The following is a 60948-nucleotide window of genomic DNA, read 5'->3' as shown; positions in this document are numbered from 1 at the left end:
GAAAAGTAGTAAAAGAAGTATGAATGGGATTTTTAAAAAGTTTGTTAGTTACTGTAATTTACACTAATAAAGGAGGGGATACTAAGGGTTCATAATCAGGAGCCTTATTGCTGACTTTTGAATTTGAATTCAGTATTGCTTTAACAAATGCATCCAACACAAAACACAGAAAGGGTACAAATTGGCTTGTAATACAAACACATCCTAATTGGTCATGATGACCTGAAAGAAACACAACATAAAGCAGAGTAAATGGAGCTTCAGACATGTCATGTACATTGCACCATTGACATAAATGTGAATCTGTAAAATTTCAACTGACATAGTTACATAGTTACATAGTAGGTTAGGTTGAAAAAAGACATAAGTCCATCAAGTTCAGCCACTACGGAAATAAACATATCCCCGATGTAAAACCCTATAAGACATAGTTGGTCCAGAGGAAGGCAAAAAAAAAAACCTGGTACAATTTGCTTCAACAGGCGAAAAAAATTACTTCCTGATTCCATGAGGCAATCGGATGTTCCCTGGATCAACAGTCACTGTTATTTTTACTTTAAAGCCTTAATACCCAGGTATTTTCTGTGATTCAAAAAAACATCAAGCTTTTTCTTAAAGCAATCTATAGTAGTTGCTTCAACTATTTCCTGAGGAAGCCGATTCCACATTTTCACAGACCTTACAGTGAAGAATCCCTTCCTTATCCGGAACTTAAACTTCTTTTCCTCCAGACGCAAAGAGTGCCCTCTTGTTCTTTGTAAGGATCTCAAAGTGAATAATGGGGAAGAGAGTTCTCTATATGGACCATTTATTTATTTATACAGGGTGATCATATCCCCCTTATACGTCTCTTCTCAAGGGGGAATACATTCAGTTCAGCTAATCTCTCCTCATAGCGGAGCTCCTCCATTGCTTTTATTAGTTTAGTTGCCCTTCTCTGCACTCTCTTCAATTACACAATGTCCTTTTTGTGAACTGGTGCCCAAAACTGGACTGCATGTTCCAGATATGCTCTGACCAATGCTTTGTACAGGGGCAGGATTATGTCTCCATCTCTGCAGTCTTCCTCTTTCAATACAAGACAGTACTTTACTAGCTTTAGATATTGCAGCTTGGCATTGCATGATATTATTAAGTCTATGATCTACCAGAACCCCTAGATCCTTTTCCATTCCTGACTCCCCCAAATGTATTCCCCCTAGACAGTATGAAGCATGCATGTTGTTAGCTCCCAAGTGCATAATTTTACATTTATCTATATTAAAAAGTTATTTGCCACTTGGCTGCCCAATCAAACAGTACATCCAGGTCTGCTTGTAGATTATATACATCCTGTATGGACTTAATTCCATTACATAGTTTGGTGTCATCTGCAAACACAGAAATGTTACTTTTAATCCCAAACTCTATATCATTTATAAAGATGTTAAACAGTAAAGGTCCCAACACTGAACACTGATTTGACGTGCACTTAAAATATGTCTGTCTATATATGTCTATATATCATCTCCCTACATGACTCCTTACTGTTTTCTCTTATTATTAAACAGAATTTATAGAGCTCCAACATATTATGTAGTGATGTACATTAAATAGAGGTTGCAAATGACAGGCAGACAAACTAAGACATGGGAGGAAGGGAGGGCCCTGCCCAGAAGAGCTTACAATCTAAGAGGTGGGGGAAGTATCACACAATAGGAGGAGAGATATGGAGTGATGGGAAGTAGTGACGTTAATAAGCGAGAAGAAGAAGACGGGTAAGTGAGTTTGGAAAGATGGGTTTTAAATGCTCTTTCAAATGAGCAGAAAGTAGGAGCAAACCAAAAAGGACCATTCCAGGGAGTCGGGGCAGCTCTTGAAAAGTCTTGGAGCCGTGCATGTGATGAGGTTATAAGTTGAGAAGTCAGTGATAGGTCATTGGAAGAGCGAAGAGAGCGGCTGGGGACTATTTTTCTACCAGGTCAGAAAGGTAAGTGGGACAAGAACTGTGGAGGGATTTTAAGGCAAAGCACAGGAGCTTGATTTTGATTCTACGGTGAAATGGAAGCCAAAGATAAGAACAACATAGAGAGACAGCAGAAGAGGAATGGGGGAAAGGATGGATAGGCCTGGCTGCAGTTATTCTCGTTCTTTCACTTGGCTCCAATCTTATACAGCTAAAATATTTGGTTTGAACAGTTGTGCTTTTACGTCTGTGTTAATTTCCTCTGGTGTTTTCAAAGTGGTGAAACAGTTATTTTTATGTAAAGATGTGTTGCAACAATTTGCTGCAAACCGATAGAGCTGAGCTCAGTACATTTCAGTTTTCAGTATCTAGACTAGACACACATCTTTATATGCATTAACAAACACTTCAGTTACTAAGGACCCCGTTCACATTTTTGCATGATATACCGTTCATTATCTTCCACTTGCATCTTGACATGCCGTGCACATAATGTATGTTGTAGTATGTTTATATTTATGTTTTTTAATGCTTTCCAATATGTATTTATGGCCCAAAACAAGCATTAAAAACAAGGTGGATAAGTATCTTTTTCTCCCCCAGATCATGTGCTGTGGTCCCTTGCACCAGTCCTAACATCTCTACTGCATTTGAAGTGACATAGAAGCCAGCAGGAGGAATCACAGTGCCTTGCGGGGACCGGACATCTAATACACCTGAAAGTGAACTGAATGAAGGGAAGTACCAATTGTCATAACTCATAGTGCAGGGCAGGTCAATATACAGTCTCCTCTTTACAGGGGGAATCTTCTATGACAGTGGTCGCCAACCTTTTTGGTTCTGCGGACCACTAAAATCACGGACTCCTGACCCATAGTGACCTCAATGTGACATTGCCCCGCCCACTCTCTCATTGCTGATCTAAGCCTGCGATGGTAGAGTGGGTGGGTTATGTCCAGAGACACAGCCGCTTTGGGACTGTGTCTCTGGGGGATGTGTCTCTCTCGGGGATGTGTACCACTGTTCTGGCCGGTGCGACCCCCCAGCAGGGTCCGTCCCCAAAATTTTTCTTCAGCGGACCACCAGTTGGTGACTGTTGTTCTATGTTACTTTTGCAGGAAAATATGTTATCCTGAAATTCCATGTATGATTTTTTATTGGTTGAAAGACACAGTCTTACCTTACAAGCTATTTTCATGGCACTAAAATATCTGCTACAAAGTATAGGATACAGCTTCAATATAGTTCATAGTGAGTGGCTGTACCATCATTTATTACCCTCAGAAAAGTACCAACTACAACTAACATTTCCTTTTCTTCACTTTTTATTTATGTAAATTGGCATCAATTGCAACAGATGATGGGTAAGGACACTTTGACTGAGCTATGGGTGTTCATTATGGCATTGCTTCTGGTCTTCTACAAACTCTAGTGCGGGCACAGGAACCAACTTGTTGACTGCAATGACCAAACAGCAACCCAAGCAGCTTAGTGAATACCCCAGAGCACAGTCAGGAGAAAGGAAGAGAAGGTATACCTAAAGTCTACTTCCAGGCAAAATGCTATGGGAATAGTGGCAACATCAGGGACAAGTCTACCTTATTATGTCTCTTTGTGTTTCCTTTTTCTTTATCTCTTTGCTATAGTAGATCTCCAAACTAATTAGGGGGCAGCAAGTATATATATATATATATATATATATATATATATATATATATATGTGTGTGATTTATGTTTTCAAGTGATTGTCTGTGAGGCTGATTTACTAAAGCTATCCTAGCCTATCCTAGCTGTCCTAGCTATCCTAGACTGGAGAAGATAGACTATCATGGGAGAACCTGTGTGATCCAGCAAAATAAAATGATTAATCCATTTCAAGTTTATTAAATCACCCGGGATCTCCCATGATAGTCCTTTTTCTCCATTCTTCAAGAGCTTTATTAAATCAGACAAAGTGCTGATAGATGGTACTGCATAGTGGGTTAGAACTGTCCATACATTTTGTAGGAGTGTATTGCTTCAGGCTTTATTGCTGTCTGTTTCCCCATTTCCACTCACTTAGGAAATGTCAACCATAGCAAAGAGGAGATCCAGTTTTTTTGCATGCAATGTTGGGACAGCTCCAAAGACCTTCTTGCCCAATGACACTAGGACTGAAAGCAGGTATGTTGTAAGAATCATTAAAAGGTATGGCTACTCCCTGGTTCCCTTATGAAAACTAAATTATGGTGATCTCAGCAGAAGATAATTTGCACTGTGGATGCATTGATCAGAACATGGTAAACAGTCCACACTTCTAAGCACAGTTGTATCCAAACCTCTCTCTTTATAGTTGACATGCCTTGGACAAGTTAAGCACAATTTTTACATCCAGTATAATATTATCAAAAGAGATAATGTTGCAAGGACAAGCTGCCATATCACATGGATTATAGAAAGAGAAGATATGTCAAGTGCACCAGTACAGTTTTCATAGGCACAACCCTAAATCTTAAATCAGGAGTAAAACAAGTTTTTGTTTTGCTAATAGATGCTTTATTCAGTATTTACAACATGTTTCGACCATAAAAAACTCCCTTTATCAGGGTATGAAAAATTTTGCAGGCTTTGGGTAGGGCCAAAGACCGCTTCCAGAGACACTTCTAGGATAGACTGTCATTTCTTTTTCAGCAGAACAACTAAAAAACAAACAAAAATCATGTTGTGGCAGCCCTACCTAGAGCAAATTAAACCCAGTTTTGTAATGTGGTGGCAAAAAAAGGAAGAACATTATTAGGAAGGACATATTGCACAGATAGTAAGGATAAGGGAAAAGGGCCATATTGGCAGACAGATTTGAAAACAGAAAATGAGATTTGTGGAAGAGTCAACATAAAGTTTGTTGTATATGTTGCCAGTCATAACCACTTTTTAAATGATAATCACCTGCTTGCTATTCTGAAAGTGTTATGTAGATCAGATTCTGGCCTCACTTGCCGCATGTTTCCTTCAGGTTAGTGACCCCAAAAGGTTTGAATCAAGGTAACCGTATTTCAGGAGGTTAGAAGTAACAATTACAGCTAACTTCACATTACCAATGTTTTTTCTCGGTCATTGCTGCCATAATGCCTTTTTTTTCTGGACTATATAAAATACTGTATATAATGTTCTTTGAAGCTGAACTTCTGAATTAAGAAATGAATTTAGTTCTAGATCCAGTGGTGTATCAATAAATTGTACCTAAACCCGGTGTATACTCACCTATCCTCATTCCATTACAGGTGCTTCCATCTTGTTCCCTATCCTCCTATTTGTTTATATCTTTGCCCATCCTAATTGGCCAGGCCGGGATTACGTATTATGCAGGAGCATGGGAGGTCATTCATTCTTGGCAAGCAAATGGGAAGTTGGGATGTGCCGGGTATCCCAGGAGACAACTCTGAGCTAAGAATGTGCAGCTCTTCAATTTTCACAATTTAAGTGAGCAATCAGGCAGACGAGTATGTTTTATTGCAGAAGGGACATTGCTTATTCCTTTCTATATATGAACCCTATTAGGAGAAATTTTGTGGAGCACCAGCAAACAATGGGACTTTTTAGGCCAACATTTACCAAATTTAGCCAACAAACAACACATTTTTTAGAAGTCATGAACCTATTTTATTAAATATCATTGAAATCAAACATAAAACATAAAAATAAAATCCACTGAGGGTACGTCCAATTTTTTCTACACGTTTCGCAGAATACATCTGCTTCCTCAGGAAAAATAAGAAGATCTAATGTATGCCGACATGCAGATCTTCCTCCAATGGATGAATTGGGGATAAATGGGACAGCGGCAAAAAGGACTAATTTTCAAGATGATAACTAGTTGATGATGTGGATCTCAAACATTTTCTCCTATATTATCTCTTCATCATAAAGATCTAATAGGGGAGTATGAAAGGAAGTTATCCACATCTTAATATAGAAAGGTGAGTGGTTTTGCCAGCATAGAAGGAAGCGGTCATTCATTAAATGTTGACTACTGATAAGTATCCTGCTGTATGTATGTGCATCCAGACTTGGAGGAGTGTATTGACTGATATTTTTGAATCACCTTCTTAATGGTTATAATACTTACCACAACTATAAGAAAAAGAGGTCAAAGTTCTGGATAATATTTTGCTGCTGTCTCATGTATCCCAAATTCATCCATTGGAGGAGGGTCTGCATACATCAGATCTCCTTATTTTCCCTGAGGAAGTGGATGTATTATGCAAAACGCGTAGAAAAAATTGGGCGTACCCTCAGTGGAAACCCCAATAGGAGGTTCTGTGTTATACGCTAGATTTTATTTTTGTTTTATGTTGGATTTTATTGATATTTAATAAAATAGGTTTGTGATTTTTAAAAAAAATTGTTGTTCGATTGGCTAAATTTGTTAAACGTTGGTCTAAAAAGTCCCATTGTTTGGTGGTGCTCCACAAAATTTCTCCCTATGTATCTATGTGGCCATGTTGAGAAAGGAAAGGTTGGATATGTCTATGTTATTTAAAATTTGTATAGAAAGGGTTTTATTCCTCCTCACTATATGAATGTGGTTATATGTTGAGCCACCTCTATATGGTATTTAGGTATAAATGAATAGAGAGGAAAGAAAGAGGTTTGAGGCTCATAGGTTTTTCATTCAAAGAATGAAGTGTATTGATTGATTATTCAGTACATAAGTCATCAAATACACATACATATATTGTTTTCGTCTCTGTCCTGTTACTAATTCACAGCGCAGAGTAGTTATACATACTATATAGTATGGATTTGTCATAAATTATTACATATACCCATAAAACTATTCAAAAGGCTGTGCCGTGGCACGCAGTGACCCTACGCGTTTCGCCACGAAGGGCTTTCTCAGGGATAGATAGTGGTGCGTGCTTATTGGTCTGTCGTGTATAGAAATGTAATAGGTCAGGGGTGGCATAACAAAAAAGCATTTTTAGATAATAAATCCAAATAAATGCATCATAAATTGTGATGTGAGTAATTAGTAAGTATGACTGAAGTAAAAAAATACCTCTAGGTGTGTTCAGAGTGATTGATCAATTTTCAGAATGATTTGAATCAATCACTCTGAACATACCTAGAGGTATTTTTTTACTTCAGTCATACTTACTAATTACTCACAAATCATTGTTTAATATTTTATGTCCTGAGTATGCCTGTATATCATGTTACAACTGTATTTAATTTATGATGCATTTATTTGGATTTATTATCTGAAAATGCTTTTTTGTTATGCCACTCCTGACCTATTACATTTCTATACACGATAGACTGATAAGCACGCACCACAATCTATCCCTGAGGAAGCCCTTCGTGGCGAAACGCGTATCAGATCACTGCATGCCATGGCACAGCCTTTTGATAAGTTTTATGGGTATATGTAATAATTTATGACAAATCCATACTATATAGAATGTATAACTACTCTGCACTGTGAATTAGTAACAGGACAGAGACGAAAACAATATATGTATGTGTATTTGATGACTTATGTACTGAATAATCAATCAATACACTTTATTCTTTGCATGAAAAACCTATGAGCCTCAAACCACTTTCTTTCCTCTCTATTTTTTTATACTGTGTTATTTAAACCCTATCAGTTCACAATTTTTTCAAGTGGAACATTAGTTAAATCTGTGTAATGCAGCAGTGTAAGTGTTTAAAACTGACCCGGTATCAGCTTCTTGCAATTCCTATGAAACAAAGTTACAACTAGTAGAAGAAAGGGCAGAAAAAGAAGACAATCAGTTGTGCTGCAGTGTGCATGTGATAGCAAAGAATACAATGAGTAAACAAAGTGACAGAAAGATCATCAGTCTAATGTCTCTGTTTTCATCATCCAGTAAAATCCTAGGCTGTGCTGTATTACTGAGACTGGCAAATCTCAGAACTAAGCCGAAAAGAACACATATCATCTGGTAAACAGCACCCAGATATATTTTCCATCTTTGTATGCAGCTGTGTATCATTGAAGAATTATATATTTGTAAGTGAAGACATTGAAAGTAAAGAATTGATTGAGAAAAGTAATAAATCTTTTTACTGTACATCTTACTGTAAAGGTAAACATATCAATGGTTGGATAATAATGAGAAGAGACCAGTTCATATTAATTTATATTATACAGTCAAGATTAAAGATAAGCAAAGCTAAATGCTTTTTAATATAGATTAAGGCTGTACATGCACACAAACACCGTTCTTCTGCAAACCCCAAAATACACACATATAGACCCCTATCTTGACAATCTCCGGCACCTCTTCTATGTATGGCTAAACTCAGATGCAAATTACTAGCTAATTCTCTGCTATGATATGTATTTACCAGCTGGCTCTGGCCTATCTGAAGCCATGAAAATTGTTCTTAGGACGAGATCAGCCTTAAAAAGTAGGTGTACTGGAAGGACGACAATACAACAAATGCATCATAGGAGCAGCAATTGTAGGTCTAAAGGCTAGGGGCAGAAGGAAACATGCAGCATCGGAGCTTAATGACACTTCTGGGGGGGACACAAACAGAAATAGGAACCTGATATAGGTTTCAACTGTTTTAAGTTCAATCCATAAGCTTTAGATGAAGTTCTACCAGAACAACATATATATTTCAAACTGGTAGTTTTGGCATTTTTAAAACAATGTGGAACTAGGTACAAATCCTCATGGACAAACCTTGTAGGCTGAAAGTTCATAAAACATTGACTGTGGAGGACCTGTTGCCTTTAACATAGTGTAAATGTTTCCTGGAAAGGATTAAATCCTAATTGAACTTCAAGTTTCAATTGGCTAAATTGCATTTCAGGTGCTTTAAACCGAAGGTAGGCAAGTCTGTGGAGAGCAGCCACATGCTGAGTGGATAAGGCCGTCCCCTGCGCATAATATACACACCCCTGCAGAATCAAAGAGCGCTCACCAGTCAATAGGGAACATAGGCTTTGCTCATTGCAGAACCATAAGTTATTGGTCTGATAAAGCAGAGAGGCAATGGCTTCCACACAGAGAACAGAAAATGAATTTTAAGACTTTACACTCCTTTTTTTGTTTTAATGCACATTGAATGTATTTACCTTATTGAAACTCAAAACTCAATTGGACTTTTACAGTTCACTAAATGATTTTATGATTCAATTGCTCATTCAGGCTGGTGTATATCAAAGTCTTTGGTCTTTTCCGCTAGGTTAAACACAGTCTTTTCCCATAATAATGCTATTCTTTTAAACAATGCTGGATCCCTTGTCCATACTTCATTTCAGATAGTGGTAATTTCTTTGGATGGCACCATACCACCAATCTTTCCAAATATAGAATAATTACTATAATATTAATAATATTTACAGTGTATTTCACTTTCTTCGAGAATGCTTTGATGTCTTTCGTACCAAAAATGTAAGAAAAGGCACTCTGGTGATGTACAAGTAGATGCACACACTGGTTTAGTGATGAAAGTGCTTTCTTGAATTGTACATTTTATGCAGAACCTCTCCACTGAACTGATAGGTCAGCTTCTTCTTGACTTTTCGTACTTCTCCAGTTTTGCCATAGTTGCGCAGGGCTCTAGCCATTTTCTGATAGGTCATCTTTTTGCGGTTGCCTTTCTGAATACCCCAGCGGTTGGCTAGGGCCTCTTTGTGCTTGGAGGAGAACTGGAAGGTCCCTTTGTCTTTATCTACCCACCAGATACTATCCTTCATGTCCCCGCTCTGAAGTAGCTCTAACAGGAACTGGTATAATCGGATCTTTTTTTTACTGCCTGCAAAAATAAAGGTAACAGGTTAGGCAAAGACTTAAAATGTATTTCACCTTTTCAAAAAATATGCTTAGAACCACTGATGAGATATACGATAGTTAGTAAATACATACACTATAAGGCCTAAGTATGTAAATACCCCTTTAAATGATGTGTTTCCAGTAAAGAGAGCTGGTAAAGCATACATTAGTATGCTACAGCATACTTATACAATCTATACAATTCTGGGCTTCCAATCTTGTAGCTAAAGTTAGTGGATGGCGTTTTTCTTCCAAAAATGGATGTGTCCCTGAGCACAAAGACAGCTCCAAAAAGACATAGTTTGAGAAATCTGTAGAAACTGAAGTGACCATTGAAAAAAAAGCTGGATAATTTAGTAGTGAGGTCAATGAAACACAGTCAGATAAATAATAGCCCTTATAGGGTATTGTCAACCCCAAAACCATATAGTAAAAGCAGTATTGTATTAGTGATATTGTCCCATAGTATAATACATATCCAACATTGCATAGATCTTACATAATTTCAGGGATCAGTTCATCACAAGCTGGCTAATACTGGACACATTTTACTTATGAAGTATGGCCAGTAATTAAACCTGCAAAAAGTCTCATCAATTTAAATATCGACATGAAGATGTTGTTAAATAGAACACATATGTGACCGTATACCTGACGCCTTTCACTCAGTATAGGCTTCCTCAGGGGTAATCACACTTTAGCTGGACATTGTCAGATGATGGTCCATGGTTCAGTTAGTTGTGCATAAGCCGGTCAGCCACCCCAGTTGTAATGGAGGGGATATCACAGGTAAATAAATGAATACCTGATAAATTAGGGTAGGGGAGGACTGGACACCAGGGGAGATAGGTCTGCAGACGCAGCCTTTCTTAGTCTAGAAACTGATGTAGCTTGCATGGAGCTCTGACCACAACCCCACTGAACACATTTGCAATAAATTGGAACGTTGACTGTGAGCTAGGTCTTCTCATCCAACCTCAACACCTGACTTCACAATCGGTCATTTGACTGAATAGACACAAATTCCCACTGCTGAACAATGGGTGAAAAGCCTGAGAGAATTCATTTTACACTTTGAATATCACCCCACCAAAGGATTTTTAATAATCATGTAATCACTAATCATGTGACGACTCAAAAAAGTATTTCCCATCATTTTCTGTACAAGCGATCATGTAAATCAGCATCAATGTTAAGAAAAATCTACCCAGTGGGGACATGAAGAACAATAAAAAAGCAAAGATGTATATAAATCAATTCCACTGTACCCTAAACAACTTAATTGCCCACAAAACATCTACAAAATCTGGGGTATGTTGGGCCATTGCATATGAAAAGTTTATCATTTATTTTTGTTATGCTGAAATAAAACATAATAAAAATGATTTTACTTTAACAAGAACTAATAAAATATTTCCCATAAGGTATACTCCAGACCTGACTCTCCAAGAAGTGCTCCATATCCTGAGTCTCGCGGGTCCAGCTCTCCATCTGACACTTCTAGAGGGGGGCTTCTTCTTTCATGGTCATCATCTTCTGAGCTGGGTGGTGCTGTAGTTTGAAACTGCACACATACACGAGGTACATAGGACACCTGTAAAAGACCAGAAATATTTTAAAAGGCATATTTTAGATATGTTTGTTAATGGCCAGGTCTTCAGATGAGCCAAGATAGTAGATCAGAAGTTCCACCAATGTACCATAAACTAACAGCAAACCATGACCCTGATTGATTTACTAAGAGATCATGTTCATTTTTAAACTGAATTTGTATGTTTTTAGTGAATGATGTGAAAAGGTGAAACTTCACTATGCAAAGAATACCAAATCATGTGCAAGAAAAATTAAAATAATTGTATTTTTGCATGATCAGGTAAGTCAGATCTATAGATTTGAAACCAGCAAATCGAATCTTCTCATAGATACCACTGCTTCCAAACAGAGGGACCCTTTTTACTTTATGCTGGAGGGGACAGGCTTTTCTATTCTGGGTTTGCTGAGTTCCAAAGAAAACAAACTGCAAAGAGTCTTTCACATACGCGCCATGGATGTGGATTACCATATGCTGAACTAGGACAGCCAATCTAATCAGTATGCCCTGTAGTGCATCATGTTAATGCAACTCAGCTATGTGAAAATGTCCCATGACTCTGCACACCTTTGGTTTTGTTGCATCTTAAAATTTGTTTAACTGATATAAAGTTTAGTTAGGCTTTAAAATCTGACTGTACTTTGTGATTGCTGTTTGCTCTCCTTAAAATTTAACTATACCTAACCTCTACTATTGAGATGTCTGCAAGCTTTCTTCCTGTTGGAGTCTTGATTGGCCATTTTTGCATCCATGGCCAATTTCTTATATGCAGGGGTTCCTTTACCCCTGTACATATACTAGGACTGTATGCAGGTGTCTCTGTAAACCTGCCTGTTTTCTCATTTTTAGAATTAAGCTTTAATGAGCTATATGGAGCAGTTACCTGGTGTGTCAGTTGGAGGTGTGGATGTGTGGGGGGCAGTCCAGGCTCCAGGACATGCATTTGCTCCATTTCCATGTGTCTGTACAATTGCTGTAGCTGTGGCTGCTGTACGCTCTGCAGCTCTGTGAGCTGTGAATCAGTAAATCCATCAAGATCGGTGTGCAGGTGATTCGATATTGGGTACTCCCAATAATGCTCTAAAAAGGAAACTAATATAGAGTTAGCCCTTGTGAAGTACGTCCTCTAGAAAAGAGTCAAATGTATTATTCACATTAACATAGTTAGGTTGAAAAAAGACACAAGTTCATAAAACTCAACAACAAGGAAAACAAATAAACATACTAAAAAACACCTCCCTATACTAGACAGAAACCTACACGTACAGCTGATCCAGAGGAAGGCAAAAAAACTCCTATTAACACATGGTTCAATTTACTCCAACAGGGAAAACAAATTCTTCTCAGTTCCCTAAGGCGATCAGATATTCTCTGAATCAGCAGTCCCTGGTGTCAAATATTCTTATAAAATGTAATACCCGGTTATATTCTGTGCATGTGGAAATCCATCCAACTTTTTCGTAAATCAATCTATAGAACGTGCTAAAACCACTTCCTGAGACTATTCCACATTTTCACAGGTGTTACTATGAAGAATCTCTTTTTTATATGGGGATTAAACATCTTTTCCATCAGATGCAAAAAGCGTCCTTTGCTATGACCTTATGGTGAATAATTGAGAAGCGAGTTCTCTACATGGACCATTTATATATTTATACAGGGTGATCATATCACCCCTTATACGTCTCTTCTAAAGGGAAAATAGATTCAGTTCACCTATTTTTGCCATTAACCCAGACCCCATAGACTAACCCTAAACTTATATGAAATAGATATATTTATGTTGGTAATACAGTACTGTGTTTTCATAGCAGTAAATACAATTGTTAATATACTCACAACAATGATACCACCTCATAGAGTTACTGCTTGGAAGTGGCAGCACATTTTATTTAAGTAGACTAACAGATCTACAGGAACAAGTTACTAGTTTAATTTTATCAAAAAAATGTAGAAGTCTCTAGTAATTACCGTGACTCTCATTATCACTGAGATAGGGGTAGTATTCATGGTGGGGACGATATGCTTCTGGCTCATAGGTGACCAACTCTTCTGGGTGTGCCTGAAAATAGAAGAAATGTAATTTAATACAGATTATTCATTACAGAAGAACAACTGATTTAGATCAAATCATTTTTATTAGTTACTTTCCGGAGAATGTGCCTGAATTATTAAAGCTCTCCATGACTAGAGACGATGGACTATCAAGGGGGAACCTGGGTGATTCACCAAACCTGTTCGATAAATAAAAACAATTGCCCACTAATAGCAAATGATTTTTTTGAAATTTGTTCCAGGTTAGCTGGATCATTCATATTCTCTCTTGGAAAGCTTTAATAAATCAGGTCCATTGCATCCAGTGAGGTCATCCAATATGTGTGCTCCATTGTAACTTTCTATGTTCGTAGCACAGATTGCTGCCACTCTTGTGTAGGTGTAGTTGTAAGAGCTGCAGTTTTTTAGATCACCCATAGTGTTGCCTTCAGGTAAAATATGTTGCTGAAACATTAACCTCCCTACCGGTTCATTTCTTCCCGGTTTTATATGTCTAAAAGCAGTACATTGTTTTTCATGAAAATTTATTATACAATATAATATAATAGTATGAGTATAATAAAGTTTGAAACACAAAATCATGTAAAAACAATAAATTGAATACATTAAAAAATCAATTTTTTTTTATTTTTTTAAATTAAAAAAAAAAAATACACATTATACTCATACTAATATATATACTGTAAAATAAATGTTCTTGAAAACAATGTATTGGATTCAATACAGTTATTTTATATTGAATGCAATACAAATGGATTTTGAATTTCCTGCCCCGCCCCGCCGGCAACGTACACACGCACCGACGTCACCGGGAACTCCTCGGTGACTCATCGGATGCAGAAGAAAGAAGACGGAGATCACGGCGCTGGACAGCGCGGGACACTGGCGGATCAAGTAAGGCTGTATTTAATATTACCTTCCCATAGGTTTTACCTACCCCGAGTGTGACTCGGGGTTACCACTTTTAGCAACTTTTTTCTACCCCGAGTCACACTCAGGGTTACCTCTAGGGAGGTTAAGAAAAATTGTAAGTTAAATACAATGTAAATCCATTCTAGGCATTGTAGACAACTGTTTGTATCCCAAATGTTGACATTTTCCTTTAATTCTAGTCCTTCTGACATGACATGACTAAAACAGGTAGTAAAGGAAAATCTCTCCGTTGGGGCAAACCTAGCAACAAATGCAGTACTATTTTTTATATTTGTAAGTTGAGAATCTCCCTTGCACATTATTGTTGAGTGTGTCTCATTTGGAGAAATGTTCTTTCATTTCCTTTCCTAATACCAGGGATCATTCAGACAAGAGGAAGTGACATGAAATTGCTAAACCTTTGTGGGTTTTTTATTACTATCTTTGCCTTCCTCTACTGATGACCCCCATTTCCCCATTTGTGGGGCAACAAGGATAAATCATCAATGTCACCTGTCACAATGGACACAGACCACAATAAAAATAGAATTCCTCACTATATTAAAAACAAAAAGTGAAAAGTAAAAATTCTGTTGTTTGGTTATTTTTAAGTGCAAAACCCTTTTTTAAAAAAAAAAATGGGTGCACCACCGCACCCTAATTCTGAATGGGAGCACAGAGCCTCCCGGGATACCTACGTCAGGTATTCTGGGAGGTTCTTGAGCATGCACAGAAGGAGCCTTTTCACGCAAAGAGAAAAAACTGCCGATATCACGTATGCGCAGTTTTTTTCCCATTCTACGTCATCCAATCTTGCGCCTGGTTCGGGTGACGTAGGATGAAGAACCCGGAAGAAGAGACAAAGATGGCGGCGCCCGGTGTGCCGGCTCTGGGACGACACGGGACCCGATGCAAGACTTTTATGGATCAGACTGCCCTGCGGCATTAAAGGTAAGTGTATTTTTTTTTTTACAGTTTTTAGTTTAGTTTCCTTTTAAGGTTTACTTTATAATGCAAACAGATTTGCAACAATTTGGGAGGCAACCCTTTTGGTGTATTCATTGGTGTGACCACATGGCATTTCCTGTGGTCAGTCAGTTGCCTGTCAAAGTTTCCACTTGCCCAATATTTTGCTTGTACTTCCTCACGCTCCCTTTTTTTTTTAATGTCATTTATAGTGTCACTAACAAATATTGCATGACCGGAATTTAAGGACACCTACAGGATCTATTTGTGCAATTGCTCCACACCCCCATACCCTAATCATCTGATGATGTGGGTGCTGTGAGCCTTGGCACCGCAGAAGCCGACACAGTTTAGTTATCACACCATTATTCTGCTAAAAAAAAAAAATGTAGGCATTGTTAATGCTATCTCCTACAATAAACTTCTTTTAATGGTTTCCTTTGGTGTTTTAAAGTCGGACTATACTGACAGATGATGGAGGCTGCCATGGTGTAAAGAATTAAAATTGGCTGGATATAAAGCTGATGTTTAGTAGATTAATCACACATGACTGCGGCACAAGTGGTACCAACATTAGCTGAACACCTGAGCTGTATACTCATTTTGGGTCAGTGATTCAGAAGGTAATAAGACTGGATATCAGAACACCAAGCAAGCAGGATATTTAGAACCTAGCCGCAATGGCAGCTTCTATAGTCTATCAGTATAGCGCAACTTTCAACTTTAAAGTGGAACTAAATTCCCACTTCTAAAATGGAAAGATTCAGGCAGGAGGTTACTGCAGAAAAGGACAGGTGAAGCTCAGCTTTAGTTGGCAGGTAAACCCAGACATTTTAGCTTCTTTTTCTCATGCCAGGAATGAATGAATGTCATCCTGGCGTGGTCTATCAAAATATCCAAAGATCATCTTCAAGAAGCAAAGACAGAAGATGATGGCTCCGTGCTTTGGAACAGGGATAGATGAATAATCTCATATTTAGTTTTACTTTAAAGCAGATATATTAGTAACACATGTAAAACTATTTACCAGTAATGTAAAAGTAATTAACAACATCATATAGGAAAACAGTACATTTTATAGGAAGACCAGCAATGGCAACTCACATAAACAACTGCTTTGCTATATTTTTTGATCAGTGCAAATCCTGCCCAGAAATCAATTGAACTCATCTTCGAGTTCTACCTCTCGTACTTCTACAGTGCCTCCATCAATACAGTATAGTTATTGAGTGCTGTTACTTATGGACACAAAGTAAATTACTGACAAGATCACCAGGTGATAATAAAAACATAAAAGTCTTACAAACAGACAGACGTGCAGTCTCCATATCTTAGGACTGGTACGCAATATATTACCTTTTGCTTTTTGGTTAAGAAATTCAAAGATTGTTAATTAAAAATGAAATCTATCTGTAGGAACATAAAATGCATCCATGAAATATTAATTTTTCCCTCCAAAGCTTGCAGGAATGCATGTGTTTATTTTTGGTAATCTGACTTTATTTGGCATCAATTCCCAAATAGCATGACAAATCTCTGTATGTCTCAATGTTATTTAATGATTGATGTAGTGTTCTTAAACCATTTCACCCATACATTGCACCTATAATCATGTCACTAATATACTGGCAATGAACCAGGATAAGATGGTATTACCATGGGCCGTAAGGTGTTGCTATGCCAATGTGTTCGAAATATTTACCAGCTTTTCACAGTTTTGTGTGCCCTTGTCATAAAATATAATACGCGTTGTATGGACAACTCTGTCTTATGCTATTAGGCAAAAACAATTTTAACTGTAACAAAGCAGAACAAAAATTGCTGAAGCCAGCATTTTTACAGATATATCCAGTCGTAAAGTGACCACAAATTATGCAAAATATTTTCAAGCGAGCCAAAAATGTAAAACAAGACATTACATTCACACCTCTCCTGCTGCTCATGAGGATGAACTATGCTCTGGTGCTGAATTATCCAAGTGTTCCCATTGCCTATGTCACTTACTCTGATATCTTTATGAGAAGTCTTCTGGATAACCAAAACTTCCAGGGGTGTCAATCTCTTGAGACCTTGTTACTGTCAGTGGTTCTTCTTGTTGACCTCAATATCACTGCTGTATCGTGTAATAAGTGGATGTCAGAGGGAAGAACCAGTGTATGGGGATTTCAGAATTTTTACACTCCAGCAGACTTCTCACAAAGATTTCTTGGCACTGAAGTGGAGGGTGGTGGTGGGAAATTGAATATTTACTTTTATCCTTTAAAAGTTATGCTACGTACACACGTCCAATGGTTCTCGCCCCATAATCGTCTCAGGACCGATATTGGACGAGAATCTGGCATGTGTACAGCGCCTGTTGTCCGAACTACCGTCCTGGAGGATCCACAGACGATGGACGATGAACAATCCTAATGCAAGGGAAGGGAGAGAGCACGCAGCGGGGTGCCTCTCCGTTGTTCTCCCCCCTCCCCTCTCCAACAGTTCAGCACTCGTTCATGCATCGTGCAATGCTTAGTCATTGGAACAGATCGTGAAAGATCCTTTCCAATAACTATAATTGCACGTGTGTATGCAGCTTTGGATTTGCTTTAGAATAATTTGTATGGCTAAAAATTACCTTTACCCATGCCAGGCAAATTTTTTATGTTTCTTAGATTGTGTTTGGTTGGCATATAACAATGCCTCCATCTATTCCTTTATACAACTCCAGCACCTCCACATTGTGGTCCCTATCAAATCCTTTTATCAATGATCCACAGGAACATCACTAAAGGCTTTCCTTTGGATATAACCCCTACAAGACAATGACTTTCCCACTTTGGATGTCAAAGTCCACAATCCCAGACAACGTTTGCAGTTATATAATCCTTTATAAATAATGGTGCCCAAGGCCTAAAATGATGAAAACATGGGTTCTAATTTCAGGTTGCCTGCTGTTTTAGGAATGAGACAGATGCATAAATATAGCTGATTAGCTGATAGAAATAGGGTCACACCTGGCCAGTGTTTTACTAAAATGGTTGCTACAAATCAGATTTGCTTCAAATATTATTAAACTTTTTTTTTTTAAGTTTTGATAGCTCAGGGAAAGATTAAAAGCTCTTTGTTTGGCTGTATGCAATTTATTAGTATATATATATATATATATATATATATATATATATATATTATAACATAATATAAAATATTAGATTTCCCATCACTGTGTTTCCTAGTAACAACAAACAGACAGTACAAATCTCCTTAGAAGGAAAAGAGATAGTAATAAAAATCTTACTGGGGTTCAGTATCTCCCCAATAAGGCCTGACGATTAAACTATCACTAACATTAAATAACAACAATGTAGCACTGCCAATATTTATAACTAATTTCTAAGAACACTTACTTACTTTAACTTACTCTACACTTATCAAAAGAAAAACTTCTAAGGGGTCTGTTCAAAAAAATGTTCTGTTTACATATATTACCATTATTGTATAAATTGTAAATAATGTATAATACATGTAAATATGTATTTTCTAACATTTAGGTTGTTGTTCGCAAGGCAAATGTAACACCCTAACAACTTTTAATCCTAACACAAAAACAATGGCACAGGCACATAGCCCTCAGTGAGGCTGAACCTCATAGCAGCCACAGACTACCAATACTAAGGGTGTAACAGCACCAAATACACAGTTGTCTGATGTGTTAAAAGCACTCATGATTTGGTGTGGGTGCACAATATACATGCTTCAGTTACACATCTTGCTTTGCTAAATAGGATTAATTATTAGGTTCTTTAGGTTAATCTTTAAGGCATTGTCCCTTTATTAAAGTTCTCCATGGAAAAGATAGACTATCATGGGAGAATCTGAGTGATCCAGTAAATTAAAATTGATAAAGAAATAGGATAACAGAAAGACTTGGTTCCAAAAAGTGTAAGGTTTACCCAAACCAGGGACAATTGGGAGCTATGAATGAGTTCAAAGGGAGTGTGCCATCATTTAAACATTCAGGTAACCTGAATTGGTAAGTTACCCATACCCATTGGTACATAAATTCAATTTTACGATGACATATTTCTGCCCAATATAACTCAGTTATGACAGGGGTGTAGTCATAAAAAAAAGAAAAGGGCGCACTGTAAAAGTGAAGGCTATGAGTGGCGAGTGGGCAGGGGAAGCCTATACGAGGGCATGGCGCGCGTGTGCGTCCTCGCCCCACTACATCCCTGCCGGCTGAATAGAAACCTATTGACATGATAAAACCATTCAGATATTGAACTATATTTAAAAATGTGTAAGGAAAATTGAAAAAATCATGAAAATGTAGTACAAAAGGCTCACAGCTTCACAAGCTGTCTGTTATCGGTCATACTCATACACTGTGAACTTGATAAAAGAGTGATGGACACCCGTGAAGAGCTCTTACATGAAAGGCGTGAAATTGCCACCCGCAGGATCTGTCAGTGTAAAAACTCAGCAGTACTACCCCTCGGCACCCTTGTTGGTGGCATCCATAAAGTATAACTACAACTTTGGCCATGGTTGTTTCTTTAAACAGTTATAAGGGTTGTGCAGTTTTAAACAGCCAATGCAAAGTAAAAATTGGGTATTAAATGAAGCCCATTGATTTGATGTTTCCAGGAGGTAAAGTTGATATTAACTTTGGTTTCACAAAAATGTGCCTAGCCTCCGGTATGAGCCAAATGATCAAAAATCAGAAGAATGAAAAAGGAGAGGCTATTATGAGGCACTCATACACTTTATGATATAAAACACAATTTTTTTATTAAATTGTAAATATTAAAAATGTATTAAATTAAAACAGTATTCAAATAATGTATGTAAATCATGTCATAACCTTTTCAGTACCATACAACTTTTTGTACAACTAAAAAGCAGAATAGTACAAAAATCAAAATAGGTCTACCTTCCCAACGCGTTTTGCCAAAAAGGGCTTCCTCAGGGGTGTGTGAGGGATCCCAAAGCAACAAATTGGTGGTAAGCGTCAGCAGTATTCAAATTCTTTAAAAACAGCAAATATCAACTGCTGGGAATTGACTGAAGATCTGATTGATAAGGAAATTGATATGTTTTGTCGTGGCTTGCAGAAACTCAATTTGCCAGATCGATCTTATTAAGGGCATATAGTTACCCAGCGGTTGTCATAAATATCATAGATGGAACTTTTGCAAGAATGTATACAACTCCCCAACCTAGTAACTATCCGACCACCAGGCGTACTAGAGGACATAAGGATAGCCTATACAGAATACTGGTTGTCTTCAAAACTCTTGGCCCCAGTGGCAGTGGTATAGTCTGCTGTGGCAATAGTTGGTCCTAGAGAAGGCCACAATGTGGGAATTAGGTCATTGAAGAGCTCTCACCACTAGGATCCTCAAGAGATATATTAAACCCCCGGGTGGATTAACTTTCTAACATATAAAATACACAAATATCAGTTTTGGGTGAACTGTTTTAAAGATGAGGCTGAATGGAAGTTGTCTAAGTCTGTACCCCATCTCTTGGAAAAGAGCCAGACAACTCAACAATTCTGCTGATGTCTCTGCATTAATTGGATTACTACAGTCACCTTGTACTGGGGTCACTGCTCCATATTCTTCTCCTAGATTCTGAGAGGACCCTACTATTGGACAGCCAATAGAAATCATTCACATAATGAATGCAATAATCTGGACAGTTAACAAAGGAGCCCACCCCCACACTGGGGGAACTGGAGCATCATGACAACAGCTTCAGTTGAGTAAAAAGGGAAACAACTTCAACGTTACATACAAGCCGTAAATGTGACTATCATAAGTAAAGAATGTTCCCTGTACTGAAATTGGACCTGGGTCAGACAGATTTGTGGGGTTCTCGACAGGTGAACAGATCTGCTGTCCCCCCGAGGTGAATATATGGTGAAGTCTGGACTCTTTGAGTCACTGCCTCCGCGGAACACACACTCCCTGTCTCCTCCCTCTTTTTCCTCCAATGAGAGAGTGAAGAAGCTTTTAGGGATTTTCTATTTAAATCACAGAACAAGGTTTAAAGTAAAGATAACTGAGACTGATAATCCATGGAACGTCCGATGTTCCATGCCTCATGGAATTTTTTTCCCCTGTTGGAAATTTTACCAGGGTTTTTTTGCCTTCCTCTGGATCAACTATGTCTGTGGGGTTTTTATCTGGAATATATTTATTTCCCTAGTGGTTGAATTTGATGAATTAATGTCTTTTTTTCAACCTGACTAACTATGTAACTATGTAACATTTGTACCCTATTTACTTATCATTGATCACAACTTTACCCCTCATGCATACAAATTCTGACTGTACAACATAGACTGACAAAGAGAAGATTGCTGGAACAAAAACCTGCAAATAATAATTATCAGGTTGAATTTTCTTTAGCATGCTGATTAATCAGAATCAATGTGCCCGAAATTTAGATATCATCAAACATTGATTTCCATAAATACATTCTTGACCTATCACTTCACACCGCAAAAGGTTTTCTGTAAATAAAAACTAATACTTCAGCTCCACTCTAGTGACTTTGCCCTGACTGAGATGATGCCATTAGTATGTTGCAGGAAACATTTCCGTAGTCTCCTCTCTGTATGTGATCAGACTACAATATTAAATCTCTGTAGTAGTTCATAAGGCAAACACAGAGCTGCAGAAGCACCAGGATTTACAGGATAATGTCACCCACGTTTCTCAACTATACACACAATATTCATTTCATATTCCTCGGCATATTACTTATTCTATTAAAATTTCTTTCTGCAATAAATTTTTTTGCATTTAAAAAATTTTGGCAAAATTTTGTCTGGGTGTTTCTTTAAATATGTTTTAAAAAGATGTCATTTGGGAAATAGCCTGTGCTTAAGGGAAGAATTGAAAATGTCAGATTATAGGCTCCCAAGAAGTAAATCAGTCCATGATAGCTATGAAAGTATATTTTTTGGTCTTTGCTAGAAATAGATTTATTACCATTGCTCTGAAGGGTCTCAGCTAACATGTTTTTCTTCCACTTGTCGTCCTCCTCACCTTAAGTGGGTCAGTCTTTAAAAAAAATTTAAAAAACCTTCCATAATGCCAAGCAGTCTTTCGAATGTTAAACTGTGCCACTTGGTATAATAAAACTTTCCTTTTTAGATGTGCAGAGTGTACAGTTACAAATATATTGTGATCTAAGCATTGTATTATATTGCATGTAATATTTAGAAATATATTTAATATGAAATTTATATCAAATAAATATATATAACACACCTATTAAATAACTTATTTTTTACAAAAATTTATAAATTACATTAAAACTTAAGATCAAAACTATATGAAAACGTTGTAAATTATACTTTATTACTAAATTCCTATTCCTAAATCTTGATTTTCTGTGCAGTAAGGTGAGGGGGTGTAAAACTAAAAAGTCTCTGTTATAGCTGTAGTTGCTGTTCCCAGTAATATTGGTTTTCTGAAAGGCAGGAATTTTACACTTGCGGCAAAGGCTATACCAGACTTCATAATAAAACCAGGGCTCTGTCACACTAATCTCCAACTCTAGTAATACAGAATGCTAAGTCTGTATTTTTTTTTTACAACAACCCAACAACCACATTGGGATTTCTACACTATAGGTCTGATAAATGAAAGCTCTCCAAGACTGGAGAAGATAGACTATCCAACAGGCCTGAAATTGATCTGGTCCAGGATTGAAAACATTAGCCAAATATTAGCAATTTACTTTAAATAGTCAATTCCAAGCTTGCTGAATCATCCAGGTTCTCTCATGATAGTCTATTCTTTACAGTCTTGGAGAGCTTTATTAAATTAGGCCCTATGTGTACATTGCTTTTATACAAATTTATTTGCTAACAGGTATCGCCACCTCTATTAATCCCCTGTGTAACCAGACAGCTTTTGGGTCCCATAGCAGTTGTATGACCTGGAATGGCTATAGTCATTCTCTTGCTCCTGCACATTCTGAACAATGGACCTGATTTAATAAAGCTAAGACTGGAGAAGATATACTATCAAAGGAGAACCTGGGTGACCCAACAAACCTGGAACACATTACTTAAAATAATTTTCTAAAATTTTAATCCTGGACTACATCCATTCCAGGTTTGCTGGATCACCCAGGTTCACCTATGATAGTCTTAATATTCTCCAGTCCTGGAGAGCTTTGATAAATCTGGCCCAATGTGGTAACCTGCTCTGACCATTACGATGAGTTCCAGCTTCCCCTATTACAGTTGCAGGTATTCCCTGAGTTAGGACATCCGACATACAGACGACTCCTGGATACGAACAGGGCTTCCCTGCTCATTTGTGTGCAGGACAAGGCTTGATGGGGGGGGGAGGGGGGGTTCGCATGATTTGCAGAAGAAGTCTTTTGCTGTTCTTCAAGCTCTTGTAACTCTTTAATGACCAAGACAAACCCTGCAATTGTTGCATATTAAAGAATATTCAAGCATAGCTTGCTCCAGAAGTTTATGAAAGTCTAGGCTCCATAAAGTTTTTGGACTTTTTGCTTTGTTTGGGATTAGCTCACAGTGAGGATTTTATACAGTAACTGACACCGCACTGATAATATGTTCAGACAAACATCTGTCCTAATTGCATTTATTGAAATAATGTACCTGTTCCTACTTACATACAAATTCAACTTAAGAACAAACCTACAGTAACCCAGGGACAACCTATATTTATTTGAAATAATGAAAAATTTAACACAAGTTGAAATACACAAAAGGTGAACACCTAAGACTGCTAGGTTGACAAGAACAGAGTCAGATATTCCAGAAGCTAGATCTACCTAATGTCATTTCTTAATACATAAAAAAGCATGAAGGTTGACGATGGCCAACGCAAAGTGGTTGCATCACGACGTAACACACTTTTAGAAATAAGGAGATCATCTCCCTCTCTGGGAAGTAGTCATACAAAATCAGGTTAACATGATAAAATCATTGTAATAGGCATCTAAAATAAAAATGTATATATATATATATATATATATATATAAATAGACCTTTCTTACAGGATCCTGCAGAGGCATGCAAGGATCCAAGCACTGTCTTAGTCCACCTATAACTAAAGCATTATGTTCAAAAAAGAAAACATCAAGGGTCAGTCATGGGTTGATTAAACCTTGAAGAGTATGAGCCTAATTTAATAGAGCACTCCAAGACTGGAGAAGATAGACTATCGTGGGTTAACCTCTTCTAGCTTTAAATAATCAGGGTGTATATGTTTAAACATTCTTCCAATTACACCTCCCACACGATCCTTTTTATTATCTATAGTATCACTATGAATTATTTTTATTTACTATTTACTTCTGAAAATACTTAATTAGCATAAGCCCCTTTTATCCTATATCTTGGCTCTATCAACAGAACACTAAAAATGGAACAACTCTTAAACCTAGACATGGTAAGATATCTATCAGCACTAGATACACTGGTAGACAACCCCAACTCTTTTGCATAGAATAAACCTCCAATTAATCTCCATGTGTTGGAGGGGGACTGAGCAATGGGTTCACTCTCACATACATTGGGCCAGATTTATTAAAGCTCTTCAAGGCTGGTGAAGATGCACTTTTATCAGTGAAGTTGGGTGAATAAGACAACCTGGAATCGATTTCATTTGCTGTTCGCTAGCAAATAGTTTGTATCCTGAACTAGATCCATTCCAGGTTTGCTGGATCACCCAGCTTCACTGATGAAAGTGTATCCTCTAAAGCCTTGGGGAACTTTAATCAATCAGGCCCATTATGTGTTTGTTCTGCAATCCAATTATGCTGAGTAGAGATCCATAAACTAATAAGCAAAACTGGGTTTTTTCATCCTTTCCTATAATTTTGCCTCTTCTATAATGACACCTTAAAACAGCAATCTTTATAATTTTATAAAATGCAGCTCGTAATGTTATACCCAGGGGTGTAGTCGTAGAAAAAGAAGAGGGGGCACAGTGAAGGCTATCCGTGGCAAGTGCGCAGGGAGAGCCTATACGGGGGTCTGGGGGCAATCCGGCCCCACTACACCCCTGGTTATACCTACACAATGGGGTAGTACCTTCAGTTAATAGATCCACAGGGTAATTTCATATGTGGGAGGGAAGAACTTCTGCCCAGTGCCCACCAAAAGGATAGACTTAAAACATTCACCTCTATGTAACCATCAGATGAATGCAAACTTCAATAGATAAGGATGGAGGTGTAATAAGCACTTCTTCATATAAGCTTTTCACTGATCTCACTACTTTTTGTTTTGTTTTGTAGTTTTTAGATACACTTAAATATTGTGAGCAGAAAGTTCAGTTTTCTTATAGCCAAAACATCTATTCAAATCATTGAGTTTAGATATTTCAAGTGAACAGAACTGTTATTACTAAAACCTAGGAATATGTCTTAGACCAGGGGTCAGCAAACTCCGGCCTTTAGGCCAGATACGGCCTAGCCAGAAGTCTGTTCTGACCTAACGCCCCCCCTAGTCGATCCGGCCTAATCCCGGCCGCCAGAGGTCGGCAACCCGCGGCTCAAGAGCCAAATGTGGGGGTAAGGGGACATTACCTTCCCTCGGTATGCATTGCAGAGGGATGTATTGCATTGTGTTCCTGGTGGGGAGCGGAGCCATCAGCGCGGGACTCAAGAGAGAGAGAGTCCGGCCTAGTGTGCCTTCTTGACCTTCTAAAATGGCCTAGTAGTCAAAAAAGTCTGCTGACCCCAGTCTTGTCAATTGTACGTTATCTATTTTGTGAGAGTAGTTCAGGGAAGAGTATTTTCTTTTCCAGCATGACTATGAACAAAATATGGTTTAATGGATTTGACCTGGAGGAACTTGATTGACCTGCACAGATCCCTGACCACAACCACTGAAAATAAATGAAATGCCAATTGCAAGCTTGATGTTTTTGACATCCGTACTGGATTTTATTGATGCTCCTTTGGCTGGATGGGCATAAATTCCCAAAGACACCTCCAAAAATCTTGCCCAAATCCTTCCAACAAGAGAGAGGCTATAATATCACCATTGGAGGTGGGTGAGGGGGTAACTCCATGGATTTGATTTTAATTTTAAACCTAATTCAACTTAAGTTTAACAAGTTTATAGAAATGTGGTTCTCAGATCTCTGCAAACTTTTGGTCATATAGTGTAGGTAAACAATGTTATAATGGATTTTAGGTTCTTTATGAAAGTTACATGCAAAACAGGCTGCTAAAAACAAAAACTTTAAAAATCAATATGTCCGTGTAATCATATTGTGAATTGTGTGGCCATGTCAGAAGTGCTGGGGTTTGCAATTGCACATAAATTAGACACAATTCAGCAAAAAATATGGCACTTTACGTGACCTATGAGAAGAGTAAATTTGCAGCGTTTGCACAGCTCTCCTAATTTATAAGACAAAGGTTATGGATTTTCTGGTGAGATCCTGTATGTTTAATATAGCTACATTTTCAGTTAACATCAATTAAATATATTCTAGGTGCATCAAAACAAAAGTATATAAAGTCATACAGTTTAAAGCAGAAAAAGAATTGCTCTTCGCATGGTCTATCTGCAGCAATCCAAAATGCCCCATGCTTAGTCCACAATCATCTAGTCTCCACAATCATGAATGTCCATGCAAATCCTAAACTGGTGTAGGCTATAGTTATACTGATTGCATGTAATTAGAACATTCACACTAAATTCCACAGCTACAAACACTTCACTAGGGCTGTCCCCGCTGTCTTAAAATCTTTTCCCAATTCCAATATCCATGGTTCAGGCCATCAACGCAGCTAAGCAAGCTCCCAAAACCCATCTCTTTAAACCTACCTACCATCCTTCCTCTCTATTTTAATCATCACTAACAATGCTTTGCAATGGTTTTATTCCCTCTACCTACTAAATACTATGCTCCCCCACACTGACTGTAAGCTTGATTTCAGTTTTTCTTACTCTACTGCATCAGAATATATACTTAGTATGTATGCAGGTTTGCCATGCTTAGCCCTCTTTCCTTGTACAGCGCTGCATAATATGTTGGTGCTTTTTTAAAAAAACAGATACAATAATAATCATATGAAGTAATTTTTTTATAAATACAATTTTCTAACTAACTAACCTTGTAAAAGTCAAACTACCCAGATACATATTCTTATCACACCTTTTATAGGCTAAAAAGGGAAATAGGAATTTACTATTTTTCACATAGAGAATAAATTAAGCTAGTGAGGCTTTCAAAGTAGTACAAGCATATAAATGAAGAAGGTTACATGCTAATGGTTTCTTGGAGTTGTTTATCATCTTAAAGAACATTAGTAATTAAAAAATAGCTAGCTCAATCTAGTAAAGAAGACCAACTAAGGTGATGCCTTCAACCAAATGCCAAACTCAAATTTTAGGGTATGCGACAAACAGATATACAATCAGCTGCCTCCCCCAACTTCTCACAATGAGAATTAGCAGCAAGTCTATCTGCAACTTAAGCCTGCCTGGCTACAGGACACCCAACATCATCTATAATAGGGCATGATTTATTAAACCTCTCCAAGGCTGGAGAGGATACACTTTCATCAGTGAAGCTGGGTGATTCAGCAAACCTGGAATTGGTTTCTTAAAGTTCATTTTCTATTTGTTAGCAAATGTTTTCAATCCTGGACCAGATCCATTCCAGTTTTGCTGGATCACTCAGCTTCACTAATAAAAGTGTATCTTCTCTAGCCTTGGAGAGCTTTATTAGGTCAGGCCCATTATCACCCCAGCTATACTGTTCCCAGGCCATCTCTTTCTTTTATTGAATTTCAGTTCTTTCAGACATGGAGGCTCAGCATCATACATTTTGTGGAAAGGAAGTACAGCACCCTGTTGGTTCATCTTACCAATTATGACCTCCCTGCATTGAAAACAGAAGCATAGAGGCAATGCCACTGGGTGTAAAATAAGCTAACTTTTGAAAATAAAAAGATTTTATGTTTTAATTTGTTAGCATGTTCATGAAGTGAGAAAAAAGAAAAACCGGGGAAGGAAAAGATAAGCAGATTAAACTTTAGCTTTACTTGTTCTCTTTCAATGGTTCCATCAAACGATCCTTGTAAGTCTCACACCTAAATGATCTTTTAGCATTTACTGAGATTTTCACATACAGGATGTCTCTAATCAGAAATCCACCATTTGGACTTTGCAAACCCATGAACACAATCAGCCTTCTCAACAGTCGTTAAATCACAGATGACCTAGATTCCTAGATTGTAAGCTCTTCGGGGCAGGGTTTTCTCCTCCTGTGTCACTGTCTGTATACGTCTGTCATTTGCAACCCCTATTTAATGTACAGCGCTGCGTAATATGTTGGCGCTATAAAAATCCTGTGTAACATTAGTAATAATAATGGCCAAAAAAGAATGATCTGGAATGAAAATGTAGGGTTAACCTATGCCTATGGAAAGAGTAGGGGGCTTGGGTCTATGCATGGAATCTTTGTACCAGTCACACTGTCTTGTGACCGATTACATACAGGGTGGACAACGTGTGACTCAGAGCTGTGGCCTGAACATAGACTTCATAAAAACACGAACCGTCAGCAGCCTTGCCTTGTAATCATGAAAATGAAGATAAACAGTTTTCAGATTTTCAGTGTAAATATAATTGTATTATCTAATTTTTATTTATGGGATTTTACCCGAAATATAATTTTTATGGGAAAGCACCATTTGAACTAGTAAACGTTACTAATTAATAGTTGGCTTGTCATGCTGAATATCTGTGACAGTCTGTGAGCAGACAGTGACACTTTCTTAGCTTTGTCTATTTGTAGTTGAATCTTATCTATGAATATCCGGGCACCCTGAGCAGCTTTATTGTAAATCTGGAGGGGTAAAAGCAAGATTTAGGAAATGGGTACAAAATCAGAAGTCTGGGTTATGAGTACAATATAGGGGTGAGCGTTGGCCTGCAGAAATAGATCTTTGCAGTGCAATATTCCTCTGAAAGTCAGAAATTATTTTTCATAGTTGGTACAGATAGGCTTAAAGCGTACCTAAACTCAGAATTTTCACTTTACATAAAATGGTAGACAACCCTTGAATGTAAAGTAAAATTTCTGTTGTTCTTTTTTTTTTTTAAGTGCCAAAAAAAAAAAATCACTGATAATTTTTTCAAATTTGATCTTACTTAGCTGGGGCTTAGTAGGAGAAGTCCCATCCGCTATCAAGCACCAGACATTTGTAACTTAAAAGTGACTTTACAAGCCCAATTTTTACATTAGTTACAAATCATAGAAAATATTTGCCTCTGCTCAGTCAAAGGGCACTCGATCCAACCAGAAGCAAAACCAAGTAACTTTAGTCAGCAGCTACTATATTGTGCATTGCAATACTAAAGTAATTGTAAATGTGACAAGCAGTAAGACAAGATAAATAACTATTTCATATAAAAATACAAAACCTGCTTACTGCATGCCATCAAACTGCATTGTACTAATGGAATCTGAATGTATCGTTGTCATTCTCATACAAGATATAATGCAAACTGATGAGTAAGCTGCAAAAATGCAAACAAAGCTGTCATTTACGTTAGTAAAGCTGATAAAAAAAACAGAACTATTACAAGTTTTTTATTCACATGAAACAAATATAAACTGTTATGTATCCCCATTCAACATATTTATTGCTCAGTAAATTGTGATAATGCTCCTTTCATGGCCAGACAAGGGATTCCCTATTTTACTGTTCACAGATAATTCCATTATGTATTGTTAAACAATGATTAACAAAGGGGTTTTCCAGGTTTAAAGAAAATCTAGGATTTAAACCTGATCTCCAGCATTATTTTTAGTATTCACCATTGTATATGTTCCTGTACTAAATACAAATACAAATGCAGTCAATCTAGGAACTCCGACTCCTCCAGACTGACATTCACCCATTAAGGCATTTTGATATTTGCAAACCTTTCCCAAGATCTTGCCTATAGTTTGTATTAGGGCTGAGGCCTCTTAAGAGGAGTAATGGATCAGAGTTCTGTGATGGGTTTTAAGAGAACTATGTACAGCACCCTGCTGGCCTTCCCACCAGCAGGGGTGTAGTCATAAAAAAAGAAGAGGGGGCGCAGTAATCATTGTTATGTACACATGCCCGCTCCACTACACCCCTGTCTATGTGTCACTCAAAGGGGAAGAAACTTCCCCCTGAGTGATGTCATGATACCAGAACCTGCCCACTCTCCCATCGCAGGTTCGGAGAGACAACCCACCCACCGCCGTGAGTCTGCAATTCCATACGGAAGACATGGTCCATGACTCTGGCCAGTGCACCCCCCCCAGCAGGACTCTTCTCCTTACCCCGCAGGGGGGCGTACTAGCCAGAGCAATGGACCACCAAATAATTTGTTGCAAAATAGGAGAGGGCACACGCGCCTATTCCTGAAAAAAGTGAGGGCACAGCATTCACACCCGTGCCTGCCCCACTACACCTGTGCCCACCAGCCATGATCCCACAGAGAAACAAAGCGACCCACTGATGACATCACTGGCACTGAAACACATTTTTTTATTTAAAATGTTGATTAGCATGTTGATTAGGTAAATTCAGGTGCATGTAAGCTAAGCTCAGATGGAGCAATGGTAACTATTTCCAAGGCTTTATTCAATAGTGATAAGAACCAATGTTCTCTGACTCATGACAAGAAGGGGAATGAGTCTCATGCTCCTGCACATCTGGAAGTATTGTTTTTTTTTTACTTCTGGCATATGAGTGTTGCAGGTGGAAGAGGAGTGATGTAAAGGTGGCTATATGGTCCTTGGAAACTGGGCATTAAATTAAGCCTGCATTTCCCCCCGAAAGAGCTAAATAGAATGGATGCTATATAAACATCCAGCCTTCCCCTTGTTCCTCCATCTTTCAAGCATTGGAGCACATTGAGAAAGATTCCTGTACAAGCTGCAACTTTATTAAAATGGAAAATTAGCATGGGACTTGGCCACGCAAAAAATCATGCGCTAAAGACTGCAGTATGGGAAGCCAGAAAGTGTGCCACACATACCTCATTCTCATTCCCATTACACATTCTCATACCTGAAAGTTTATTTATTATTATTTATTTATTTATTCTAGATATTTATTGTAGCTCCAGTGGTGGACAAGGAGTGTGGAGGAGGATGGCCAAGTAAGTTTACTGCTGCTATGCCCATGAGGTCCAAGCTTCAATTTGTTCTTTTCTTTGTATACATATTGGCACAAAAAGCAAATGTAAGGATTGGCATGGGGCACGTCTGGTGCCTCTATGGTGCTTATGTAGTCTTGATACTAAGAGCCTGAAAATGTGCATGGTAAAAAATTGTCTTATCATTAGACAAACACCTTCAGCCTGAACCAGTAACTCAATACAAATAATTTCAATTTTAACGCTCTATATGCAAAATTTGTAATATTGCCAAAATATCCAGACTGGCAATTTTTTTCCAAACCTCTGTTTTTCTTATACTTTTCTATTTTGTGTGCACATTATACGCCTTTTATCTCTTTAATTGGTAATTCAAGATGTACTGTTCATTCATGACAGAGATTTTCCATGGTAAAATAAGCACAAAACTCCATGCAACATTTATTGTGCGTGGTCTTCATTGCTTAAATGCACAAAAATGTTCTGTGCCTAATTTTCAAAAAAATACACTAAAATGAACCATACAGGTGGGAAATAACCACATTGTAGTGCATATTTGCTTTGTACTGCAATAAAATAAAAAGAGACCAGTGTGAACTGAACTGAACACAGTAGCTATTGTGCTGCCATAGATAGTGTAAAGTGATTGTAAAACTGTGATCATTTAAAGGTCTGATGTGTCAGTTATTAAGCTGTTGCAAACAACACATCAGTATTTCCTGCATTATCAGAATCTGGTATTCCCCAAACTGCATTTATGACAAATATATCATTGTCTGACCACAGTTCACACTCATATCGTCCCATGAGCCAGATCCAGTGTTTTGGCCCAGCACTATCCTAGCATGTACAACTTTTAGGGTCATGTAACAGCCAATGATTAGTATTGTAATTACTTCTCCAAATTGCAAAGATCAGCAATTCACAGTGATTTATTCACTAGTATCAGTGCTACAATAGAAAAGAATTGTGATTTGTAGCTAAGCCTATAAAAGTTACCTAATAACAATTGTCACCAATACAAATTGCTGCTAACCCAATTGCTGAACCACTAAACTACAAATAGCTAAGAGAATTTGCAAATTAGAGATTACAAAAAAAAATGCAAAATCTAGGACAAAGAAAACATGTAGAACTGACAACTTTTAAAAGTGAAATCTAAATGTTGGCAGTGAGCATTGAAATACCTTAACTATGTGACATGGACCCTAGGATTCTGCATGCACAATTCTTATGATGTTGTCTGCTCACCGCTAAAATGGACACATTTGGACCCATTAATTTGGTGGGAGAGTCAGAACCGCCTACCAAGCATCCAGTAACAGCTCCAGCATAATTAAAAGTATTAGGTAGTCTAACAAGTTTAAGTTTTACTTCTAGGTCACTTTATTCTAACAATTTTCTGGCATTTCAATAATGTGGTTTATTATACTTTTATAATTAGGCACACCTTTACCCTGCATATTGATTATGTTACATTGCTGCTTACAAGCTACATGCAAGAACAATACAGATGTAAAGGTGTTAACCAGTGCATTACGTAACACAAAGGTTTAGAACACATTAGATGGATATATTTGTACAGTAATGCTGTGTGAAATGTGTTGTAACCTCACAGGTCATACAAAACCCTCACTGTGGGCTATTGTTAGGTAACATTTCAACACATTTGTAAGTTTCCATAGGAACTAATGAGATTTAACCTAATTGGTAATTCTAACAGGCATATCCAGGAGTTTGCAAAACCAAAACCTGCAAGGAGCCTTGGGAGAATATAGTTACCAATATCACATTGATGTATTTAGATATTTTCAGAGGACAGACCCCCTACCTCTTGTCTGTCACTTTTACATACATAAGCACCAAGCTTTTTCCCCATTTTTCTGCATTATAAGTAATATTTACTTGCTATACAAATTAATCCCAACCACTACCATTTATCTCATTCATCCCCCTCCTTTACTATTCTCCCACTCACACCCATCTATCACTCCCCAACGCCTTTAATCCCCAATAGTTCCCCAAGCCATGGCTCTATCATTTCACCATCCTAATTACCCTCCTTAGTCCCAGTCCTACCACCTATTCCCCTATTCCCCGCTGGCTATGGGTGCAATGGTGCCATTTATTCTTTAATTCCCCTTGCTAAGGTCTATTCTGTTGCTGTATTTGTACTGTACTCATTACTTATACTATAAGATGACCTCAAGTATTCAATGAAGGGAAAGCATTTCTAGAAAAATTGCAGTAATTAATTAATCTTACGTGTAATTTTTCTAAATAATGCAGTTTTTTTCAACGATGGGTGGGGGGTACAACTCCCTACCAAGATGTATGGTTGCAAAGGCTCATGAAGTATCTGTATAAGCAAACACTGTAAACCATAAATCTAACTAACACATCTATACTTCACCTAGGATAAACTTTAGCAGATGAAACAGACTTTTTTCTACCAAAATTATATAAAAATATGTTAGATATTACAATATTTAGGTGGTAGATGCCTGGCATTGATATAAATGATTGACTGGCATTGATTTCAATGATCAATGTCATTATATATAAAATGTACATTATTATTATTGGTATTCACAGATACAAACTGCAGTTAGTAAAGCAAGTCAAATAATAAAAGATATATAGAAGTATAGAAATAGATAGATAGATAGATAGATAGATAGATAGATAGATAGATAGATAATATATAAAGGCTTAATAGATAAAATATAAAGGATTGATAAATAGAAAGCTACATTGATAAAAGAAATAAAGATAATAAATAGATAAGTTGATAAATTGATAATCAAAAGAAAGCTAAAAAATAGATATAGATAGATAGATAGATAGATAGATAGATAGATAGATAGATAGATAGTATATAAAGGCTTAATAGATAAAATAAAATATACTGATAAATAGAAAGCAAAATTTATAAAAGAAATAAGGATAATATATAGATAAGTTGATAATCAAAAGAAAGCTTATAAATAGAGATAGATAGATAGATAGATAGATAGATAGATAGATAGATAGATAGATGTGGACATTTGCATGGTTTTTCCTGGCAGCTATAACCCCTTAGGCTTATTCACTAAATTGTCCCAGGAACAAAGTTCAGTAAAGTGAATTCTGATTGGCTGTTGTTACTATCTCATATATAGATATATTACAATTCCTAACAATTCAGCAAAAAAACTTTTTACTGTCAGGAAAGGTTTATCAGCATCCAGAGTTTCAGCTCTACAACATGCCTAAACCCCAATGTTTTTTAAAAAACATGCTGGAAACAAATTCTTTATAAATTTTGTCCTTGCGTAGTGAATAATTACCAATTGTCATTCCCTTATATAGGGGTAATTGCGCAAAAACTAGAGCAAATAAATCATGAAGCAGTTACATGTTTTGAATATGAATATAAACTCTGAATGGTGGTCTTGATGGTCAGATCGACAATTGTTATTTTACGAGAGCATACAAAAGCACAAAAAGCAAAGAATTCAAATGTGGATGTTCCATACTTTAAAAATAACCCTTGTCACCTATGCCATCAACCTAGTAGGTGGGTTAGTATGAATTTTTAAATAAATTTTTTACTTGATCCTCAAAAAGCCTTAAATTGACAAAGTTATACATTTTTGGTTCATATTCTATCTAAAATATGTAAGTTCATTTTTTTGACTGTTTCAATTTTGTATTGCCCTGCTGTTACAGAATAGCATAGTAAACATATGCAAATACTAACATACAAGTCTGTATAGAATCCTAAAGCAATCTAGGGACGTACCATGTGCTATGTCAATTGTTAGAGATATAAGAGCAATCAGAATGTACAAAAGTGAAATAACACATAGCAAAAAAATCAGACAGGAGAAATATTTTTTTCCGATCCCTGCAAATCAATAATTTCCCACTGCATTTGTTTTGTACATTATTATTGACCCTATTAAATAAGACTGTTGGAGTTCCGGTCTCAGAATGAGCCCTACTTGCGTATAATTTTAAAAGAATTTAGAGAGGTTAGGGGTACAAGATGAGCCCCCAAAAATCACTTACCATAGAAATAAGAGTGAACCCATCCATTCTGTCAACCTACTGCATCCAAAAATCCAGCAGTCCACACCTTCCAGGGCTCAAGGATAGCCAGGCAGAGGAGAGAGGTGTCACCTTGCAACTTCCCCTATCGGTGGATGGGACACAGGCAGGGTGCACACAGGCTGCCACCAGCCCTGATAATGAAGTTTTCCTTTTTTCTACACAAGTTCCTTTTTCCTACAGCAGTGTTGATCACACATATACGTAATGTCACTGCATCAATCTATTTAGACACGTCACAGGAAGCATGTCCTTATGGCCTGTGGTCAGTAGGTTCCTCCCACTATTGGGTCAAGAAATACCAGGCTAAACTAATATGGATATAAATGGTATAGACAAACTTTACATTAAACTTTCTTGTAAGTAATACCCTTTTATTTTTTTACTTTATTAAGAAAAAGTCTACGTCAGGTTTTTATTTCTGCCTACGTTCCTATTGAGAAAAAGAAATATTGGAGAATGTCTCCAACAGAGATGGACAAATGTGCTCAGGTTTGGCTGCAAAAATATATTTTGAGGTTCAACAAACCTGATTTTTGGGTAAACCCAATCCCTTGCCAATCATTTCCCCACCTTATACCTTTATACTGAGCTCCCAGCTGATGTCTACATTGCTGACTACGTTGATATCATGGGAAGGTGTTGTACATTGTAAACCATTTTTAAGTCTGTCCACCTGAATTTCCATACATATGTTGTCAAACTCACTGTTGGCTCAAACCTCAACCTTATTCTCCAGTGAGGGCTAAGATAAAAACCAAGGGAATATTACAACACCTGACAATGTTTGTATTACATGATTGAGATTGAAGGTAATGCCCATGCCCTTTATTTCTTGTTCTCTTATCATAGAGTCAGGAAGTGAAGGAAAATTTCCCCAATGAGGACAAAGTCTGAATAAAGAACTTGACAGATGTGTTTACTCCTCCCCATTCAAAGCAAACCAATAAAAGAAAAAGGTGGACCCTAGGATATCTACACATCCTTAAAGGATCTTGCTAAGTGCCAAAAGTGCGATATTTGCCAGTTGGTATTGGTAAAAAATTGGTATGTTTTGATGTTTTTTCTCCAGTGCAGAGTAAATGCTTCAACTCTCTTGCATGGAAAATCCCCTACAATATGGAGGATTGCCCTTGGTGGCCAAGACCATCCCTTGGTGGTCGAAAATTTGTCAACAACAGCTGAAGGCCTCACCTCCATTTATCAAGCTTAGACTGTACATAGGCTTTAGGGGGTATATTAGTGTCAAATATAAAAACATGGCCCTTTGGTCTTACTGCATACAGCCTAAAACTAGAGCATACAGTGGCACACAAGTACTAGTTTGGTCAAGTTTGCCATTAATCTTTACAGAGAGAGTAGGTGCAGAGTAGGGAGCACTGTAGACCTGTTTCCATACTTCTTACCTCTCTGAGCCTACTTTGTCTCCTTCCAATTCCCCCAGTTCATTGGCTAGCCTTTTGTATCACCCTTACAGGATTAGCCATATGGAGTGCCAAGGCTAAATTAAATATCTGTATATAAAATAGAAAGTGTTTCTGTATCAAGCAGCATGGTGTATGGATGGGTTTGTGCTGTCACTGACTTGCTTTGCTGGCCTAGGCTGATATATATATATATATATATATATATATATATATATATATATATAAAATGTTTTATTGTTAAATACCTTGTGGAATAGGATACGGGCTTCATATAACTAAATGTGCCCTACATAAGGAAGAGTCAGTGATCATTCCCTTTATTGCAGAAATGAGAATACCTAATATCGTATGTTAAATAGAATATAAGAAAGGATAGCCATTGTAGTGCAGTCATTTTTAGAAAAGAGGAACAAGCCTACCCACCTCTGTGCACCCAATGTACAAAGCAACACCTCTCTTTACAAACAGCAGTGATGACATACAAAGTGTCCGAAAGCATTATCTTCAGATCAGCTGTCACAGCAGTAAACAGGATGATTGCCAGTTTGGTACAATGTCCTTTGTGCCCTGCTCACAGCCTTGATTCACATACAGCCAAAACATTTATACATTGATGTGGTTAACATGTATGCAGATATATACAGTGTGCTTTCAGGAAAATCATGCATTCAATTGTTTTTTTTTAAGATGGACCCACCGAGTGGTGATGGAAGTTGTCATTAATTAACTCATTTAAAAAAAAATAATTTCCTGGATGTAAAGCTGATCTTTTGATTTCTTACACCTGAAACAGCAAACAATTAATGTACAAAGGGCCAGATTTATTAAAGCCTGGAAAGAATACACTTTTATTAGTGAAGCTGGTTCAAGATTCAAAACATTTGCTAGCAAATGACTTTGAAGAAATCCATTCCAGGTTTGCTGGATCACCCAGCTTGACTGATGAAAGTGTATCCTCTCCAGCCTTGGAGAGCTTTAATAAATCAGGCCCAAATTGAGAACACCTAAATTAATTCTGGTTAATGATTCAGAAGGTGTTAAAGGCAGGGGATCAGAACAACCAGGCAAGAAAGTTTTTGTATCAGGTCAGCATTTGCAGTTTACATCATCTCTCAGTAAAAAGTTTACTTCAAACTTTGCTGCAAATTTATCAGCAACATCAAAGCCAAATAGCTTATAGCTGATGTAATTATCTCATAAAATAGTAGTTCTATGGTAATATTAGGACCATTATAATCCTTGATCAACAAATGTTTATATTTTTATTTAATATTTTTTTGCCCCAAAAGCCTGCTCACGTTTCTATCCTTTCTTTCTAATCATACTGAACAAGGCTAGGCAATAATCAGATATAAATTCTATTGTTACCTTAATTATTTGAAAAAACCCATCCTTAACTCTCTAAAGCCACATAGCATTAATATAAAGGTCAAATTAAACAAAAAAAAACTAAGATTTTCTCTATAGCAGCCAACGAGATTGCAATTGTTTTTTTTCTAATGCTTGTGAATTGGATGCAATGGGTAACATTTCCTCAACATGCGATTTTACAACCTCCAGGTGGATATTACTTGTCATAAAATTTGTCATCCCCTACATACAAGACATTGATATATTCCGCTAAAACTGTTTACTATAACTATCACCATCTAGTTCAGGAAGGAAAAGCTTTTTTTGGCTAGTTGTGCAGCTACATACTGTACTCTAAATTCTATTTGCCACATCACACCAGGGTCAGCATAGTCATATATTATCTATATATCTACAGCAGAATTTCAAAACATTTGTCTCTGATCTGTTAAGCAGCAGTATAACACAAACACACACACACTTACCCATTGCAATGTATCTGTGTGGTTTCTCTATTTATACTTCTAATTTTAAGCAGCAAAAAAAATTATAATTTTTTCAAGTAACTGTATGCATCAAATGTAAAAACAACAAATGTAATTTATATACTACTACAGAAATCAACCTTGAAATTAGATGTCTGTAATCGCATAGCAACATAAAGTATGGAAGGAAGGGAGTGCACTAAAAGCCTACTAGAGCTTTGCATTTTGCAATGCACATACCATGTGTGATCACTTTGCAGAACACATTACTTTGTATGGCACCCCAACATACTAAGGTATGGCATATGGTTTGTTGTGGGATGCAACGCATGTCATGATTATATCAGTTGATTGCAACTTTTATGGATGGAACAAGCTTCCACTGACATTGATAAAGACTGCAAAAGATACAGAAGCCTTGCTATTAATATTATCCAAAATGTCATGGCCCCAGCAGCATCCAGCTGCTTACTAGTCAATCCTTCATTGTGAAATGACAGGCAGATGCATTGCTTTCCCCAATTTTGTCATCAACCTGGTTTAGTTCATAACACTGTAGCTGGGCCCTGGTCTCTTGCTCACATTGCCTTGTGGCTCTGCTAAATAGAGCTGTTATGGAAAAAGTTTCCAATCTATCCCAACTTGTTCCCTATATTTTACCTCTGATGAACCACTGAAACAATTGACCATCCTGTTTGACTATATTAAGAACTGTTGAAGTTGTTTAGAACAGTGGTCACCAACCTTTTCGGACTTATGGACCACTAAATGCACGGACTCTGGACCGTGCATGCACGGTGAAACTTACCCTAGAGTGATGTCATAATGCCAGTACCTACCCACTCTCTCATCGCAGGCTCAGACCTGGGAGAGTAGGCAGGTTCTGGCATTATCCAGAGACACAACCCGCCCACCGCCCTGAGGCTAAAATACTTACAGGGGACATTGTCTGCGGATCTGACTGGTGTGACCCCCCAGCGAGGTCAGGAGAAGGACCACCAAAGCCAGAGCCGCGGACCACTAAAATTTTCAACCAGCAGTCGTCAACCGAAGCCATTTAATATTGATCTGGTGGTCTTTTCATGGTTTTAATTTCTGGATCACCAGCTATGAGCACCCTGGGTTTTGACATGACATGCTTGTCTCGGGCAATAATTTGCCATGTGTACAGTGATCACCTGATGTCATTTATGGATTCATCAGAAGAGATCCATGGATGACAGATGGAGAATGACTGCTGTACAAGTCAAGGTAGGAGAGCACACTCGCTCGTTCATTCACCCCTCACTATAAAACAGAATGGGCACTGTGTGTATAGCACTCATTCCTTCATCTGTCACTTTTTGTTGCTGGAAACAATCACAAAAGATCATTTCAAGCAACAAAAATTGCAGGTGTGTAGGCCGCCATAAAAAAGCTTTAGATATGCTGTACCTTTGTATTTTGTTTTGTCTAGCATTGTGCTGCCGTCATTACCCATACACTCAAATGATCTATATCAGGTCTGTAACTTGTACACATTCTCTGTGTGATTCATCTGCTCCATGCCATCGTGTTATAACATCTACACGATACATGATGCTGTTGTTTTGTGTATAAATGTGTATAAATATGTCTAAATGTCACAGCTTTCTTCTATTTAGAGGTATGGGATAATACTGTACAATTGGAATAGTTCCCTATTCTCATCACATTCTTGTGGCCACCAGCCCACAACTTCTCATTTCCCTGCTATCACCTGTAATGAAATCAAAATGAGAAATGCAGGTAACACCTCAGCCTTTCACACAACTTCCCTACTGATACAGAACAAGAGTAGTTATAGGAACAGCTACCTGCTATGTGGAACCAGATGTCACTTAACCCTTCATTGTAGGAGGAAAATGTTGTCTGCTAGAGATTAGCCTCTATCAACATTTTTACCATTTAAAAAAACCTAAAATAAAGTTTCAGAAATGTTTAAAACATTAGTTGTCAACGGAAAAATGAAGGTGAGAGATAAAGGGCCACTGCAGCATTGCTTGTTCTATGGGTGGTCAATGAAGAAATCTCTATACATTGATGGTCTGTGAGAAGAATGTAAGGTCCATTTACACTCATCTGAAATATCATTGGTATCAGTGGTTACATCTTCAAGATGAAAGGCTTCACTGGTTTAATGCCACTGTCAATGATGTGTGGCAATTGTGCGGAAACTCTGCAGATGCCATTAGGTGGCATAATAATCAGCCAATACGTGTTACTCCATAAACCTCTGGAAGAACCAAAGAGTTCAGGTAAAAGCTAAGGTTCCCACACTTCCTTGTGGCCTTAACTACTACAGAGAAAAGGAAAAAATACTTTTTTAGAAGAAGAGCTTTTTAGGGAAAATATTTAGTGAATAAAATAATTACAGTTGACAATCAATATTCCGGTTCCTTCAGTTTTCCGGCATAATTTTCGCAGCACATTTTTAATACAGGGACTGTAGTACACTGTTTGGCCACTGATGTTTTGACTGACTATTCTGCAGAAACAGCTGTTAGATCTGGCTTTCTACACTAAATACACGTTGAGACGTCCCTGCTGCCTGCTCTCCGGAATCTCCGGCTGCCTGCCAGATGTCCACGGGTGCTGCGAGAGAAAGGCTGGCCTGTGTGTGGAGGTAAGTATTACTTTCAAAAATCCTGAAATTTTGAAAATCTGGCACTCCTCAGGTCCAGAGGTTGCCGGATTTTTGAACTTCAACTGTACAATTTACATTTTTATGCGTTTCGCACATTAGTTAACATTGATAAGGCATAACCCTGTGATATGGTCTCATTATCATGTTCATGATGCTAAGGATTTGTCTCAAAACTGACGTGTCTCACACATTTGCTTCTTCAGGGGATTTAGAGACTCAGATTGGTGATAGTTGTTTGCCGATAGATACCATGAGAAATGTGTGTGGGGGGTTTAGCCCCTGGTGTCTTAATAGTGTTGACCATGGTAAGTTGGTCTTCCTTAAATGGTGTTCTACCTATTGAGTGATTATTGTTATGATCGGATTATTCTCAAAGGATAAATGGGTAATAGAGGTAAGATAAGCCGGGTGTTGATAATATAAATGGAAGTAAATTCTCCCTTAAGTTAACAAGTGTAGAGACTTCTTTTGCAGGCATATAAGACTCTGCTATTGGTTGCAGTTGGTATCACAATTATAGGTTCATCATACTGACAAACTGGTTTTCTTGGAAACAAATATATTATCCATGAATATTAAGAGAAAAGCGGTGGGAAACTCTCAAGTAGGTGGTTTCATAAACTGTTGGTGGGGAGTGGGAAGAACGGGATGCCTGCAGCCAGCCACAAAAGAGTCCTTATATTAACAAAACCCAGGTTATCTTACCTCTATTACCCATTTCTTTAATGCATTAGGCTAGGTAGCAATTGCAACATTCCGATTTCCCTTTTGGTACATTCCTCTCCTACCTCCTTGTTTAGATTGATGCATTTGGCATACCTCTACATTGTCCTCTATTCCTCACCTAGAAGGACATTTGCTCCATTTGGTCCCAGTTCCACCAGTCCCACCTATTTCCACAAACATCCTTTTTTTAGTCCGATGTGTTGACTACTCCAATATGTAATTTTTTTTGGCATATTTCTAAGCATTAGTATACAGGGATATTGGAATTGTGGCCCTTAGCAATGTAATGTAATGTAATGTAATGTAGCAAATTTGGTTCAGTTAAATACAAATTGGGTTCAGAAACAGAACAGGTGGTGCAGCTAGTAATTATCATTGTAGGTATCTATAAATATATGAAATGTTTGATTCATGAAGCACTGATGTATAGAGTCTTCTTGTTTAGTCTGAAATTTTTTTAAATATTACAAAGTCTACAAAGAATTTCTTGTGCAAAACCAATAAATCTAGATGAGGTTTAAGGGAAATAACTCCATCTCCTCATACCTATGACTCTTTGAATAATCCTTTCTGTCCTAAATAAATGATATAATTAATGTGATAGTGATAAGCTGCTACCAGCATTTACAATGAAATAGGCCTGATCAGGGAGGGAAGTGATTCTGGTGCCTATTATTGTACAATGGGTGTACATGGAACTTTGGAAACAAAGTTGGAGCTTGGCAACTCTTTGGAAAGGCATGCAGGTGGGTGTATGCAATAGAACACTCATAAGAATTAAAAATAAAACCCCAGCAAGTATGAAAATCCACCTAGGAAAACTAATCCTAAAATAATGTTGGTTTGTACCTACAGGCTATAAAAGCAATGATGGTATAACACCAAGGTTTGTTTCCTAGGTCTTAAAGTGATAAAATAGTATCAGTCTTAGTGGTGTGTTTCATAAAAAAAAACAGCATTTTAGGGTTTTTATCATTATTAATAAACAGTATTTTTATAGCGCCAACATATAATACAGTGCTGTACAATAAATAGGGGTTGCAAATGATAGACAGATACAGACAGTGACACCGGAGGAGAGGAGCCTGCCCAGAAGAGCTTACAATCTAAGGTTATGACCTATAAATATTTCAGAGTTCTTTTGGTTACATATAGGCAGTAAGTACAACAAGGCACATATATTTTATTGTGTAAAATATAAACCCTGTTATATTATTTTTTATATATTTATATTCTGCTGATTGTGCCACTTAGGGAGGTTTTTTTTTGTCTGTCCTTTATAACAGAAACCCACAAAGAAAATGTTCCATTTCATAGTCAGTAGTCAAAGAATTATCTTTAAATAAACTTTATTGGGCCAGGTAAATAATTTACCAACCATGCTCCCTAACATTAAAACAAAGCCCCTAACAATAAACTTACCTAAACGCCTAACAGAGCTCTAAACATAAAAACCTCTGTCAGACAATAAATCTGTTTTCTGTTTAATATTTGTTTTTTTGATAAGGTGAAATATCAGATGTAAGTTTGATAAATGAAATGTGGGATGGTTTTTTTTATGTGTATATATGTATGCATTCACTTAATATTGATCTATTGTTCAAGAGGATTGCATTGAAATGTATTGAGAATTATATTTTTTTGGAGTGCTTGATGATACTTTACTGTGGGAAAAGTTGTTTGCAGACCGTTACAATCCTATTGATGTTAACATAATGGATATGAAACCCGGCCAGTGATATAGGTGAGCTGCTTTTTGTTATCCTTGTTACTCTGTATATGCTGATAAACTTTAGAAAATGTTTTTATGCCTTTAAATATAGTGAACATTGTAATGTGGAACCTTTACCATATTTACAGGGTGATCCTTTCGGCAACTTTTGGCCACTTACAAAGGTGAGCAACAGACATTTTTGGACTTTATTGATACTCCTAAATACACCCATTTTTTCTTCCATCACAGTCTAATGTATTGTACATGGAGGGTATTTTTGATCTTTAAGAATACTATCCCCACTTATGGCTTTTTTGCTCACTTTTTTGCATGGGCTAAGTTCTTAAAACTTAGCTTTAACATTCAACCCTTTCCTCTTGCCTGAACCACAACCCAAACCTTAAACTGGAACTAAAGTTCAACTTTTACGAATGCTTGGTCAGGCAGGTTGTTATTGCAGAAAGGGGCAGGCGATGTCCCTTATGCAATAATGCGTCCTTGTGTAAATTATTTTTATAGTTTTATAATTGACTGTTCAGTGCTAAGATCTGAAGACTTTCATCCAAACTTGTGTGCTGGTTGCTCAGGCACTTGGCACTGCATAATGAGGATCGGACGGAGAATAGACAGAAGATGGTGGTGCCATGCCATGGACTGCCGATTGGTAAGTCATGCGGCTTTAGTCTTAAAGTGAACTTGTGCTTTACATATGCAAGAAAAAAACACAAGTAGATTTTAATCCCCCCTTCTTTACAGTCCAATGATGCAATGCTAAGTGTCTGAGCATCCAATTATCCAAAAATCCTGGCCAAAGCACTGAGCTGCAGGGCTCGTCTCAAACGAGAATTTTACATGAGTTTAGAGGCCGTCCAAATTCGTTAATGGATCCATCCTGGCAGATCCATGAACAACAGAAGACCAACAAGCCCAATGGGAGTATAGGGAGGAGAGCATAGCGGGGTGCCGGTCACTGGTTCTCCCATCACTGTAGAACAAAATGGCGCTGTATATACAGCCCACGTTCATACATCTTTCAGTCTTTTGTCGTTGGAAACCATCTTAAAAGATTGTCTGCAACAACAAAAAACTAGTGTGTATAAGCGGCCTTATCTCTCAGCAGCCAGTCACAAAGCTCTAAAAAGAATTTACACAAGGACGCATTATGTCACATGGCCTGCCCCTTTCTGCAATACTGATATATATTTAATATGATATATTTAACTGATTGATACATTTTCTTTAACTATTTAAAAAAAGAAAATGAATAATTTCCTTAATCTGATTTGTTTAGGGCAAAATCAACATTTTCTTCAAACATTTCATTAATTACAAGCACAGGGTATCCACTCTGCATTTCAATATACTAAATCTGACATAAGTTGATATTTGGAAGATTTGGGAGATTTCTGTAATAAAGTTAAACTGAGACATCACAAAGCTAACCCACACAGGTCCCTGAAGGCTGTCCACAGCACAGGATATATTGTACATAATAACAGATTCATGTTTGGTCTCTAAACAAATGTAACAGGGTGTTATAAAAGGATTCTGGCTAAATAAAGTATGATACAATATATCGCAATGGGTGAAATTAAAAACCTCCTGAAGTTTCTGCAAAAAGTATAAATTTTGGCAAAACTTTGTCATTTAGCAAAAAATTCTGGGTCAAGAAAAGGGTAAAATGGGCTTTAAAGGCTTTTGAGTGCTTCAAAAGCTCCTTACAACTATCTTGGACCTGTGCCATAAAGACTCCTTATTAGTCTCATCATTTCACATTTTTTTTAATCAAAGAAAAAAAAACAGATTTGCCTAAGCAACTCAATGAGTTTCAACTACAGAGAAATTTTGAAACAGTACTTTTTAGGTGAAATACATTTTGCAGCATTTCGACCAACATACTGAAACTGACAATATTGTGAAAACCTGTGGGGGATTCTGCATAATGTAACCTATTAGTCCATTTGCAGAAAGGAGAAGAAGTTGATAAAAAGTTTTGTACTTACTTTGTAGGACACAATATTCCAAGGGCAGCTCATTCTGGTACATTGGTGGCCAGGCGGTCCAGTCTTCCAGATCTCTTTGCTCCAGGTAAAGCTGAAGGCCCAGAGCTGCTATCCAGCTACCTGTCTGATATACTTTGATGAAGTCTTCTTCAAAGGGGAAGTGCATAGAGTTTTTTCTTATACAACTGCAGGACAGAACTTCTCCATGCAGTTCTCCTAATCTGTCCTAGCAGATGTGTGACATCTTATTATTATATGATAGGTGCTCTTGTAATTATTAAAGCAAAGATCAGTGTGCAGTAACCCATGGTGTACAATCACATGCCACCTTCAACCAGCCAAATGTCACCATAGTTGGTTTGATGCAAGGTATCATCGTTACTATGGGTTATTGCACCTCTGCTGTTTGCATCTTGATACATAAAAGTAAATCTATGTATAATGCAAAAAACAGCAGAAACAGCTTTTATCTTTTAAATTCTTTTTCCTAAAACAATGGTAACATTATTCATTAACATGGGATAGGACTTTGCAAGAATAAAAAAAAATGATATCCAGTACAGTACAAAATATGCAGTGTCCCAAATATAAATATTATATTTTTTTGAATTTACAAATAGTGGGACTTTAAATGCAATTAATTTACCACTAATTATTAATAAACATGATTCTTTAATTTTTTCAACATTACAAAATGTTAAAATTATTTACAATACATGGAATACAATGCTGTATCCTCAAAACACATTGCAAATCTTCAATTGCTGAATCTTCAATGCATTTCGTGGCGCTTGGCCACTTTTTCAGTAGGAAAATTCTACAAGGTAAGAATATATTTTTTTATATAAAAAAACACCATCATTTTTTTAGATATTGTATATTATGGTTTTTTTTTATAATAAATATATATATATAATAAATATGTTCTTAGCTTGTAGTATTTTCCTCCTGAAGAAGTGGTCAAGCACCACGAAACGTGTTGAGGATACATCATTGTAATCAATGTATTAATTGAGAGTTGCAAATTTAAACTTTTTAAATTTAAAAAATATAATAGGGGTTAGGACTAACTATATAACACTGAGATGTGCTTAATTTAATTTATGAGTTACTTGTTTTTCCACAAGAAAAAATAATTGTAACTACTTGAAAATAACAAAGATAAACCAAGTGAGGGACTTTCAAGGCATCCAATCCACAAGGAGTATACACATAGATAAAAGCCAAACAAACTTTTATCGAGTGATAAAACATACACCATTATTAAATTCACATGGCATCTCAATCATGATTGCCAAATTATATTTGTTCATTCAAATGTCTATGTTTGCAGTATTATTTTCCTCCCCAGAGAATGCTGTGACCATAAACATTTGAATGAAAGAAGCTTAAGGAAAGGAGCTTTTTCAATTTAGAATTGTATGTTCAATATAGAATATTTTTTTAGCCTCCCTCCTTTCTAAGCTATATGTGAGAATTGAAATGTTGATAAAAAGAGTGGTCCTCTTGCCACAGCCCTGTGCTGGTTGCCCATTACTGACATTGAAGGACCAGTTTTGATTGGTATGAAACTACTTGATTGGGTTTATCCTAATTAATTCTCGAGGAAGCAAATAATGATCTGCGAACCGAAAGAAACATTGAAGCTGGCCTATCACTTATATTTTTTAAGGGTAAACAACCCTTTTAAGTAAGGTAAAAATTACTCTTTTTTTTGGGGGGGGGGGTAAAAAAAGGTAAGGTCCCTCCCCTTCTGTCTTTGTAGATGTAGTGATAAGGACAGAATGAGAAGCCATGAACCTCCTGGAATACCCATGTCACAAATCCCAGGAGGCTTCTGGCTGCCCAGATTTTAGGCTTGTGCAGAAGAAGTAGCTTTTTCTTCAATGGTGGAAACAAATGACAATTGCATGCATACACAATGAGATCAGCACTCTTTTTTAGCAGGCTAGGTCTCTTGATCTTGCGCCTGTGCAGTGGAAGATCAGTTAAAGAAGAAGAAAGAAGATGGCCCCTCCTCTGCGCCAGGACAAAGCGGATAACAGGATGGCACTGGACCCAATCCAGAAAAGCTCTGGATGGATTTAGGGATGAGAGTTTTTTTTTTTTTTAATTTAGTTCCGCTGTAATTGGAAGTGTGTACGTAGCTTTACTGTGAAGAATCCCTTCCTTATCTGGAGCTTAAACTTCATTTCCTCCAGACGCAACACTTATCAGAAGAGCTTATGGTTACAGCAAGCAGTTAGCAATTTACGAAAAGCATTTCTACTTTAGTAAAAAAAACTTTGAAGTGCTTGGTTGATGACCCGTTAGAAACTTTCAGATTCTGTTTGGTGCTTACTTTATTTCAAGAAACTAATTTTGCTTGATACCACTTACCCATTTATGTTACATTTGCAACACCACCCAAATATATATATATAATTTTAAAGCTCAGTATGTGATGAGTAAGAGTAAAATTCCATATTTTAAGTCCTTCCATTTGTTTTGTGCTCTGACCAAACACCACTTCCTTTTTTCTGGAGGCCTTATTGCATAACTCCGTATTGGGATGAGTCAGAAAGTTGGTCTCCCCCTCTCCCCTCCCTATAGTCCCCCTTCCCAACAGCTACAGCTATTCAAAGAATTCTTTTTTTGGCTTAGATGCTCACATAAACTGAACAAATATCACAGTACTCTCTGTCGTTTTGCCGGGAGATTTACTGGATCTTGAAAACATTACTAGTATAGATGAGCTGAAGGGTATTGGTGAATATGATTTTGAAATCTGATTTAAAATAAATGATAACAAAAACAATTTACCTTTTAGTTACTTATTTATAAGGTGTCTTTTGGGTGTATTTAAAGTAGTTTTGAGTATTTTTCTTTTTTATGTGCCATTGATCATCTTTGAGTACTGTTGCTTTACATTTTTTTATTTTCATATCTATTTTCATATCTACTAAAACAATTGAACAAAAAAACGTTATTGTGAAAAAAGGGAAAAAACCTTAACTCAAATTCGATTTACAATTCTTCTAGGAAGAATGGGTCATGTCACCATACCCTATGGTTGTATTCTCGGAAAGCTAGGAACTCTTAAATCCCTAAGAATGTGGTTCAGTCTATTGCCGGGGTACAGTTATGAAATATTTTTAGCATCCAGATTTCCCTGGGGCGGAGTGATATCACCTACACCTCCTGGAAGTGTAAGAAGAAGGGGTACATTTTATTTCCTTTCACAATGGTCCAGACCAAATCTAATTTTCTGAAATTAGGTGTTTGCAAAATCTTAAGTGTTCTTCCCTTTGCTTTGGCAATAGGTTGCTCTTGCACCGAGCACTGCATTGTGCAATGGAAGAGGAGATCTGTGTGTTTAATCTTAGGGGCTGTTGGGGCACATTGGCGAGGCGGGAACATGTTGTAAATGTACAATTTAAGACTGTAGTCTGCTTGTTAATTATCTTCAGCCTAATTTTAATTCATGGCATCAAGCTTATCTCCCCTCCTATTGTGTGTTACTTCCCCCACTTCCTAGACTGTAAGCTCTTCGGGGCAGGGTCCTCTCCTCCTGTGTCACTGTCTGTTTTTGTCTGTCATTTGCAACCCCTATTTAATGTACAGCTCTGCGTAATATGTTGGCACTATATAAATCCTGTTTTATAATATTAATAATGATTAAACATTGAAGTCTGGCTTAGTGTTGATGAAGAACTATGAAAATATTGTGAGCAGTAAGAAAAACAACCAAATGGATGTTTCAACATTTCGAGGCCAACCTTTCACCAAAAACCAGGTGACTAGACTGAAGTTGGCTTATTTGTGTATTTTGAGATAAATTAAGTTGTAGGAGACAAATATGCTTATCGCCACATAAAAAAACAATAATGTAAATATCTACAAGCTGTTTATATGATTTGTATGTTTTACCCTTTTTCACACTACAAGATCATACATTAAAAATCACCAAATTTCTAAGAGAGATGGTTTCCATCAAAGCAAGTGTTAACAAAGATGGTGTTTTGCACACATATAGGTAGGAAATTTCCAACGAAAAAAGCAAGGTTATGCTAAAATGCTTTAATACAGTGGTCCCCAACCTTTTGGAGCTCACGGACCACTAAATTTACGGACTTCGGGCCGCGCATGCATTGTTCCCAGAGACAATACCCACTCACTGCCCTGAGCCTACGATGCTTCCGGAAGACATGGTTCGTGGCTCTGGCCAGTGCACCCGCCCAAGCAGGGTCCTTCTCCATGCTCTCGTGGGCCAGCTGTCGAGAGTTGGGGACTCCTGCTTTAATACCTTTCTTTGCTCACATGTCACATGCCTTTCTTGTTTTTTCTTTACTCTACACAACCCAGGCTGTGGTCTTCAGGACAATACTGGAATGTCCACAAAAATGTCTGCCCTTTGGATATCAGTAACAGTGAAGCTCCCCGGTGGAGTTCTGTTTTGCTTTATCAGGAATTGATAATTAATGACGAAGGGAGATGGGAGAATGATGGGAACTGTAAGCCCTTTATGACACTTTCCTAGTCACACAATGACTAGAAAAAATCCTAAAGCCACATAGAAATACCAACTTCAGAATGAAACCCCATACACTCACTTAACGAAGGATGAGGGTGAGAAGTGTGAAGAATGTCATGTACATATAAAAGTTTTTTTAGGAATAGAGTGCAAACTCTTTGGGGGAACCCCATAAATATAAGCACAATGTTTATGTTATTTGGCAACATATTTAACTATTCTTGAAATTAGCTAGGAGGCTGCCATTACTGATTCTCATCCTTGGACTATCTGGCTTTGAAGGTTTGAGTGCAACCTGGAAGACTCATGCAGATTACCTCTGTCTTGTTCCAGGACCAAAGTGAAAACTTTATACAGAAGATGTCAGCCCTTCATTATGGGGGAATCCTTGAAATAACTTTCAGGTTTTAGGGACCCCTTCCAATATCAGCCCAGTCCAGAATACAGTAGCCTGGTGGTCAATGGGACAAATGCCTCCTACATTGTTGGCCAGTTGAAAGATTGCCACCCTTTTAGAAAGCCAAATAGATCACTGGTGTCAATTAAACTGACCCCAGAGGAACACTGATCAAGGAACCCCTAGCAACCTTTGCACAGTGGGAAACACTGCTCAGCAGGGACAGAAATAAAGAGAGGAAACCACATTGCACTCAGTTCTTCTTGAAAAGGTTTATTATTAATTACAATTATATTACACTAAAGCATAGTTAAAGGATATGAAGCATTACAAAGTTCTGTAACACACCCCTGGGTTATTATAACTGTACACCATTGCATTCCAAGACCCATAACCTACACTATCATCCCTCTGAGATGAGTACAAAGCATTGTGAAATGATCAGGGATCATGATCATGGATGTGTCTGTTTTGATTTTACATGTTGTATGCACCCTATATATTCAGGTGCCCTGAACTGTAACAAAATATGACAAACCACAGGTGTCGTCAGCTTGTGATGCCTTCTATTCCCTACAGATAGGATAGTTTATGCGGTATATTCCAGTGACAGGTTCTCAAACCAGTCAAACCACTGTCACATAAATGGTATTTCCCATAACAATATTCCCATACAAAATATCACAGTATTAGTATCTACAGAATATCTGATGTTTTATTTGTTTCCCTTTCAGTCCCTATTAACATCTCTTCCCAGAAATGGCTTGCAGGAAGAGGCCAAGTTTTAGTGTACTTTTTGTCCTTTAAGTAGCACAATGGTTTGTGTATACTGTATATACAAGTATTTTTTGTGATGAGTGTCATCTAAAAGCGGATATACTTTTGCCTGTATTCCTATGTTTGCTAATTTTTTCCACTTTTCTTCTATAATGGAAGATGTGCTTTTACAGTCTGACCCCCTACTATTCATAGGTGTAAAATGCACCTGAAAATAAAAATTTTAGAATTATACTTAGCAGACCTATGTCTTACATTAGCTACTTGTCATTTATTTCCCATAGACAAAATTGAGAACCTTATTTTCCTTAAAAATTGTGCAACTTTGCCAAAGACGCCAATAGGCAATGTGGTTTTTAAAGCTGCAATGGGCAGGCTTTAAATAGCTCCTGAAGATCACAAAAGTTTCATTGAACTATTGAACTATCCCGATTCTGTTCCAGTCCAAAAAAAGGTGCTTTAATAGCTTTAATATTTTACTTTTCCTTCAAAGAACACAAGTCTACAAAATAGTGGGGGGGGAAAAGTAAATTATTTTAAGCACAGGTATATAAGTATGCACAAAAAAAATATTTAAACTAACTAAACATTCCTACAAACACCCTTTTAAAAAAAGAACAAACATTATATACTATTTTTATATCAATGTAAGAGTTTAGCTTCCAGAAGTTACTCCAGTTTGTCCATACTCATAAGCCTTTGTTTTAAAGGTTCAAATTCAAGAAATTGTGCCTTCAAGCACAAACAATAGTACTCCTGGGATCCTTTATCCTATAATAAATGATTATTTGCAAAACATGATAGATAGATAGATAGATATATATATATATATATATATATATATATATATATAATTAGAAAAGAGGAAGTGCCACAGAGGCATGTCCACCTACTATATCATTTCAACGTTCTGTACCCAGCAAACAAATGAATACAAACCAAACATGAAATTATAGAAACAAATGCAAACCAAAATCAAAATTTGACCTCATTAGATGGGTTGTATTAATCCTATAAACACAATGCACCTCTGTTTGCTTCATCAATAATTCATGATAACCTCTTAATTCTAGACTCAGAATCAAATGCCATAAATTTTAATTGTGACACAGAATGTCCATTTGTCCCAGGGTGTTGAAGTAGGGCAGGGGTGGCCAAACTTTTTGGCTCAGGGGCCTCAATGAGTTTTAAAATACTAGCTGGGCCAGTATCAGATGGATGGAGAGTGTTTGTACGTACTGATTAAGATTATGTATAAACGAAATTATCTAAAAGTTAAAGAAAACTTACATTCAATTGCAGTGGGAACAGTTTTGTCCATCATTCTTTTTGGCCAGTGGACAATTTTGTATCAATATTTGACAGGTGGCAATAAAAAGCCCAACGGCTGTAGTTTGCCCATTTCTAAACTAGGGGCTTGTTCAGACAGGTGGTGAGAACATCAATTCCTTGGTGGCTCCTAGCGGTTGGCACATTGCGGGCCCTTGGCCATCCTAGCCACTGTATTGGTTCTTAATGAACCAGCATATCAACATTTTACAGCAGGCGGTACTGAACCACACTCACTTCAACCCCTATTTATACCCTATAGGTGGGTGCGATGCTACATGTGGGAGCAATTTAGGAGCAATTAGTGATGAAGTAGTAACTGCACCAGAACCTCACTGCCCATCTAAATTAGCCCTACAGGCAATTCCAATAATTTTCCCCTTATAGAGTACTTATGACGTGCATTTTTATCTTTTATTCATGGGTAATATCCCCCACATAACACAAGCCACATGGACATTTTATGATGTAAATACCACTTTGACAGGTAAAGTGTTGATGAATACAAATCAGGACATCTTTATCTGGATAATAAAGCATCCTCCCTAATCAAACTAAAGTGTAAAACTGTATATCAATAGAAAGAAACACAAGATTAAAGAGAAGAAGTACATACCCTTGCCTGTGACAGTAATTGGGTGGCCAGACCCCTCACTTATGCATATAAGAAAAGGACAAAAAACAGTGATGAGGCCAGTGATGTCAAATATATTATTGAAAAACAAATGGTGATAACAATATATACACATACATTAGGCAAATTACACAAAATAAATTATATTCAGCGGTGCCTTGTGCAATTATACGTGATGGGAGTTAAACGCCAATGTCTAGACAGATAATTCCCTGACTGTCATGTTTATCCCACCCATGTATGGTATGGAGGAAGCTGAAACAGAAAAAGTAAAAACTTACCTAAACCCAGAATTTTCACTTTACATAAAAGGGTAGACAACTCTTTTAGCGCTTTTCTCAAAAGGGAAAAAAAATTGTCGCTCTCAGGCATGCGCACTGAGATCAGCAAGTTTTTTTTCAAACCTACGTCACCCGATCTTGCGCCGTGGTCAGGTGACATGGGAAGAAGAACCTGGAAGAAAAGGAGATGATGGCAGCGCCTGGAGCGCCATCCCGAAGACGGATGCCACGACGACGCGGGACCTGATGGAAGAGACCTCCAGATGGATCGGACTGCCCTGCGGGATTGTAGGTAAGTGGATTTTTTTGTTTTGAGGGACTTTTGAGTTTAGTTCCTCTTTAAGCCTAACCTCTGTTATTTCGTATTGCTCTTGGTGTCCCTGTGAATATATTTTCCTCACCCCTGTCTAGTGGAACCATTGTCACTGGGACAGCAGGAAAAATCTTTTTGGAAATTGATAAAAATCTAAATGAAAATCTAATACTTTCTGTTTTATACAAAAAAAAAACATTTGGATAGACATTATTATTCAGTATTTATATAATGCCAACATATTACACAGCGCTGTACAAAGTCCATAGTCACTGTCCCTCAAAGGGGCTCACAATCTAACGTCCCTACCTCAGTCATATGTCTTTAATACAGTCTAATAACACTTTATGAGGGTGCTAACAACTGAGCTAACATATACTTTTTAAATTTTGACTGCTTTCAGTTAGCCCCTTTCCAGCACTTTCACAAACCATGAGGTTGATTTATTAAAGAAGTATTGAATCCTTGTTAAAAAAATGCATTTCTCTTAACACATGAAAAGCAAATGCACAGCATTGCAGCTCCATGCACCCCGCCATTCTATCATCGCCCTTGTGAAGGTGGGGGTCCTGCTAATTGCCCAGTGAGCTTACATTTTTCCTGGATTTATTACAACTCATGCAAGGATTGACTGAATACATGCAGGATCAGAATGTAGGAAATGACCACTGCATTTTTTGTATTACAGACTAGAATGGATAAAGATGGCCCAGAGCAAAAAAAAAAAATAGGCGGAGGGCCTCGAGAGATCACTGCTTCCACACAGAGAGCACAAGTTCTTCTGTAGTATTTATTTTTTCCTAGCAGAAAAAGTAAAAACTTACCTAAACCCAGAATTTTCACTTTACATAAAAGGGTAGACAACTCTTTTAGCGCTTTTCTCAAAAGGGAAAAAAAATGGTCGCTCTCACGCATGCGCAGTGAGATCAGCAAGTTTTTTTTCCAACCTACGTCACCCGATCTCGCGCCGTGGTCGGGTGACATGGGAAGAAGAACCTGGAAGAAAAGGAGATGATGGCAGCGCCCGGAGCGCCATCCCGAAGACGGATGCCAGGACGACGAGGGACCTGATGGAAGAGACCTCCAGATGGATCAGACTGCCCTGCGGGATTGTAGGTAAGTAGATTTTTTTGTTTTGAGGGACTTTTGAGTTTAGTTCCTCTTTAAACCTAACCTCGTTATTTCGTATTGCTCTTGGTGTCCCTGTGAATATATTTTTCTCGCTCCTGTCTAGTGGAACCGTTGTCACTGGGACAGCAAGTGAAGAAAAATCTTTTTGGAAATTGACAAAAATCTAAATGTGGATCAATATTTTCTGTTTTATAAAAAAAAACATTTGGACAGACATTATTATTCAGTTTTTTTATAGTGCCAACATATTACACAGCGCTGTACAAAGTCCATAGTCATGTCACTGGCTGTCCCTCAAAGGAGCTCACAATCTAACGTCCCTACCTCAGTCAAATGTCTTTAATACAGTCTTTATTTCATGAGGGAAAGCAGGCTAACCTAGCTGGATGTTTTTAGGATGTGGGAGAAACCCACGCAGATGCAGGGAGAACAAACTTCATTCAGATAGCCCCTGGCTGGGATACAAACTTGGGGCCTAGTGCTGCAAAGGCCAAAGTGCTAACCACTGAGCCAACATATACTTTTTAACTTTTGACTGCTTTCAGTTAGCCCCTTTCCAGCACTTTTACAAACCATGAGGTTGATTTATTAAAGAAGTATTGAATCTTTGTTAAAAAAAAACTCTGAATATGCATTTCTCTAATCACATGAAAAGCAAATGCACAGCATTGCAGCTCCATGCACCCCGCCATTCTATCAGTTTCGCCCTGGTGAAGGTTGGGGTCCTGCTAACTGCCCAGTTAGCCTACATTTTTCCTGGATTTATTACAAGTCATGCAAGGATTGACTGAATACATGCAGGATCAGAATCTAGAAAATGACCACTGCATTATTCGTATTACAGACTAGAATGGATAATGTGCTAAAAAAAGAGGAATGCAACACACATAACACCATAAGTTACATTCAGCCACATGCCTATGACAGTAGTATAAAGACAACCAAAACCATAGTTGTCCCCATGGAAGGGGTTGTTTTTTATGCCTGCAGGTCTTTTAATTACAAACGGTGCTACAGTTATTTTTTTGCTTTGCATTAAATACACATTGAGCAAAGATTATATTAAATTAACAGATCTGTAAAAGAATAATGGCCAGATTTGGAAGGGGTTGTTTTTTATGCCTGCAGGTCTTTTAATTACAAACGGTGCTACAGTTATTTTTTTGCTTTGCATTAAATACACATTGAGCAAAGATTATATTAAATTAACAGGTCTGTAAAAGAATAATGGCCAGATTCGCTGGATCAAGCAGGTTTTATCTTCTCCAATCTTGCACAGCTTTTATAAATCAGGCCTAATATATGTGTCAGCTCTTGTTCATAATATTGCCCCCAGCAGAACCACCCTGCCTGCAGAAAACTTTACAAGGGGGCAGATACAGAACCAATCACTGCATAAAGAGAGGGAGCAGAACTTTGAAAGGAACCTCCTGTGCAAGGATAAGTTTCATGCTGGATTACTGCACAGATCTGGAAGAAATACAGAACTATATTAAGATTCAAATAAGGACATCATGTGTATTTATACATTTGCTTGCCTTTTATGCTTCAAACATTTACATCACAAAACTGCTCAGGGAAACTTCCTGACTTGGAGGTTCTTTATAGAATGTTCAAAAGATATATCCACATATAAGATAGGAAATTAGTATTCATTTTAATGCAATTGTTTATTTGTTTTACCAAATGTAGTTTTCTTCTTATAAAACAATATTTGATCCAAATGTGAGCCACAATCTTATGTAATTACAGAATGGAGAGGGTGGATTAATACTTAGGAAGGTATGTACTACCCTTGAAGTTAAACTGCTGGAAGGATATATAAAAGGAACACATTAATGCAGCACTGTATTTATCAATCAGTAAATGTATTTTTAGCACAGTGACATTCTCTCTCTTTTGCTGCTCCAGGGGGCAGGAGCTGTTTTTTTTTTTTTGTGCACGGCACAACACACAGAATAAAAATGGTGCAGATCTTTGAAAAAGTCAGTCGTAGTGCATTGGCACAAGCAATGCACAAAATATCACATATTATTGTAACAGAAAAAGTAACATCATCTTCCTGGTTGTGCCTCACCTTCCATTCTAAATCCCAAAGGGCCCTTAGAAAGCTACATACTTCATGGAGAGGACTCATTTCTCACCCCTTTGTTACACTGATAGGTGACTGAGCAGCCAACCATGATCAATAATATGTGGGAGGAATAAGAGCAAAGCATACGTTCCCCCATACCTGGAACAATACCTGGAGCAATTCCCCCATACAATTCCCCCATACCTGGAGCAAAGCAAAATGTGCAGTTGGTGGGACCATTAATAAAATGAATAGTTGGCTCTGTTATTTTTCTTGGAAATAAATAAATTATTTTGTGTGGGCTAATAAATGTTTTCAATCCTGGGCCAGATGCATTCCAAGTTTGTAGGATAGCCCAGTTTTTCCTATGATAGTGTACCTTCTCCAGTCTTGTGGAGCTTTAATAAATCAAGTGTGCAGGAAAAACATATACCAATGCCTTATCCACAGTTATATCAACAATGAACAATTAAAACAATTCCAATGCTCACAGGCCGGATTTTGAAATTGACAGACTATTTTTGTGATTACATAAACCATACATCTTATATAGATAAATATTAAAAATATGTCTGGATGTCCTGACCATCGAGGAGTGGAGGTGGGGACCCTCAACTGCTTCTTTCACCACTAATTTCCATTTATACCGGCTTTCAAAAAAGCAATAAGGCAGTGAAAGGTTGGATAAAAGAACAAATATAGTATAATACTGGTGGATAAATAATACAATTTAATATAGAGGTCTATAAATCATGGTGATGTATAACTGAGGAGGAAAGAAGAATAAAAGGATTTGAATGCCACGTAAGAGACCATTGGGTGCTACGCATAAGAGATTGCCCAAATTTTAATTTGTACATATAAGCAACACAGAAATATATGAGAGATACAAAGATATGAGAGGAAATGAGTAAAGTGATATTATAATTTTCACTCATAAATAAATTTGGAAAATATTCTATGTCTGTTATTGTAAAGCTGAAACAGAGAATGAAAGTGGCAACAGAGTGAATATATTTATGGCACATGCGGCTCCATTCTTTTGTTATCCCGCTATGTCAGATTTCAGTGCAGCTGCACATCTCGCAGACCTCCAAACCATCCAGATTTGGAAACTCACTTGCATCTGTCTGTCTGGTCTTCCTTTACCCACCCATTGAGACCACAAGAAAACCTCCACCACCACGAGCCTGAATGTCAAATTTCAAAGCATAGAATTGAAGGCCTGTTGACTTTTTTATGGTCACTGCTTAAAAAGTACCCTGGAATTAGTACAGTCCGGGTCATATTAAGGGCTAAAGCTTTCTTTCTCATGTAGGAACTGAAACCAAACTCATTCTTTATCCAATTCTCCAAAAAGGAAGTACAAGTTAAGAGGTTGAAATTAAAAAAAAACAAAACAAAAAACAGAGGTACTTTTTATAACTTTAAATACAAACTTGAGTGTATTCCGGGGTTGAAGTGAACAAGAGACCTTCTATGGAGAAATTATTGCTTGCCCTCAGTACCAAATAAAAAGATAAAAAAGAAAAAGTAATACTGAGAAAAAGTCATGAAAAGTCGAATTCTTAGACACCGGAGCCCCCAAGTGGTAACTGTGTGCCATAGCAGTCAGTTCAGACGCACAGAGGACATAACCATATTTAGAACTGGAATGTAAGGGGCCAAATCTGACCTTTAAAATTAGGTTGGCCTGAGTGTCAGATTTTGTGGGGTTAAAATGCACTTTAGGCTAAGGCTTACTTTGTGGGATTTGGCTAATAAAATAAAATTACACATTAAAATTTAGGCATTCATATCCTATTACTCCAGTTAGTGCCATGTGGTCATTTTAAAAGGACAGAAAAAAATAGGCCTAAGCTATTTGTAACACCTTAGTTAAAAATAAAGTCAACTGGCCCTGTTTTGGAGAGAATATCTTTTTTATAAAAGTAAATTGATTTTTCGTGTTTTGTCTGTTGTATTAAAAAAAAGTAATATTTAACTATAAAAATATTTGACACATTAATGACATATGTTTGTAAATGCAAATACAACTTCCTGAATAAGTCCAGAAATCAACAAAGGTATTAAGGTCACAATTTTAAAACAAATATTCACTTTAACCCAACGTGTTTTTCAGGATAAAACCCGCTTCTGCAGGGAAAGGAATAAAAAAAAGTCACAAACATTTTCATCTTATTTATTTTAATGGTATTTGAAAAAGCTGACTACATTAGTCCCCGAGTTAGGGACATGGGGGTGAGCTCTTCTGCAGCCACTTGTAACTCTTTATTGACCAAGACAAACTTTGCAGTTTTTTCTTTTTGCATATCAAAGCACAGCTTGCTCCATAAGTTAATGAATGTCTAGGCTCCATAAAGTTTTTTTGTTTTTTTTTGCTTTGTTTGTGACTAACGCACAGTGAGAATTTTATACAGTAACTGACAGCACGTCGCCTAATAATATGTTCACACAAACATCTGTCCTAATTGCATTTATTAAAATAATGTACCTGTTCTGACTTACATACAAATTCAACATAAGAACAACCCTACACTCCCTATCTCGTATATAACTCGGGGAGCAAACAAAGAACATTGATGTGTATGAATCCAATTGATTTCATGCATGTACTGTATAATGAAATGTTAACAGTAGTAGATAGACCTAGAGAGATAGAATGAGGGTAAAATATACATAGATTTTCTTTGGGTCTCTCCTCTGAAATAATATTGTCACTCCTTTGAGAGCTGTTCACATATAAATAAATGACACAAGAATTAGGGTTGTTGGCTAATTAGTAATGGAGGTCACATTAGGCCTAGGGAGCAGCAGTCTCCCCAATAATCTGGTAAGATAATTTTGTGTGTTTTTATCTGATTTTCCAGGTACCCAGATTTATCCCAAAGCTAACCTGCTGGAGTATGGGGTTTATTTTGTTGCTTCCTGCTCTGCTCCTAATGTATACTGGGTACACATTTGGAGTGTTCTAATGGAGTACAGCGAGTATGAGTATGAGCCTGAGTAGTGCAAGTTTGGGTGACGTAAACAAAAATCCAAAAGAAAGATGGTGGTGCTTCACATTCTATCCAGCACCAGGGAAAGTTTTTCAGCAGCACAGTGGCTTAGTGGTCAGCACTCTGGCTTTTGCAGCACTGGGTCCCAGGTTCGAATGTTCGCCAGGACACTATCTGCATGGAGTTTGCAGGTTCTCCTTGTGTCTGTGTGAGGTATTGGGTACCCTGGTTTCCTCCCACATCTCAAAAACATGCAGTTAGGTTAATTGGATTCCCCCCAAAATTGACCTTAGACTGTATTTAAGATATATGACTATGGTAGGAACAATAGATTGTGAGCTCCTTTTTAGGGACATCTAGTGACATGACTTTGTACAGTGCTGCGTAATATGTTGGTGCTATATAAATACTGTATAATAATAATAATACCAAGTTTTGCTTTAACTACAATTATAATGTATGAGGTTAATGGTGTCATCTATTGGCAGCCAGCAGAAGTACACGACATGTAGTCAGATCAATAATGGCAGTTTAGGACACCAATTGCAAATTTTCAAAGTGGGATTTTAGTTCTTACTTCTTTAAGCCTTAAGTTCACATGTAACTATTTTGTGTTGCTGCTTTTAGAT

General features: G+C 37.4%; 1 protein-coding gene across 2 annotated transcripts; it reads right to left on the bottom strand.

The window, feature by feature from the left end:
- Window positions 1-7988: 7988 nt before the first annotated feature.
- Window positions 7989-35682, bottom strand: SPI1 (Spi-1 proto-oncogene). Of its 2 annotated transcripts, none has more exons than XM_072421943.1 (5): window positions 35463-35682; window positions 13301-13391; window positions 12213-12421; window positions 11176-11332; window positions 7989-9721 (listed from the first exon to the last, which is right to left on the bottom strand). In XM_072421943.1, exons 1-5 carry the CDS (start codon window positions 35487-35489, stop codon window positions 9405-9407), a joined length of 801 nt encoding a protein of 266 aa, XP_072278044.1. In that variant the 5' UTR covers window positions 35490-35682; the 3' UTR covers window positions 7989-9404. The 2 variants fall into 2 exon arrangements, with proteins under 2 accessions (XP_072278044.1, XP_072278045.1); XM_072421944.1 differs by having other exon boundaries at window positions 12213-12409; window positions 35463-35678.
- Window positions 35683-60948: the final 25266 nt, after the last annotated feature.

Source organism: Pyxicephalus adspersus, chromosome 9, assembly GCF_032062135.1.
Source record: "Pyxicephalus adspersus chromosome 9, UCB_Pads_2.0, whole genome shotgun sequence".
In the NCBI taxonomy this organism is placed as follows: Eukaryota; Metazoa; Chordata; class Amphibia; order Anura; family Pyxicephalidae; genus Pyxicephalus; species Pyxicephalus adspersus.
The sequence above is the reverse complement of the archived record's forward strand: the minus strand, read 5'-3'. Positions and strand labels throughout refer to the sequence as shown.

Coding starts and splice junctions, on each gene's coding strand:
- SPI1 (XM_072421943.1), bottom strand. CDS start 35,489: ATGGATGGGTTCACTCTTATTTCTATG. Junction 12,422..13,300: donor CAGTGATAATGAGAGTCACG/GTAATTACTAGA, acceptor ACTCTATATTAG/TTTCCTTTTTAGAGCATTAT. Junction 11,333..12,212: donor ACCTCCAACTGACACACCAG/GTAACTGCTCCA, acceptor GGTCTTTTACAG/GTGTCCTATGTACCTCGTGT.